Here is a 72,089-nt window from a genome sequence, read left to right on the forward strand (position 1 = left end):
AAAAGTGGTTTTCCCCAAAATAAGTAATAAAAAAAAACTCTCCCTATCTCGCTCCCTTGTCTATTGTTACTCTGTTTGTCAATGTTTTCATAATAAAATATAATAATGATAATAACGTCATGTTTATGTACATAATATAAAAAACGAAACATCCAAACTTTTTCATCGTTTTTAATTCTTTATTTGCCGATATTTGATTTGGTTTTCAGGTCTTTCGGGTAAATCAAGGTTGTTTTTCCTAGTTTTATAATTTCCAATAAAATATATTGTTGTTTCGAAAACTTTTAGTTTTTTTTTAATGTTTTTTCTTACCAATTCAATGGTACTTTTACGCTATTTAGACTTGTATCATAATAGCCTTAATAAGTTGTTGTTTTAGTGTTGAATTGTCACCAAGCACTTTGGAAACAACGATCTGCATCGACAAATATGACCGACATTGAGAGTGATTACGTCAATGCACATTTTTTTATAGCAATTAATAATGCTAAAGCCTCACAAGCATCTTTTTCTCTTGATTAGGATGGTGACAACCTATCTTTTTCTTTTGAGAAGTATGTGAAGCCCTGTAGGTTTCATAAGCATAACTTTCTAAAAAGTCTATAATGAGTGATACTTCAAAGATGTTGGTGAAGTTGTTAATTTTCACTTTGTAACAAATGGAGATGGACGTTACAAGCGACATGTTATTGTTAAGTTTGCAACAGAAGTAGTGCAGAAGGGACATGTTGGTGAAGTTGTTAATTTTCACTTTGCAACATATGGAGATGGACGTTACAAGGGACATGTTATTGTTAAGTTTGCAATAGAAGTAGTGCATAAGGTAAGGTTGGTTTCGTATCTGGTGGATTAGAGTTTTTCTCTAGCAATCTCGTATTAATAATAATGGTGTAAACATTGTAGTTTGTGTAAGTATTTTAGTTTCTTACCTGAAAAGTATTCATCTTTCCATTAGTTGAGGTTTTTGAAAGTACCTTACATGATAGGGATGAGTTGAAGCAAAAAAGTAAATAAATACACAACCTAGCAACTGTCTTCAGCATCTGATGAGCACTAAAACTCTAAGAGAGATAAACTTGCTTGAAATTTCAAAACAATGTGAGAAAGGCTTGAGACAATTCCTTTACCAAGTTGAATTTAATACAGACATATAACAACACATGTTTGTTCATTTGCTTATAAGAATTTTTTTTAATTGTTTTAGATGCAAGTCATGTATTACAGACATATAAGAACACATATTTGTTCATTTTCTTATTGAGAAGTTATTTTGATTAGTTATACAGGAGTCCTGTACTATATAAATCAAAGTTTTCTCTAGGTTTTTTCATTTTACCATTACAATGATGTATAGAAAGATATAATTTTTTTTCCAGAAGCATCAAGCAGTATCGGCACTGCAGGATGACATTAGCGGCCAATGAAGGATGCATCTACTGTTAATATACGAACGCATAGTCTTCTTAAGATCCTTAATTTTTTCTTAGTATGCATTACGTGGTTTATACTTAGGTAATAAAGATCCGACCGACTACCAACATGAGTCGCCATTTATATCTCATGAGTTGTATTTTCCTTCATCATACAATATAATTCCTTCTTTTTTATTGAGAATTAAGAATAAAGAATAATAGGGTGTGATTCATTTTTTTTTCTTTTTTTTTTAAAGTTTTTGAGAGTTGGAGCCATGTTTTAAAATTTGTTTTTCGTCAACACTGAGCTTTTCCTTGGTCATACGCATAGGGTCATGAATTTAAAGGATCACTATCGCAAGAAAGCATGAAACGTATAGTGGAATGTATCGATATTCGATAACCAAAAATATATTTGCAACATTACGACAGTAAAGAGTTGAAATTTTCTAGGTACAATAATTTATGATGGTTGAACTTCACAGGGTGATATAAACATATGTTGTGTAATGGAAGAAATGTTTCAGAGGGGTTATTTATAAATTAAGGGCTAAAGGTCCAAAATGGGAAGAACGATTCAACGAAACAAACTAATAAGCCTAAAAAAAAGGGTTAAACTAAAATTATAAAGAAAAAAAATGAGACTAATTGAGTAATAATTTCTAATGAGTAGTGAGGATGAAAATCCCATAGTTCATGTAGGAGGGCACCAGTATGGCGGGTAACAATCCATAAATCCAGTGGTTAGGATTAATTTTTTTAATATAGATTTGAAACCGCCCTAGCAAGTCATATACCCGCATCAAAACAGTTTGAATTAAATAGATGTTTTCTACGCACAGAGTTCCTTGACAAATTTTGGTTTTTTGCTTTTAAATTACTTTAGGTTATGAATTATTTTAAGTTATTTTGGAATAGCAAAAACGCATGTGCGATGCATTTGTCGACTTATGGTTCCGTTACAAAACATAGGGAACAACAAGCTAGACTTATCGTTGCGTTACAAAACATAGGGAGCAACAACTAAAATAAACGTCTTCCAATAGAAACAATACACATTACTGTTTCAAAACTTCATCTCTTGTAATAATCAATTACAATAGATGCGACTTACATTTCACTGAGTGAAAAATTCATATACAATATATACTAAAGTGTAAAATGAAACCAGAACTAAACATTAAATTAAAAAACAAATATAACAATTAAGAACTTTGCGGACAACATCAATCTGTAATTGTAATATTTATTTTTGTTTACCTAAGCTAAGACAACATAAGAACTTCCTTGTACACAACGTTTTTGGTGAACGTTCCAACTTAATCAGTAAAGCCTCATTTCTTGATTAACACTTTAGTGTTGTTGCTGTAAACACCCTTTGAAAGCCCAACATACAACGGTTAAAGACATGCTCGAGCAGGTAAATACCGATGTTTTCAATTGTTTGTCCTTGTGATTTGTTGATGGTGAATGCAAAGCACATACGTACTGGGAATTGTTTGCGAATAAATTTAAACGGAATCTCTGATTTTCTGGCGGGCTCATTGGCATCCTATGAAGGAATACTCTTTTACTCGCTGAATTTCCACTGAGGATCACTGCATCGATACAATTTGGAAATAACTTCTTTATGATAAGCCTAGTACCATTGAATAAACCGTTCCTGGCATTAACATTCCTCAGTAACATAATGGGTGCTCCTAGCTTCCGTTTCAACTCGTGAGGAGGTAAACCACACCATTCAAGTGTTCTTGAAGATAGAGGTTTTGGAAATCATCTTCCACGGAATCATGAATAATACGTATGCTCTTCTCCGGGAAACATGCTAACCACTCGATCATTTAACTTATCGACATGCTCATTCAGTGGTGTAATCAGTGCCTGGTGAAGCAAGTAATCTTGATCCTCATAATTATCTGCCAAGTTGGGAAAAGTAGCATTTATCAATTGGGACACTGAATCTTCACCAGTCCAGGGTATCATCATATTATCTGGCATCTTTATCATGTCATTTTATGAATAAGGTTCATTTCCATCACCAAATCGCATCAAGAAATCAGAATAAGACGTATCGCCCACTGCATGCATATTCTCCTTCAGACGAAAACCTCTACATGCCTCCACAGAGGCGACCTAGTAAGATATGAATCAACCATTTCCCCCTTGAAGATTTTGGTACAACTGGAAGAACCTGGTGGAAATCACCTCCCATAATAAAAATCTTACCACCAAATGACTTCTCGTTACCCGTTATATCTCTCATAGTCTTATCGAATGCCTCGACAGAACACCTATGTGCCATGGTAGCTTCATCCCACATAATCACAGTAGCTTGACAGAGAAGATTAACCAACTTGTCATTTTTAACGATGTCACATGTAGATATTACTGCTGGGATAAATGAAAGTTTAAATATTGAGTGTGCAGTTCTTCCACCGGGTAACACAATAACTGCAATTCCAAATGTAGTTGTTGCTATGACAATGCCACCATTTCTTCTAACGGTCGAAAAAATAACACGGTATAGAAAAGTCTTCACGATACCTCCCGGACCATCAACAAAAAAGATTCTGCTTTCTTTTATTCGGACGACACCCATAATTGCATCATAAGCCTTGGACTAATCTTCATTCACCTTGTCCACATTCATCACATCTTCTTTGGAAACTGGAATGGATACCTCCTCTTCGATCAAATCAGACACCTGTAAATTATCATCCAATATGCCTACAATTGTTGGAAGATCATAATCTTTTAGACGCTTGCCATGTTGATGAAGCATTTAACCCAGCTCTCTAAGAAGACGATCTGATAAGTATGTAGAGCAGAGCTTGTATCACTTGAACTTGAATAATCTTCAACAATTTCGCTGAATAACTCCTCCCACAACTTTCTAGTGCCCACTGAGTTTCAAAAAACCAGTTTTATACCAAAAAGAGTTCTCAAAGCAGATGGCCATCTTGTTTGTTGATGCTTCGGCCACAATTCCCTCACACTGTTATCATTCTCCAACAATCCTTGTTCCTCGGCTGCACTTTCAAATGTCTGACATCTTTTTCCATCAACTGTCAATAAATATTCGTATGAAGTGGCACCCCTAACATGCATAAGTATGAGTCTCGGAAAAAACCTTTCAACTGCAGTGGGGGTACATAATATACCCCACCAATAACCCTCTGTTTTGTCCATCTTATCTGCCGTTTCATAATTGCTTTATCCCATTTGTAGTGTTCATGAAACTCCCGATACAACCATTTCCTAGCCATAGGATCGCATACATTTGTAAAAAAATATTCAGTCAACATTGTTTTGGAATTTCTTTCATTTTCCAAGACCTCATCGACTGTTTTATGCCTGTATAACATGACACTATTTTGTTTGGGAAGATGCATATGCAATCGTTGAACTGATGGACACATCTTATTCATCGCAAACCTGTATATTATCCACATTTCCTTTTGAGCACACACCCGTCTTGCATTGATATAACGTGCTACCTCGTCATTCTCATATTCTGGATGCACTGCCTGCACTCGAAAGGAAATACTATATGGGCCCTTACAGACGTACTTGTAAACATACTTCACATTTTGGACACTGTAACAAACTTCTACATTGATGTGGCAATCGTATTTCTGAAGAAGCCAAGGATTGTAAGGCACCACAAATTTGTTATCCGCTATGAAGTTCCTTACTCATTGATATAGTATTTCCATCATCTCTCCTCTGGTAGACTGGGTAAGCATCCTTGCCTTGCACATTACATTTAGAAAACTGTTTCGAAAACCCCCTTTTTCACTTTACTTCCCTCATGCACTTTCTTCCACACGGACCATGGATCATCCATTTTTTCACACACTTATACAACTCAGACTCTTTCTTCTTATCAGGGATTTCTTCTCTAACCATGCGATCATAATCATCGGGACCTTGTAACTTTTTTTTTCCTTTCCAAAATGATCAACATATGGACATGAGGTAGACCTCTTTTCTGAAACTCAATCACATGAACATGGGAATTTACTCTTCCAAGTATATTCTTGTTGAATATATCTTCCTTCAACTCAAATTTAGCATGGAATACCCTACTTGTTAAATCAGTTCTATCTGATGCAGATTGACCGGGACGTAACTCAGCTACAATCTCGGGTCAGAGTGGATTGCAAGTCATTATAAGAAATATATCAGGCTTCCTATATTTTTGTACCAATGCCATCACATTTTGGTATCGCTGGTACATATCATGCGACCTGCCAATGTATGAAGAAGGTATTACTATCTTCTTGCCTAGTTCGTCTATTGAGACAAAAAACGTATCAAGAATTCATGCATATTTGATGTACTTAGGATGTAAAATTAGAAACATACCAAGTGTTTTGCTTTCTTCTAAAACTAAAGTAGATTCTGAAGCTTTGACTTTAAGAAAAAAAAACAGAGTGTGTACATGTATTCTACTTGTAACTTACTTACGATGGTTTCTCCCACTCTTTGTGCATCTTGTAGTTCTTCGTAATTTTCCGCCCTTATCTCCTTTTGATGACATGTAATCCATTTGATTCTGGCGGAGTCAATTTTAACCCAATTATCCACAACGTACTATTACAACAATCGCCCACCTCGAAGAAAAGTGAATCATGATTGTTTCGGATCTGTCGAATAAATAAAAGATATAAAAACACCCACCAAATTGATTACAAATACTTTAAAATTGTGAGCTTAGGTCTTTGAATTTATAGACTATATTAATAATACCTACAGAAGATATAGTCGAAAACACATTAGAGAAGATATGATGCAAGATATAGTTAACGATGTGTCATAAGGAAAAACATGAATTCAAAAACTTTTCATATTAAAGACCATATTAATTCCTGCAAAATGTACGAATAGTATCCACTGCATGACATATTTCTTCCATTTTCATCTTTGCTATTTATGTCCCACCCGTAGCTTGCATAAGGGAGTAAAATCGGATATCACATATGACCATAATTACCACCTATCTCAAAGACATGTAGGAGATTCCCTGCTATTGTATGCACTACTATTCCACGTTTAGTATGTTGGTAACTTTCATCACCTATTGGCACAATAACTGCAACCTGGGAAGCACTTGGAAGAGTGTACTGCAACTGATCTTTAGGTTTCTCTTTAATAATCAACTAGTAATGCAAAAGATCTTCTCGTTCTGCACCTTGACAAAAAACATGGACAAAACTATCGTGACTATTCAAGATTTCCCTTAACATCTTCAACACATCTCTATCCAACAGATCGTTACCTTCCTTCATCCTCAACTTATTCTCCTGATCTGTGTCATAAAAATATATTTGTAGATATCACGGTCGAGGTGATTTATCTGGAGGTAAAAGAATACCTATCTGGAGGTGCTTTATCTATGTTAAAGCTGGTCTTGAAAACGAAAAGTATAAACCCTTTCTGTACCATCGGCGAGATCCTTATCAAAGTAAACCCCCATCGAAGTAACCAAAAAACAACGATTATAAGATCTGATATGATATTGTTCCTAAATTATTCCTTATTGCACACTGATCATCAAACATCTCCAAAAGTTCTACTTCGTTTTGTCCCAAAGCTATAATAGAGAAGGTGGGCCCGTCATCCTGGAGTTTAGTAGGGGGATGCTTTTAAAAGCATCTCCAATAGCGGGTGTTAAAAATTCTACGTGGATTTTTTTTAAGATCTTTTATTTAGGAGAATTTGCACATATTGTAAATATATGACCCCATGATTAATAAACCATCTCCAATAGTATCGATGTTTGATCCTTAGAAAATCTTATCTGATGAAATCTTGACCGTCTAATTGTATTTTAATTAAGGGAAATGTAAGAAAAGGTCCTACTATTAAGACCCGATACACAAAAAGGTCATACTGCTACAAACAATTTACAAAATAGTCATATTCCCGTTTGTAGCAACGTTAATTCGGTGGGACCTCCTAATTCAGAGTTAAATGAATTTGTAAATTTACCAACCTGTCCTTAACCTATCTATAATAGATATGTTACCATAGATCGTGTTTATGTTCATCTCAAGGATACCAACGACGGAGAGGATTAGTCACAACGACACACGATCTATAACAGTTAGGGTTCTCATCTCCTTCTTCATTACCTGCCACCATTTCTCTCTCCATTTCTATTCTCCAATCTCTGTAACAATGGTGATTGAGTGAAGAATGAGAGATTTCAAGTGAGTTTTATCTGCAACAGATCCTTGTGAGATCAAATAATGTGTCTTTATGGTTGATTTAACTTTAATGGTGTTTTAGTGAAGACTTTCGAGCTTAAACTAGTAACCGGTTGTTGAAAACCCTAGTTTCTGTACAAGAGAATGTCACGATGCTTGCAAACATAGTGAGGTTGGTAATCACAAACCCATATTGTGAATGTCGATTCATTATCAGAAACACTAATTTAACGAATTTAGGGATTTTTTTTCATAAACCCTAATTAGGAAAATTGGGGATTAAATCAGTATTATCTATTATTGTTGATGGTTGCGTTACTAATTGATTGTGTATTGTATTTTTTTATGTGTCTGTGTAGGAAATATGTGAGAAGTTTTAGGGTTGAAGAATCTGATACAAATAAGGTTAGGTTTTTTGATAATGTTAATGTGAATTTTGGTGGATCAAATTGTTTTAGTGATGTTGTTCATGCTTCATATCAATTACCACCTAGGTTCAGGGAGACATACCCATTTTAGTTGTTTTCAGAATCCCTAAATTTCAGATTGTAGTTTTCAATTAATCAATTTTTGTTGCATGTATAATTAAGTTGCTGAAGTTTTCTCGACTATTGGTAACAAATAAATACAGTAATTGTTGGAGATTGTTCGACATCAACTGTAGGTTTAGTGGAAGAGTTAATGAGTAGAGTTCAAAGATATATTAGTATGGGAAAATGGAGATATTTGTTTGAGAAGTGAGTTATTTAGTGTCATTAGGAAATGGACTGATTATTTATGTTGATGATTTTAAATGGGTTGTAGCTGAAAATGACTATAGTGGATTCTTGGTTGAAGAGATTGGAAGGTTAATATACAATTTCGGTCCATCAAAAAGTTTGGTTAATGAATACTGCAAATTATTAAACTTATATGAAATGTTTGAATGGAAAAGTAATGCTAATTTTTGTTGTTAAATAACTATCATATTATGTATGTGCATGTTAGAAAACCAGAGTTGTTCGATGATGAGAATGGTGATGTTGCAGAACTTGTAGATGAATGTAGAACTACAAACTGGAACCACTTACTCCAACTGTATTGTTCAAGTAATTGGACCAGGTATTATTTGTAACATTTTGGTTTTATTAGGAATTGTTTATGTTTGAGGCTAGACCATTTGTATCTCTATTACCCGTTCTTTGTTATCCTTAACCCATATTAACTTAGCAAAAAAATACCCGTATTATACTTGTTGTCTTTATCACCGTGTAGATCCTTCGTAATATTGAGATAACTAGTTTCTTATTGCAACTTAAATTCTAACAGAGGTTCATACTAATTTTATTTTGTTGTAGATCTATACGAGTTGGAAACTTAAGAGGCAGTGTACATGCATCATGAGTTAAAAGATCAGATATAGCTACCACGTGTCAAAAATGAGTCAGAGCTACCACGTGTCAAAGATGGTCCACGTCATCAGATGCCACACTGATGGTCCACGTCATTAGTGTTTACCGCATCTCCAACAAGCAGCTGATAGCGAAATCAAGAAGAAGCCAGATGTGTCATACAACCAGGCAGTCTCATATCACCAACAAGTTAGAGAATTTCTTAATTATGTTGACTAACATGTTTCTATGTAGGTTATGTAAGCTAAGCGTGGGAAAACCAAAAAATACCTCTAAACAAAAAGCGGATATCGCCCGATCACAGAGATAAGACCTATTATGATATTCCAAATATATAAGTTCGGTTGCTTTTTAATAAATTCCAACTTTCAAAAAAAAATAAAAATAATAAGCTCAGCCGCTGGCGGGACAGGTTATCAAGTCGGCAACACAATGAACAGTCGTCTAGAAAATACACAAAACAAATAGGGCTGTCAATGGGTACCCATTACCCGGTTCCGGAACCGGATCCGATGGATTCGGGTCCGGTTCCGGGTCCTTAAATTGGATCCATTAACCACTTTGGACCCGGCGGGTAATTACCCATATATACCCGTTTATGAACGGATCCATCCGGATCCTACCCGTCGGGTACCCGCGGGTATTCGGGTATTTCATAAAGGCTAATTCTGTAAAAATCCCAGCGAAAATTAGGTCATATATAAAGGATGAGAAGCTCACCACCCATTTCAGCCGATATACTTTCTTCTCCTGCCTGCAACTACTTCTACACACTGGAAGTGGAAATCCTTTGTTTCTCAAATTCTTTCACTGAAAGAAAAGTATGATATGCTACTCTACAAATTCTTGAAGTGATGCGCGTGTTTTTTATTGAATCGATTTTAGAGGCTTTTGAATCTTCTTGAATCTGTTACAGTATGATTTTAGAAGAGATTCCAATTAAAAAAATCAGGGGGTGATAAGGTTAATCAGTGGGTATCTTTCAATTTCTCAATTTTAATCAGTGGGTATCTTTCAATTTCTCAATTTAATCAGTATTTGGTGTGCTCAATTTCTCTAAATTCAATAATTTAACTTATGGCTCTAATTGTTGCTGCTAGTGAAGTTAGATTTGTGGGTAGAGTTGTCAAACAGGCCGGCCTAGATTTGTTGCTGTGTCTAGTTATTATACTATTTCTTATCTAGTAATTGTCTAGTTCAAATGAATCGCTCATCTCTTATTAGTCTACTGTTTAAGTTCTTTCATTTTGTATCAATTTTTTTTCCTTGTTCTTGATGATTTCTCTTGCACAGACAAGGCAAACTTATTATGCTTGAATGGGTATCCCTGTAATCTCAATGATATGTGAACTCTATGGTTGTTTTTGTGAGAAATCAATGATAGCTCGAAGGTTGGGTGTTTTCAGTAGCTTGCAGAAAACATGCACAAGAGCAAGTCTTCTACTGCCATTTTGGCAATTAAGTCATAAACTACTAATTCCTTGTGTGTGGTTGATGCGTATGCTGTTTATGCGTATATGCTTGGAACATTTGTCTTCTTCTTACTGTATATGCTTATTAAATTTATTATCGTTTATACTTTATGATACCTGATAGGCTGATATAGATGTTTGTTGGTTTTTCCTTGCAGGGGCAACATGATAAGTCAAACAGGAAGTAGTGTTGGTGATCATTGTGTTCATGTAAAGAAGACTAAAGTTACCGTTTCGAAATCCCCGTGTATGCCGCCTCCTAAAGCTGCCGTTTCGAAGGCTGCAAAGAAGAGTAAAGTTGTAAACTCAGCAGAGCCGAAAGAAGTAGAAACTGTAGCCAGTGAGTCAAGTGATTCTGGTGATTCTGATTCTGATCATATAGAAGCGGCAACAACAGATGTGGTTCCGTCACCTACACGTAAACGCAAAAGAACCTCAAAGTATTGGGCTGAATTTCAAGAGGTATTGATAAAAGGGAAAACACACGGAGAATGCAAGCACTGCAAGAGAAATATTGGTGCGGAGAGCAAAAATGAGACAAGCAGTTTGAGGAAACATCTAAATAGTTGTATGGCGTACAAAGGAGCACAACAACAAATTAACCAAATGTTCTTGAAAGCCAGTGAAACACAAGATGGGTCAGTAGCTGCTTACAACTTTAAGTTTAACCAAGAAGTAACTCGTGATTGTATTGCAAGAATGATTATCTTGCATGAACTCCCTTTCTCATTTGTAGAGTACATTGGTTTTAGAAGGGTGCTGACTTCAATACAACCCAATATTAAACTTGTGAAGCGGAACACTACGAAGTCAGACTTCATAAAGATTTATCAAATGGAAAAGAAGAATTTGTACGAGATTTTTAGTAAGGTACAGAGTCGCATAAGCCTTACTACTGATATGTGGACTTGTACCACTCAGAATAGATGTTATATGGCTTTGACAGCTCACTATGTTGATGAAGAATGGAAGATTCAGAAGTGAATTTTATCTTTTAACGATGTGGATGTGCAACACACTGGAGTTAACATTGCAAAGGTACTGATGGAGCAGTTGCACAAGTGGAATATAGATAGGAAGATAGCTTCAATTACGCTGGATAATGATTCAACTAACAAAGTCGTGGTAAGTGAACTTCTTGCTCAGCTAAAACCAGATAATGGATTACTTTTGGATGGGGAATTATTCCATGTTCGATGTTCTGCTCATGTAGTTGCCATTATTGTTGATCATGGGATGCTGCAAATTAAAGAAGAAATACATAAAATTAGAAATTCAGTGAAATTTATTAGAGGTTCACCACAAAGACAACAAAAATTTAAAGAAGTTTGCTTGCAAGTCAATGCTCCTGATAAAAAGTTGATTCAAGACGTTGATACAAGATGGAATTCTACCTATCTGATGCTTGAAACAACACTTCTATTTCGGGAAGCATTTAACCGGTTCGGGAAGATTGAACCTGATTTTCTTAATGTTGCTCCAACGAGTGAAGACTGTAAGAATGCAAGTAGTCTTTCAATTTGCTTGAAGTTCTTTTATGAAGTCACCATTCTCTTTTCAGGTACGTCATACGTGACAGTTAATCGTTATTTTGATACTGCTTGTTCTTTGTATTTAGAACTTCGTGAGTGGTGTGATTCCGATGATGCATTAATCTCAAAAATGGCAGTGAATATGATGAAAAAGTTTGAAAGATGTTGGCAACTTACTAGTAAAACATTTGCAATAGCTTCCATTTTAGATCCTCGGTTTAAAATGAAATTATTGGATTACTATTTCCCATTAATATATCATGGTAACAGCAAGGAGAAGAAGTTAGAAGTTATGGAAGTCTTGAAAAGATTGTATAATGAATATGCAACACGTTATGCTTCTTCAGCTCATGTATACTCAGCAAACATTTCGACAAATCAAGTGAACATGGAAGATTCAGTTGGTAGTAGTGGTAGTACTTCATCTTCTCAAAGTTCTTTTACTTGTAGAAGGAAAGGTTTGACGGCATTTCTGGAAGAAAGTTCACAACATGACGTTGTTCGCACAGATCTAGAGCAATACCTATCAGCTGATGTTCACCCTATTAGAAAAAGAAGTGGTATTGATCTGAATGATTCTAGTTTTGATGTTTTGGGGTGGTGGAAATTTCATGGACCAATGTATCCAATTGTAGCAGTGATAGCTCGTGATATATTAGCAATTCATGCGTTATCGGTGGCTTCTGAATCTGTTTTCAGCACCAGTGGTAGAGTTGTAGATAAATTTCGTTCTTCAATGCTTCCAGAAACAATTGAAGCTCTGATATGCACACAAGATTGGATAAGAAGTGCGCTAAAGAGTAAGTAACATATTCAATTCATGTTTGCTATTATATCAATTTTAGTTAGTGATTCATTTATTATGGTTCTTGTACGTCAACTAACTATTTTATTGTGTTAGATGAGGGATTTGGGTTAGGTAGTACTTCACTTCAGACTCTTTTGGAGGCAATGGAGGAGCTCGAGTCAGACAATGATGATGCAACATCGCACATTGTCTAACTGACTGACTATCAATTTAAGGCAAAATAACCAGCTAACCTTGAACTGCACAAATTTGTATTTCCTTAAACTTTGTCGAAATGTGATTAGTAGTAGTACAATATAAGGAAATACATTCGTAAGAAAGTTTGACTCGTGTCTGTCTATACAATATTTGTCCTAGCTAGTTGTATATTTGGGAATTTTAATGTTTGCTTGTGGTCCTGGCCCTAGCTAGTTGTATATTTGGTGAGTGCAATCACGGAAGCAACTCTTGCTTCATCACAGGCAAGGTCTTTGATTGTGATATGGTTACTTGTACATGTTGTTTGGTTGAAGATGCAAGATTTGTACTTTTTTACTCGTAGCACATTGTCTTTACGTAATGTATTTCCTTAAACTTGGTAGAGAATGTGGTAGTGATAATAATTTTGAGGTGGTTTCTGAATTGGGAATATGATCAACTGTTTTTGTTTCTATTGCAGGAACAATTGGAAATATGATGGTGAAATCTTTAGTGAACTGGTTGGAACTTCTTTTTGGTATATATATATTATATAGGCATAGCCAAATAACATGCGAAGTGCGAACTACATCCTTCTTTTTTGTATATGTACTTGTGAAGGAAACGCATTTATCTTTTGGGGCTTCTACACTTTATAGAATGATATGTCTGTCAACTTTTGTGGCTATAATACGACAGACTATATTAGCCATTAGGGATGGCGTTACTTGTAGTTATCGGCTAAAAAAATGTCTGCCAACTTTTGTATTTAATATTTATCATATATAATGGCAGATTCTTACTTATAGCTAGGAAAGTAACTTTGATTTTCCTAATCTAAGGATTCTAAGCTCAAGTTTACTCTACTTTTGTATGTATGTTAAAGATGGTCACTTCAGGTGTTGAATAATCCTTTTTCAGTACTCAGGAGCCATAAAATTGGGAAGTCATATAAGTTTTTTTTTTTTATCCGATGGGTACCCGGACCCGGCAATTATCCGTGACCTTTACTGGGTCCGGTTCTGGGCCAACACATTATGAAACCGGACCCGGAACCGTTAGGACCCGGAACCGACGCTGATATGTCGGGTCCGGTTCTGGACCATGTACTACCCGGGAGGACCCGGACCCGTTGACAGCCCTAAAAACAAAACAACCGAGTAAAAAAATAGAAAATACACAAAACAAAACAAAACAAAAATGAAAAGGAAATGTCGAAAAAGCTAATAAGAAGAACTCATTGGTATATTTATAACAAGTGTTTTAGTATTTCTTCTCTCTTTATTTACTCTTGAGAAGATGCATTCCGAGTTCTTAACTACTCTTCTTCCACCTAAATCATCACCAATTTCTCTAATTCCTCTTCGGAAATTCACTTTCTCTTCCAGAAACAGTTCTAGAAAAAAGTCCCGTCGTCTCAATCTCGTTGCTCAGTCTTTTGGGAACAACTGGAAACTAAATGAAATCGACACCAGTAAGTTTCTTCATCTCATTCCAATACCACTCAAATTCTTGCTGATAACTTTTTAATTCATTGTTAAAATCCCTAAAATAAGTTTATCTTTTTGTTTCTTTTTTCTTTGGGCTTAAAATCATAGGCGGGGTTCAAGAAAAATGGAATTTGTGGCTTGGAAACACCCAGAATTTTTTGACTGAGGTTACTGCTCCACTTCTAAAGCGGGGGGAGACAAATGACATGACTGTTATTGAGAAAGCCTCCTTAGATACTAAGGCAATTGATGAGGTTTTTGTTGCTGAACAGACTATTAACTCTACAACTCCAAATGGGAATCTATCTTCTGTCGCTATTTTTTCCATTGAACAATTCAGCAGGTATATATTTCTTTTGTGAATGTTATAATATATGTAGAACCCCAGGAGTTGTTTTCTGCTTCATGAGTTTTCATTTTCATTCTTATGCAATTTGATGTTTTAAGAATTGTTGTACTGTGTCATGCAGGATGAACGGGTCGACAGGAAAGAAAATGCAGAAAATCTACGAAGCCCTTGTTCCGGAATCCTTGCGTTATGATGCTCGTTTTTTAGTGGAGTATTGCTGCTTTAGATTCTTGTCGAGGGATAATTCCGATTTCCATCCTTCCCTGAAGGTTTGTGAATGTATCAAACTGCTGTGCATTTGTTCAATTATTTATAGTTCATTTTTAAATGAGTTACTATTGTGCAACACCTATGTGTAGTGTAGTTTACACTTATGAGGGAGTACAATTGCCTTTAATGTTACTAAAAATGTATAACTTTGTCAGTAGTATTGTGAGTATAATGTAGACGAATATAGGACCTGTTGGTTGTAATTAACAGGGGTCGTCTCCTTATAGATATGTTTAGGGCCCTAGGGGTAACCTTTGTGTTTTCATTCTGTTGTATATTCCTATTCCTTTTGTTCCTAATTTGTTGCTAAAAGCGATGAATTAAAATGGCTGTCAAAATATGGTGAAGAATGAATGTAGTAGTATAACTTCGAGTAATGAGTATTTTGTTTCTATCGTTTCTTCCATGGCATGAAACCCATATGCTAACCTTCAGAGACCTCTCCGCTACCATCACTGTGAAATTCCCGCATAACATTAAAAAATACTCACAGGTTGCTGAAGATTTGACAAAAGACCACCATGACACCCCTTGTATTGATACCGAAAAACTAGAGAAAACAATAACGGATTTTCTTGAATTTAACCCTTGCCCTCTTACTAAAAACTATTAGCATAGATACTCTTACAGCACCCAAACTGCTTTAGACTGCATCCCAGCTTATGTGTGATTTGGTATATGACCGTTAAAATTGAAACATTCTGGGACTTGTTACTTCTTCGAAAAATCTAAACGTCTATTGCTAGAGAACAATTAAAACTTCTTTTCTCACGTTATCTTTTGTTACCTTCAGTCTAGCCTGTCTCCTAATCCATTAAGGTTTTGTTTGTCACAGGATCATGCATTCCGGAGGCTCATTTTTATAACTATGCTTGCCTGGGAGTATCCCTACAGTGATTCTGAAGATTCCCGTGCTGATATTTCGGAGACCTATTTGAAGGTATGTGTCTATTGTTTCTGTAATTTGTATTATGTACAGAACATGAGTTTTCTGTGGAGTTATGATGCTGGCTAGAAGTCTGACCCACAAACATCATTTGTTTCGTGACCTTCAGATACTTTTATAAACTACTAGTGGAAAACAGAGAACTGTTTTTATATAATCTACTGTGAAAATTGAACTATCAACTTCTAGTTAAGTTCTTAAATTAGTATACTAAATTTTAGGAAAGGCTGAATGATAATAGTAGTAGAAACTACACTATAAACTATAAAGGGCCTAAAGTTGATGGTTGAGAACTAAAAATGATATGATAGGGATATTGGGGAATGCATGGATACTGGGGGAAGCGCAAGATAGCAACGGAATATTGTGGGATTGAATGAAATACTGAGAAAGTTTGTGACAGGGTTACTGGAACTGATATGATATGATAAGCATGGATCATGCTCACAAGCACAACCATTATATTGTAGAATTGAGTGTCCATTCTGTTTCTTTTCTTATTGAATTAGCTATGCAAGGGGGTATGTTGATGAAAGATGCACACAAGCACAACCATTATATAGGAAGCTCTTAATTACATTAAATCTAAAAGTTCAGACCTATAACTGGATTACTGACTACTTGCCGAAATGCCTTAAACTTCTTCAATGGAAGCTGATCCAGCAAAAGCTTTCTTTATAAGTTTATCCTTGTTGTCACTTCTGTGCATCATCTACATACTTCAATGATTTAGTTAAGGTTACAATACAGGAATATCTTAAAGTAAACACTAGAAGTTAAGCAGCCAGTAGTATCCTTCTAATAATCATTACACATTTTTGCGGCGAAGTCTTAAGAAACCCCAGAGAAGTAATAAGATCTACGACTTGGGTAAATGCTCTTTTCACAATATCCGATTCGGGATTCCTGAACTATATGATTTCAACTTTGTGAGCTGGAAAGTTCAGGAAGATAGACGGCCACAAAAGGAACAGGTTTTGCAAGATCACGTAAGCAACTATTGGAAACATAAACCACAACCTTAAAACTCAGCGAGCTTCTTGTTTAGACTAATTAGATTATATTTTGATTCATATGTAATATTAGAAACATAAACTAAAACCATAAAACTCAACTAGCTTCTCGTTCAGAGCATATTGCTCACATTTTTCACTGCTTGGTTAAAAAATCTCATACAAGTGAAGGAAACCCAAAGCACAACTGGTATTTTGCTCATAGTAATTGTGGTTTTGGTCCCACCTAGGACGGGGACTACCTTGTATAATCTTGTGGGTGCTGTATATCTATGTATTAAGATCTGCAACTGACCCCTTTAAACTCCTAATATTTTGTCCATGTCAGGGTATCACATTTTTGGTGTCAGTTTAATAACTTGACAAGAGAACATCTATACGATTCAGCATGGATTATTTCTTACCTTATTGATAGAAGTATACTGTTTTTTCTATTATGCTTGCCGAAGTGTATGATAACTTTTAAATGTTACATAGGTCTCTTGAAGTAATGGACTCTTTGTATACTGGATCTGTTTGGGAAGTTCTGATTTCTCTTTAGTTTAGAGAGAGATTATTTTTGGACATACTTCTGAACTAGATTGGTTTTTTTATTTGCGATGAAGGGAAAGCTTGTCGGGGAAGAGGCTTTTTGTCGTCTGGCTCCTTCTGTTTCTGGTGTTGCTGATAGGCCAACAGCCCATAATCTTTTCAAGGTTCTAGTTGGAGATGGAAATGGGATGTCTTTCAGCTTATGGATGCAATACATCGAGCAACTTACAAAGTAAGACCTATTTCAATGTTTTTCATGTTTTTCAATCTTACGTTGTTAATGTAGCGCAGTGGACTTTGATAAACTCTAAACCTCGGGAGACTAAGAATTACAAGTGTCCGACTAGGATATAATCTTGCCTACTGTTTACGAGCTTGGAATATATAATCGGAATCTCTTTAATTTTAATCAAGTTACAAAAGCATTCATGCTCTCTCATTTGAAAAAAGGCTTGCCTTGACCAATGCATGCTCTCTCATTTGAAAAAGGCTTGCCTTGACCAATTCCTGCCATTCCTGAAGTGGCAAGTGAATTACTTCTTGTTAACACACAAAATTTAGTTAGTTCTTTTTATGTGGTTAGTTTAGTAAACTGGGCCTGCAGATCATGGTATTTCTGGTTTCATGCTTTCTTGACAACCCAATTTCTTCACCAACTCTGAACAGATATAACTTAAATCTTCTTGTGTTATCTAGGATTAAAATAAAATATCTTTACTTTGTTCCTTAGCTGCAATGGATTCCTATCTAGGAGCTAGTTAACTTCTTTTATTTCATAAGCATCCATTATTTAGTTCTAATGTAAGTTGCAACTACTTCATCTTGTCGTTCATCCTCTTCTCGGGTTTCTTCATCATTGCTGCCTTTTGCATGGACAACCACTCTTATGAGGCCCGAAATGTAATGCGTTAAGCATTTAATAGGAGGTGTTTGCCTAGAAAGAAAAAAAAGTCAAGCAAACTGCGATCTGTTTGGTATTGTTATCATGTTTGAAAATCCTTTTCTGCTGTGCGGTGAAAATAAATTGGTTCCACATCTGGTAAGATTTAATGAAAAGGTTCTATGCTAGAAACACATGAATTTGTATTTGGTAATCTTAATTTTTAATTACTACAAAGCTAGGACAAGATGGAAGACCAAAAGTTAGTTACATTTTGTATGAAAATAAGTTATCCAAACGGTCCGTACTCTGACCACATATTATCTATCATGTTAAATATTGCTGATGGTTCGTGTATTGAAGTTATTTTCTTTTTCTTCTAGTCTTTCCATTTTAAAGTTGGTTCTATAGGGTGTTACAGATTAGTTTCTGTCAGTGCTTATTGTTGTGCTACACCAATATCTCTATTCTGCAAATTGTTTATACAGTATTTTCTTTAGCTGGTAGGTCGTTTTCCTGGGTGCTCACTTTGCTGTGATGCATATTCTATTTTCTGTAGGGTGCATGAAGGGCGAAAATCACACCAGAGTCGAGACCCTGTTGAGTTCCCTAATGAGCAAATCTTATGCATTGGATATAGCAGAAAGCGACCCGTATTGAAATGGGAAGATAATGCAGCATGGCCTGGAAAAGTTACATTAACTACTGACGCAATCTATTTCGAGGTATAATTTCTTTTGAGCTTTTGGGTAATTGCATGTGACATTTGGTCTCCTGGCAATTCCTTTTGGGTAACACGATGTCTTCTCTTTTTACTGATGATTCAATGTACTTGAGCATTTTAGGAGATCATATTTCTTCTATCCCTCATTAGCTATTAAAACGTATTGCTGTATAGTATTCGGTTTGGATGCATCAATTTTACCCCTAGCTTAAATAATATCTGGCTGCGAGCCTGATCTGAGATTCCTAGCTTGCTGTTGGTGTTTGGTACTGTAATACATTTTTTTGAATACATAGTTGTTGGTAATTAATTTTAGGCGTTTGGTAGCTTATATTTGTTGAAATATGACTGTATTATATCTCATTTTTATTATGTTAAGCTTCTAGTGATGCTAGGTTGTCCGTTGTCATGAGATTTATAATGTATTGTCACGTGGCTCCCATGGTGATTCGTTTCTGTGCTTTTTGAGGCAACTGGTCTAGTAGTACTTGGAGTGTTCCGTCTTCTTTCATTCATTTGGTCATTCTTATCATACCAGTTTTACTATGTTAACCTTCTAGTAGTTCTTGGTTGTCATGTATTAGACTTTTTGTGCTTCTTGAGGTTGCATGTTTAGTAGTAGTTTGGACTGTGTTCATCGTCTCTCGCTCATTGTAGTTTCTAAATGTTTGTTCAACTACTGTAGGCAATTGGTTTGAAAGTTCAGAAGGAATCTATAAGATTAGATCTTACTAAGCATGGATCACAAGTGGTGAAAGCAAAAGTTGGACCTTTCGGCTCTGCACTTTTTGACTCAGCTGTCTCTGTTACGTCTGGTCCCGGGTTAGTAAGCTTTCTGCTCCGTGTACATATGGCCCTAAGAATGCACTTTCCGTTCTATTAGCGATGGAGCCAAATTAGTACAGTAGTGCTACATTGTTGATTTTATAATTTCATTCTTTACCTATTAAATTGGAGAGCTCATTGGTGATAGAAGTGTATGGGCTTCCAACTCAAAACCAATTGGCAATGAGTGGAGTGGCTCCACGCCTTATATATTAGGATCTAGACTAAGGAGTTAGCTATGTGGGACTATATTTAGTTCTCCAACAATTGGCACACATGAGTTTTAGATGTTTGACAAGGTTACGTGCTTCAGAACTTTGTTACTTCATGCGTTATACAGAATTCTAAAGAAAGCACCATTTTGTTTGACCATAAGTCAGCTTTGCCCCAAAATATTTTGGTTTTCTCTGTACGAATATATCAATAATCTTTCATTGGTAGTTTATCTCATGTGGAAACTATTGGATCACCCATGCTAGAGCATTGGGCTTGGGTTATCCAATCATCTCATTATTCACTGTAGAGGTTTAGTGTCATACTATCTGCGGTTGATGAACAGTCTCTACAGTCTACTAATTAAACAGAGGTTTAAATGCACATTTTGACCAAAGTTCTGGTCAGTTTGAACATTAAAAATTTGGTTTTTATACACAGTATTCCAAAGACTCTCGCGCTGTTGTTCTTAGTTTTATTTAAGAGAATATAAGTATCATATGCACAACATTGAAAAACATATTGGCCTCAACATAAGCTATGCAAGCATAAGCCGAGAATGGGGAGCTAATGCACATAATTGCTCGATTAATTTTTCGTATCCTGAGAATGGGAATCATTTAAGAGATACTGACATGTGAACTTCCAATATAAACTAGTTCATATTCAATCTCTTTGGTGTATGCACATAAATTGCTCGATTAATTTTTTCTATCCTGAGAAAGGGAATCATTAAAAGATACTGACATGTGAACTTCCAATAGAAACTAGTTTATATTCAATCTCTTTGGTGTATAACTATATTCCATCATGGCTTTAACATTTCTCTTCTGAACAGGTCAAAACCTTTGGTCCTGGAATTTGTTGATTTTGGTGGTGAAATGAGACGAGATGTCTGGCATGCTTTTATTAGTGAAGTTATTGCTTTACACGAGTTTATACGGGAATATGGACCTGCTGATGGTGATGAATCATTGTCTCACGTGTATGGTTCTCATAGAGGAAAGATGAGAGCCATTACAAGTGCGATTAATTGTATCACCAGACTGCAGACTCTTCAATTTATTAAAAAATTGTCAGAAGATCCAATCAAACTTGGCCAGTTCTCATATTTACGAAATGCACCTCACGGAGATGTAGTTTTCCAGACTTTAGCCGTAAGTTTCTGGGGCGGATCGTTGGTTTCAAAATTTTCGGGGTCAGATCATCTTTTAGGTATACAGTCGGATAATATTTCTGGAAGTAGCTCTCATGTGTTTGATATGGATGGAAGTGTGTACCTGAAGAAGTGGATGAGATCTCCATCTTGGGCATCAAGCACGTCGGTTATCTTTTGGAAGAACGTTTCTGCAAGGTCGGGGTTAGTTTTAAGTAAACATCTTGTTGTTGCTGACAAGGCTCTTGTGGAGAGGGCAGCAAAACTCTGTAAAGAGAAAAGCCAAGTGGTCGAAAAAACACAGGCCACAATAAATGCTGCAACTCTGAAAGGGATCCCCAGTAACATTGACCTTTTCAAGGCAGGTCTCTCTCTCTCTTTCTCTCATCATTTAGCAGTTGAGTAAATTACTCTGTGAAATATATGCAAAGAAAGTTTCACGATCTTCTAATTCAACCAACAACTGGTTAAACCCTTTTTACTTTTTAAAATATTACTATAGTTGAAGTGAAATATGGCAACAGGGTATATATGTTAGACTTTCAGAGCTGGAGTTTCAAAGGAAGGGTGTGGCCTGCATATCATGAGGTTTTTAAGTAGTTCTATTTTACATGTAGGCTTGATATTGATGATATTCTCCTTAGTTTGAGCCATATATATGATCGGCTTGTTTAAGATGGATTGCGGCTTTCAGTTTTATTATTTTGCGACACTACCTATCATCACCTCCTTGAACAAATTAAAACTTTGCCCCGTCGTGAGTTAATCTTGTTCATCATGCTTGTCAGTTTGCCCGTATGCTAGGTTATAGTGTCATGAGCTGAACAAGTTAAGCAAGACTAAAGTTTTGTAGAACGTTTAGCTAAATTTTGTTGTTTGAACTTTCACCACAAAGTTCAGGTTATCAAACTAAGAACGGGTTACTTCGCTTGTAACATAAGGTAGTAACAGTATTGAACGATGATCTTGTTGTATTACATTGTGCGTTTTCTGTATCACTTCTGGTTAATTAATATCTTCATTTCTTGGCAAAACCAGGAACTTATGCTTCCTCTCACGGTCGTTGCAAAGTTTTTTGATGATCTTAGACGTTGGAAAGAGCCACATTTGACTGTCTCTTTTCTTGCGCTTGCCTATACTCTTATCTTTAGGTAATCCGAACGCCTCAATTCATTATTTCATTACTTTGAGATGCAAATTCAGGTAATTTTATAAAAAAAAAGATATCTGTTTCACCTTCCCAGCTAAGGTTATTAATATTCTGATTTTGAAATTGTCTTTTGTCAGAAACATGTTGTCATATATCTTCCCTATGACATTGATGGTTGCAGCAGTTACAATGCTTCTATTGAAAGGGCTTAAAGAGCAAGGTCGTCTGGGTAGATCCTTTGGGAAAGTCATAATACATGATCAGCCATCCTCAAACACAATCCAAAAAATAATAGCAGTTAAAGAAGCTATGCTTGATCTGGAAAATTATCTCCAGAGTCTAAATGTCACACTCCTCAAAATCCGTACGATTGTTCTATCAGGTCAACCACAGGTATTCCAAGATGGCTTCAATATACAACTTATTTTTATCTTGGTTAAACTTATCATGAAGAGATTTTTAAGCTGATATAGATGACTGGCCAGTAAAAAATTCTTCAAATCTTCTTGGTTTGGTATTAACATGGTCTGGAACTCAGCGAGTCCTAGAGCAACTATTTGACACCCAGCTTGAAGTGGCTGTATTTCCGTGTCTCTTTAAAGTTTAAGTTTTACATAAAACTTATCAAGTAAGGTTTATGAAAACAAACTTACCGTTACTCATCTGATTCTCGTGTGTAAACATTTTTGCAGATAACAACTGAGATTGGTCTGGTGCTGCTAACTGCTGCAATCACTCTTCTACTCGTCCCTTTCAGATACATCCTTGCATTTTTTCTTATGGACCTATTTACACGAGAGCTAGAGTTCCGTCGAGAAATGGTCAAGAGATTCAGGAGCTTTGTAAAGGAACGATGGGATACAATCCCTGCTGCACCAGTAGTTGTTTTACCATATGAGAATGGTGCTGAAACATTGTCACCAAATCCAACCAAGGAAACTGACAAAAAGGGGAGTCAGAAATGATTTAATAGCCGAAATTTGGCATGGGATCAATACAGTCGATGATGATCTCTGTGCCGTGTGCTCTCCCAGGGTTGTCCAGAAATAAGCATATTTGAGACTTGTTGGGGCTTGCCACAAAAATGACCCTGCTGTACATATACATCCTTATCCCACTGTATCTGGAAATTAAATAGATAGGCTTATGTCCCAGTCGGTGTAAATGCGCTTCATTCTGGGTTACAGGTAAAATTTTTGCTTTTTCATCCCTTAGTTGTAGGTGTAAATTGATTCTTTTGGACAGGATAAAAAGGATTGTATACATGGAAATCGTGAAAGATAGTTAGGGTTGTATTTAACTGTTAATAAGCATATAGAAGATGGTTGTACTTAGTCCCGGACTCCCATCATCAAAAAAAAAAAATCCCGGACTCCGGCCCGGTTGTATTAATCAAAACCAAAGGTGTACTTAGTCACTGCCTTTTTTTTTTTTTTTTTCTTTTCTTCTTTCTGTTTTGATTTGTAAAATATGCTCAAAAATAGCAAGTAATCCATGATATTGGGCGACACCATTGGGATACAGAGTGTTTTGTTTAGAATTTGTTATCCCTGTATCAATGCGGCATCATAATTTACTTTTCAGAAAGTTGCAATGCATGGACCCCGAAAGAGTTAATGGTGCAAAACAGTGCAACAACTTTCGGTGCCACGAATAGTGGCCAGTGGGATTGCAATAAAGGTTCTATAGTTAGTACTGATCATCCGAATTACACTCCATTTTCTTTGTCAAAGAGAGGTGACATTCTAATGTGTCGCGAAGAAGGTGGTCTTTGCCTATACCGCTATGATCAACAAACTGCAGGTATTGAAAGTCTTGCGCGTCAATCTGAGGGTTTAAGTTCTTTTGAATCGATTTCTCACATCAACAGTTTTGTTTCGCTCAAGGCAATAGGGGAAGATGCAAAAACAAATTGAATTCCTGCGAGAGTAAGAAGATAAAGTAAATCATAGAGCTCAGGAGATGAAGGGGAGAACCAAGAGACCATGTAGTAATTGTGGGGAGTGTTCTAGTTGTTTGCATTTGGATTTGTTTTTTTGTCGTAGCCTGTTACAGGGGCGGCATGGTTTATTAGAGGGGCGGTATTCTAATACGACAAAACAGGTCATTACTTGATCATTCAAGGTGTCCCTTATAAAAAAACTGGAAATGACAAACAACCCTCACAATTGATAACCTAGTTTAATGATGATTATCAAGTTTAATGTTAATGATTAATTTCACTTATATTAGCTCAAAATTAAAACAAAATCAGATTTTAGAGTTTAAAAAAAAAATTGGAGATGGTAGAGATGTTTTAACCCAAAGTGAAGGTCAATCTCAATCAATTGAAGAAATTAGCCAACAAAGTGAAAACCAGTGCCTGAAAATGACCAGGTATACTTCTAAATTAGTCCCAACTAGCTTTTTGTTGCTCAAATACGTAAAAGGTTCAATTTCTTACATTTTCAGAGCTAATTACGGTTGGCATTTTGCTCGTAACCAACCGTAATTCATAGTTACGGTTCGTAAAAGATGAAATATCAATCGTAACTGGTTAAATTCGGGGAAAACCCAATTGTAAAACCAGTTACGGTTGATAACTAAATGCTCGATACGAACCGTAACTCAGTTACGGTTGGTAACCAAATGCTCGATACCAACCGTAACTGAAGAAAATTCTCAGATATAAGAACATACGGTTGGTAATTGAACTATTACCAACTATAACAACATCAAATTCTCCGGTTACGGTTCGTAATAGTGTTAAAATCAACCGTAACTCACATAAACCCAGAAATTTGAATTTTAATTTTCATCTAAAACCCTAATTTCTGATGAAAATCAAACTTAAATCGAACAAAGTAAACTAAATCCTAACTGGGTTTTTCATAACATACCTCATATAAGTCATTACACTTGATTAGTGTTCGAATCGCTGATTAATCGAAAACGATGAAATTTTCAGTTTAGCTTTGATTTAGGTTAAAAAAATGGAGAGAGTGATCTAGACAATTTACAAAACCATTTGGACACCTCCTAACCAACTAGAAGGACATTATTATCCCACTGCCGCCCCTCTAATAAACCATGCCGCCCCTATAACAAGATACTTTTTCTTTTGAGTGCTTTCTTTTTGAAGTTTTGTTATCTTCCTTTGTTGCTACGACTCCTCTTCAATTTTATGTTGATACTTGATAAGCTCAGTAGTGAAGAACTTTTTGAACTATGACATGACATGGACTTGGCCAATTGGTGAAATGTATCTTTGGGCCTGCTAGTCCATTTGTTGCATCTGGTTTGAGGTATTGGAGTTCCAGATTTATCGGAACAAGAGTATTGGAGCTTCAGCATTGGCCTGAATGCCCCATTCACTTGTGCGGGTTAAAATGCTGACATGTAATTGTAAAGTTATTTGCAAAATATGGAGTCTCCTCAGTAGTACCAGTCTACCAGATGGCATCTCTGTTTCTCAACCTTGAGTAATCAATATATACACATACAATATTACAAATCATACAACAACAAAACTGCAAGAGAAACATATTGGCAGGAAAATACCCTAAACTGTTCAAATTTCTAACGGATGAGCTAAAAATGTCTTTTCTGGCAATACATCAAAAAACCTTTTTGCTATCCCTGCAACCCAAACACAGAAAGCCTTTAAATACCTGCGCCACATCGTAATAAAACAGTTAAAATAGCAAGGCTGTTCTACAAGTTTGAAACATCCCGAATAACGTACCTGGCAGAATCGAGTGCTCCAATATTGATGCTCTTGAATCATTATTTCAAACTGTAATGAGAGAAGATGGCTCCAGGTTCTGCAAAATATGAGCAAATGTTAGACCGCTAACCACTGGTTCACATTTATTTGGTCAACATATTTTAAATTAAAGATCATAAACAGCTGGAGAAAGGCTAGTTGAAATCATAAAAAAGTAGGATAGTAAAATGAACAAGCACTGAAGGAAACAAGGATCAGAAAACCAAAAAACACTTCCAAGTAGTAGGATGTAATTGTATTGTGAAAGAATATTCTGGAGGATTTGATCAAAGTTATTGTGTTCCCAGCAAAACAACGGAAACAATGGATCTATCGAAACGAAAAGGGGAAAGAAAAAGAGAAGCGAAGTGAAGAAAGAAAGAAAACAATGGAAACTATGCAGAACCAACGGTCCAAACCTGAACTTGCAGTCAGCATCCAATTGAATTGTCCTGTAAAAAGCTTAAATTAGCATGGGTCTAGCAGCCACAGTAGAAAGTCGTATCAGACTCAAATTTTACTGTTCCTGTGGCTACAAAGATGGGGAGCTTTCTCTCTCAATCCTGTTGAATTCAACATGTAAGATGTGTGTTTCAATCAACTTGCAAGTCATCATTTATCAACTATGAACTTCAATCCAGCTTTTGCCCATTTCCTTGCTACCCATTTCTTTGATAACTGCTCTTACTTCGGTTGCATCATTCCACATTCCCAAACTAGCATAAATATTTGCAAGTGTTACATAGACAGAGGGATCTCCTGGAGAGAGAGAAACAAGGTGTCTTGCAATGCGACTACCACTTTCAGCATTCCCATGAATTCCACAGGCCCAGAGCAAGGAGCTCCACAAAGTTTGATCAGTCTGATATGGAGAACTCATAAGCAATTTCTCGGCTTCTTTTAAATATCCAGCGCGACCAAGAAGATCAACCATGCAACCGTAATGCTCTAGCTTAGGTTCTAGTTCATGTTCTACTACAATACATTTAAAGAACAACAATGCTTCACTAACCAAACCAGAATGTCTGCATGCAGAGAACACCTAAATATGTGACCTCGTTCGGCTTCACTCCTGATTTTATCATCTCGTTAAAATACTCCAGTGCTTCCTTGGATCTTCCATTATGCCCACACCCAGAAATGATGCCTGACCAACATATCGTATCTCTCTCATTTATGCCGCTAAACAGAGTTAGAGCATCCTCAATCTCACCACATTTTAAATACATGTCGATAATGGATGTAACTGTTATCTGCTCTGATTCATATCCACATTTAATACAATAAGTGTGTACCTGTTTGCCGCTTCCTAGCCCTGCTAGAGTAGAGCAAGCTTTAAGAACACTCGAAGTAACAAAATGGTTTACTTGAAGATTCAAATATATCATATCTCCGAGCAGTGAAAAAGCTAAGTGGCTTGATCCGTTTTGACTGCAAACCGAGATCAAAGCAGTCCAAGCAACCATATCCTTATTGGGAAGTCTCTTAAAAAGACCCAAGGCATCTTCAACATATCCATGTCTGGCATAGAAATCTACAACATGCTTCCAACCACATAATCCAAAATCAGATTTAACCACGTAACAATGGGTCTCCTTCCCAGCTGTCAACATATTCAAGCAACTGCATGCTTTTAAAGCACAAGGAAATGTGAACTGATCAAGATGAACACCATGCCTGGGCATCATTTGCACAAATTCTAGGGCCTTTGAACTATCACCTAGACTCGTGAAGCCTGCAATGACAGTGTTCCAGGAAACATTATCTCGTACAGGCATTTGTAGGAATAGATCAACAGCCTCACCCATCTGACCGTCCTTAGCATACCCATCAATCATTGTGTTCCATGAACTTGAATTTTTCCACAAAATAGCATCGAAAACTTCACGAGCATCACTCAAACTTCTACATTTAACATACATGATTAAAAGGGTATTCATTAAAATTGTATCACACTGCAAACTACCTCTAAAAATACTTCTATGGATTGATTTACCCATTTCCAAATCTCCTAAAAGGGAACATGCCTTTAAAGCCGACGAAAAGGTAAAAGGATTGGGTGTCTCTAATTCAAACTCAGACATTAAGTTAAACATCCTCAGAGCTTCAAAAAGATTACCAGCACTAATATAGGAATTGATCATGGTAGTCCAAGTGACTACATTTCTTTCATGAATTTCATCAAACAATTGACGCGCACTATCAAATAGCTTAAAATCAGTGTACATTGAAATGAGATTATTCGCCAGGAATACATGTTGAGAGTACCCAAGTTTTATTGAATGACAGTGAAATGCTTTTCCATGTTTGAAAGCTCGAATTTTTCCACAATGTCGCAAAGCTAAGGTTAAATGCTTTAAATCCATAAACACCAATCCCTCGATACTAAGAAATTCCAAAGTGCCTGATTTACATCTTACAGATTCATCAGTAATCCTATATCCTATAAAAAAAAAGTGGATGAAGATACCAGTATCCGTTGTGTACAATAATAACTAACTAACTCTGCTAGAAGTATAGCACAAAAAAGTACTGTATACCGAACGAAAAGCAAAAAAATCGACTGTTGACAGTGGGATTTGAACCCACGCCCTCTCGGACCAGCGCCTTAAGCTGGCGCCTTAGACCAACTCGGCCATATCAACATTTGTTGATGGACAGATAACAATTAAAAAACTGTACAGTTCCTACCAATAACAATTTTAATTTGGCTTTGATGCTAGCAAGTTTGGAACTCGGGTTACTGGTATCATCACCCATCCAATGACTTTACCACGTCTATTGTTTGAAATTCCATTTATTTTCTTCTATAATGGTTTTATGCAAATTAGATTATTTCTTGTACGCTTTAAAGCAGATTTTTATAACCTTTATGGCGTCTCAATCGATTGTATCAATCGACTCAGATGCATCATCGAGGACAATCTATTTCGACAAGACTGGATTATACATATACATGGAGATCAAAGTCTATTAGAATCGATTGTTGTAACGGTGATTCGCACATATCACTTCCTATTGGGAGTGCATTCAAATCTTAATAAAGAAAACAATTCAAAATGGCAGATTTCTAAATCTTAAGCAATCCCTCTTTTATCATCGATGTTTTGCAATTTCTTTGTAATTTTGATACATATAATTTGTATCATTTCATGTTTTTCATCAGTGATGGAGCAGTTGTCATGGCTTATTTGAGGTCTTGAAAGGCTTGGAGGGCAGTGGAAGACCAAACAAAAGAATCCTTCTTAAGCATGTATGTAAGAGGCTTGCTAATAGTTCCATACCCTTTTATGAACCTTCTATAGTACCTAGTATGGCCAAGGAAACCTCTCAGCTGCTTCAAATTGGTTGGATGAGACAACTATCTTGTCAGGATCAGCAGCAACCCCTTCAGCAGAGATGAGATGACCCAAATAATTCAGTTGAGGTTGAGCAAAACAACATTTCTTGAAATTAGATGAAAGACAATGTTGTCTCAATAACTCCAACACCTGGGAGATATGCATCAAATGTTCTTCCATATACTTGCTGTAAATAAGAATGTCATAAAAAACACTAGAACAAACTTCCTGAGAAAAGATTGAAAAACCTTATTCATTAGTGCTTGGAATGTGGCAGGTGCATTGGTAAGACCAAATGGCATCACCTTAAATTCATAATGCCCATGATGAGTTCTAAAAGCAGTCTTGTAGAATCCTGCTCTGAGGTCCAACTTAGTAAAAATGACAGCTCCATTCAGTTCATCAAGCAACTCTTCAATTAATGGGATTGGAAATTTGTCCTTGACAGTCATATCTTTCAACTTTCTATAATCAACACAAAATCTCCAAGATCTATCTTTTTTATTGACCAATTATTATAGGTGCAACAAATGGACTGGTACTGTCCTGTATAAGTCCAGCATCTATATTCCTTGAACCAATTCTCAACTACTACCTTCTGAATTTAAGGACATCTATAAGGTCTTTGAGAAGTAGGGATGTAGTCTGGTTTTAAAGGAATTTTGTGGTCCACATCCCTTGGAGGAGAGAGTGTAGTTGGTTCAACAAAGACATCTTCATAGATGTGGAGAATAGAGGTTATTTCTGGAGGTGGAGGAGAAGTGGGAGTTGCTGAAATGGAGAAAAATTGGCCAATAACAGTAGGTGTGTTGTTCTTAATAAATTTGAAGAAAGACTCACTACTGAGCAAGCTGCAAGAGGGTGTATAAGAATGTCCATGTAATGTGACATGCTTGCCTTGATGTTGGAAGGAGACCTTCAGTTCAGCCAAGTTGAACACTACATCCCCTAATTGCTTAAGCCAGTCCACCCTCAATACCATATCACAACCACCTAAGGGAAGGACTCTCAAATATCCATGGAATTGGTACCCTTGCATAGACCATTTTAACCCATTACAAACACCAAGACTGGTAGTTGTGTCACCATTTTCTACTGTGACTAACATTTGACCAGTAGGGGCTATGTGCAGATGTAATTCTGCAGCCAAAGAAGCATTAATAAAACCATGAGTGTTGCAGTGTCAATTAATACAATTTTTTTTTTTTGCTTCTTGAGTGTACCTAGGACTAATAGTGTTTTGAGTAACAAGGCATGAAGAGATATTTCCATAATGGTGTCCAGATAATTGGTTGGAGAAGCTGCTTCTTCCTTTGAATCCTCAATAGGTGGTGAAGAATTTTCCTCATCAGAAGATACTAGCATGAATAATTTCTGGGACTTATAACGATGACCAGGATTGTAAAAAACATCACAATAATAACACATGCCTTTTTCGCGTCTGGCTTTCATTTGAGCAGGTGTAATTATTTTTATAGGTGGTAATAATAACTCAGGTTTAGTTGGTGTAAGAGGGTGTGTAATGATAGGTTTGTCAGAAGAAAATGAGGGCTTAGGGATATTGGTAAGTGGTGGTAATTAAGGTTTGTAACTTGAATTGGGTGAGAATGAACCGATAGAAGGCTGAAATTGTCTGGGGAAAGGTTTTATAACGCTTAGTCTGAGAATCATCAGAAGCTTGCTGTAAGTGAGCTAAATAAAAAGCTTCAGCATCAGAACTGGGCTAAAACATTTGTACAGGTTTACGGATTTCGTCTTTTAACCCACTAATAAAACTTATAGTGAAATAATCCTCAGAAAAACTTCGATTCTTAGCCTTCATTAAGGCTTTTGAAGATTCACATCGTTCATAGTATTCTTCCACAGTAGTTTCCTGAGACAACTTATTAAAACTACCAACATAATTATCGTAAGCCATATCTTCAAAGCGAAAACAAACATCAGAAGCAAATGTACTCCAATCATTAACAATTTACCCTCCTGATAGTCTAAAAACCGCGAATCAGCCTTATCATATAGATGTATAGAAGCTAGATCAACCTTCTTAGAACTTTCAAAAGAATTCAGATAAAAATAACGCTCACATTTACGAATCCAAGCTCGAGGGTTAGAGCCGTAAAAACGCGGAAAATCAATTTTTGGTTGACGAGCAAAGTTACCTAAAGTGAGAAGTAACCCAGAATTTTGGCTAGATTCAGTACCTAGAAGGATATGCTGAGATTCACCATTAGGATCTGGCGGAACTGGAACACCAAGACTGGAACACCAAGATGTCTACAGATAGTAGCAAATTGAAAACTCAAAGTTTATTCAATCGAAGTCATCTTGAGTTTGATGTCTGAGACATATTTTTCTAGAACTGATAAACGTTCTCCATCAAGCTTCTGCTGATGAGAAACGTCTTTTATTGTAGGTATTGTCTCACCTCCTGTCATGAATCAACAACACATGATCGAACTAATATGATACCAAATGTTATGAATCAACAAGTTGGTTTGAGTCAACACATTAATTACTCCTCTCATCACTCAGACTCTCTAAACAGCCGTTAGGTCTCTTCCACCAAATACTCATGTAACTAAGACAACAAGACTAAATCAACCAAGGAAATAAAGACATGTATAACGCATAATTAACCAACCAGTTAACAAAAGCGTGACCATTCAACTCACTCAGAAGTTGGCCAATAGTCATATGGCTGACTTAGTAATAGGCATATGACACATCAAATGTATTAAGTAAAGAGATTGCTCGCATCAATATACTCAATCACGTTGTTTAGTTACTGCTTTTCATTGTGAAGACACATCTTTTTCTTTTGATCTTTTTTTGTTGTTCTGCCATGATTTTAGTCTAAGAAGGATGTACAATTGGTTCTAGATATAAATTCCATGAAAACTATCTTAGTTAAACAAAAGGGATTATTATTTTCAATTAGCAATTACTTTGAATATGTGTCAAACGTTGAACGGAAATGCTATACTACGTCTGGATCAACATCCTAGTCAGCTCCCAACCCGACGTGGCTGGCTTACCTGTCCAAGAGTCACGTGTTTATCTGTTTTTTCTCTAATTTTTTTTTTCGGCAGTGCTATTTGGCTCCCTAATCTCCACCTTCCTATTCTCCTCCCTACAATCTAAATCCCACATTAGCGGAATGGTGAACCCCACCTGAACCTGAATGCGGATCTCGATATGGATGTGAGACTTAGATTATAGGGAGGTGAATAGGGAGGTAGAGAATAGGGAGCCAAGTAACATTTCCGTTTTTTTTCTGTCCATTTTTTTTCTTCTACCGAAAGTGAGATAAAAAGAAATCTTATCTACTCTCCTCCTGAAACATAACACCAATAATCATCTCCTTCAAACCCAATAATCAACGATCTCAAAATCAAGCAATAGCAATCGTTATTTAGTTGTCAAGGTGATAATACATACAATTCTTTGTTAAACAATGAAACCGGAAAGATGCATCTCAAGTTTAGGTTTTTGTTTTTCATGTGTCTGTCTATCAACAATGAAACAAATAGGGTTTTCAAAGAGGCAAAACCCAATCTCTTAGATAGATGTAAATCAAGATCCTGTAATAACTAATCACAACTAGTTTTTCCTAATCAGATTTAAGTTTGATTGACTAAGGATTTATTATTATTTCCCTATCCCCAAATCAGTTTCAAAGTCAATCAAACTAGAAATCAAATTTATCTCTCAATTTAAACAATTGGTTTTGATGAAAGTATAGGGTTTTCTGATTGATTTGATTTTGATATCATATAACAAATTTTTGATATAGAGTGTAAATGGATTCCGGGGAGATTACTAAGAAAACATAATCAATAATTAAATCTATCTTAATGATAATCGAAGATTAGTTTTCTCTCTCTTTTTTTTTTTTTCTTTTATCAAAAAATTTTGTTATAAAGATGATGAAGAAATGAAGAAGAAAGTTGAAACTTAAAGTTAGTAATGAAAGAAACCTAGAGCAGAACATTCACGTGAGTCTTGGACAGGTAAGCCAGCCACGTCAGGTTGGACGCTGAGTGAGGCGCTGTTCCGGACTTAGAATAGCATTTCCGAACATTGAAAGAGATTACAAATACTTTAGGTTTGCAATTGTATGTTTTGGATACTCTGTTCACAAAGTGTTTGTGTTAATGCCTAAAAGAAAACTTGTTACTGTCCGAAACAATTCATTTTTTAGTTACTGATTTGCATAATATATAACAATATAACATTAGTGGTTATTAACTAACATTGGTACGGTGAATCCAACATTAATAAAATTTTGGTGTCTTGTGTTATTTCCTAATCATAAATATAAAATAAAAATAAAAATTACCCTTCCATTAAAAAGTTAACGAACTTAGAAAGTCAAATTGAAATTGCATGTTTTTGTAACCACTAATGTTACCTTAGGGACACAGGAGGGATGTTCCGTTCACATGGATTCATATAATTGTTTTAACCATTGTTTGGAGTGAGTGATTTATTAAACTTCCAGTCTCTGGATTCAAGATACAGGTCTACAACTGCATGAGAATGGGAAACTGAAAAGTTTGAGCCTAAATTCCATATCTCTAAAGATTAAGGGGGTGTTTGGGCTCTTGAGAGTTAACTTATTTTGGGTCATCAACAACAACTCATATATGTGCAAAACACTAATAATCTGCTTTTATTAATTTTGCAGGTGCAAAGCAATTATTTCTTGGTCAGTTTCGTTAATAATGACTATATCAGTGGAGATCTGTTGGGTGTTTTCAAGGATCTGTGAAAACTACCAATATAATCTCTTCCCCGTTCTTTCATCTAAAGAGTAGCCTATTGTGATTGTACGGGAAGTGTGGTCTTGGTGCAAATTATCTGCACAATATCATATTATTTTGCATTTTAGTTTGAGGTAGGATCCATGGACACTCTTAAATTGACAAGGTCAGACAGTGTCATTTCCTGCACAAAACCCAAACGATAATGAGTTTAAGTGTAATATTTTGATGATATGTTCATCTTATAAGACTCTACATTCCTATAAAAAATTATCGCAATTCGAGATGTATAAAACGACCATCTACCCCTTTGATTATCAGCCGTTCAAATTTAACGGTTGAAATTAAGATTGGTAGATGGTAAGGTTTGCTATTTAGAATTGTGATCATTTTTTTGTAAGAATGTAGAATCTTACAAGATGAGTATATCATCAAAATATTACACTTAAATTCATTGTCGTTTAAGTTTTGCGGAGGAAATGACGCAACTTTTATCCGACCTTGTCCATAGACCCCACCTCTTTTAGTTTTCGTTTATATTGCCGTTCTTCTGATGTGAATCACATCTAGAGTGGGTATTGAAAATGAAGCTCTTCTCGTGTTTTTTTGTTTTTTACAATTTGTATCAAATAATTAATTTATTATTTCGTAAATGGCAAAGGAAAACCCTCTATTATTGCAGCCAACACTGTATGTCTTTATGATTACTTCTTCTTGATTACAGGATGTGGCTCATAGAAAGACTTTTGTCTGTCATCTAACTACCCAGTCCTCCAAATCTTAATCTAAGCATTTTTTAAATCAAATTAAAGTTATGTTTGTCGTTTAGTCGTTACATTAGAGATTAATTTAAATCAAATGTATTAAAGTTCGCTAGATAAGACGTCAAATTAGCCTTAGTCCATGTACGTTTAGAAATTAGGCATTAAATTAGCCTTAGTTTGTCTGCGTTTGGAGGAATGTATTGGATGCTCATACTAAGTAAGGAATCGTAACCACATTCAATGACTGATGATTAAATTCGAAACATGGTGCTAGTAGCTAGAGATATTTTCATATTCATTAATTAATCACTTGGACAAAAGGGATCAAAAAAAATATTCTTGCATTAGGCCACAAAAGATGCCCCGATGTGGGGTTTAAGTCGTCACGGACTAGAAGACTTTTTTGATATTCGACAGATCATCTAAAAAGTATGAAATCATTCCCTTTCCAGTCTCTGTGTGTACGATAAGATCTAAACGCACTTGAGAGTTTTGCTGGCCTTACTATATAAACACCTAGCCTCTATACAAAATCCCAAAACTAGTATCCATCTAAGCAGAGATTATGTTTTCTGTTACTGTTCCCTCTGTCGTGTTTCTTCTTCTTTTGCCGTTGCTCAGATTTCTGGCAATGTAAGCTTAGGTTCATCTTTGATTGCCGGTGGAGGTAACACTTCATCATGGCCATCACCCTCTGGTGATTTTGCCTCCGGCTTTCCTAGTGTTGATGATGATCGCTTCTTACTAGCAGTCTGGTTTACCTGACAAGACTGTTGTTTGGCATGCAACCAGCTCCACGGGGATCCAAAGTTGAGTTATCCATGCAAGGTAGGCTAGCTCCTACTTAGTGATCCTCGTGGTAAAGAATTATGGAGCGCTGCAACGATAGACGGGGCAGTCCGTTACGCTTCCATGCTTGATAATGGGAACTTCGTCCTCACAAGTGGGATCGCAGCTGTTTATTCATGGGAGAGCTTTAAGTATCCCACAGATACCCATCTTACCTAGCCAGTTTCTAGAACCAAATGATACCCGGTTTGTCTTCAATGCATCTGGCAATATTTACGTTATAAACAGGAATGAAAGTATGGTGAATCTTCCATGGGATACTATGACCCTGGCTACCGACGTCTATTACAGGGCGACACTCGATTTTGATGGAGTTTTCACACAGTACTCTCACACAAGAACATCCGATCCCAGTGGCCGCTGGAGCATTATACGATCAATTCCCGATGACATTTGTGGTGCTTTTAATGGTAGACTGGGAAGCGGCGCATGTGGATATAATAGCTATTGCATAATCACATCAAACAAAAGGCCTAGTTGTGAATGCCCACCTGGGTATGAATTCGTTGATTTAAATAACAGATTTGGTGGCTGCAGACCCATATTCAAGTTGCAAACATGCCAGGAAGAGGACACAAGGAACGCAACCGATTTATTTGAGTTACAGACCTTGAGAAACGTAGACTGGCTACCGGCCGACTACGAAGAGTTGAAACCTTACAATGATTGTTTATGCGCGGCTGCTATATTTATACAGGGGACTTGTCGGAAGACGAAGCTACCGCTCCCAAAATGGTAGGTTCAATATTGCGGTGAATGGAAATGCTCTCTCTAATCAAGACAAGGAAGGATGATGGTAGTTCACCAGAACAAGATCTCCAGCGTCCAAATTCTGGCGAAAAGAAAGATCGATCCACGTTGATTCTGGTAGGGTCATTGCTTTTAGGCAGCTCAGTATTTTTCAATTTTCTACTTTTAGCTGCAACCCTTTCTGGTCTTCTTCTTCTTCATGGACAAGAAAATGAGACATAACAACAAGAAGTCAAGTATTTTGAGATCCAATCTTCGTTCATTTACTTACCAAGAGCTTGAAGAAGCTAAACATGGGTTTAAGGAAGAATTAGGAAGGGATGCTTTCGGCATCGTGTATAAAGGGTTGATTGAAGAAATGGGTTCAACAAATTTCGTCGCTGTGAAGAAGTTAGACAAGGTGTTTCGCGAAAAGGAATCCCAGTCTGAAGTCAGTGCAATCGGTCAGACACATCACAAAAATCTTGTCCGAGTTCTGCGAGGAGGGGCAACACAGACTGTTAGTATACGAGTTCATGAGTAACGGAAGCTTGGCGGAGCACCTCTTTGGAATTTCGAAACCTGACTGGAATCAGCGAGTCAAAATTGCATTTGGAATATCGAGAGGACTCATGTATTTGCAAATCATCCACTGTGATATAAAGCCACAAAACATACTGCTGGATGACGGTTTAACAGCGAGAATCGCCGACTTTGGATTGGCAAAGCTTTTGATGAGTAACCAAACTCGAACTTCTACTGGGATTAGAGGGACTAGAGGGTATGTCGCGCCAGAGTGGTTCAGAAATACCCCCGTCTCGTCAAAAGTGGATGTTTATAGTTTCGGCGTAATGCTACTTGAGATAATTTCTTGCAGGAAAGGAGTTGACCAGGAGCTAGGAGAAGAAGATATAAAAGCCATTCTCACCGATTGGGTCTATGATTGCTTCAGAAAGGGGGCAAACTACATGATCTTGTGGAGGATGATGACAAGTGATGAACGACATGGGAAGGTTCGAGAGGCTGGTGATGATAGCTATTTGGTGTATTCAGGAAGAACCATTGGTTCGACCGTCAATGAAGAAAGTTACACAAATGCTTGAAGTTTCTGTACCCCCATGTCCTTACCAGTTGAACTCACACGTCGGTAAGTACAGTGAACCCAACGATATGTCTATTGAGAAGTAAGTACCCCATAATATCATGGTCTCTCGTACATATATATATAGAATGCTATATAATGTGTTCCTTTTCATTTAAGTAATGTTTGTATGCTATGTTTCAGTTTATCTTGTTGTATTCAATTCCCAATTGTACTTGTACATAACTCTATTAAAAAACCGCAGTAAAACTTATATTCTACATAACTCTATTGAATGATCAGCTTCCTTTTATAAGAAAAGCCACACCAGGATGACTACACATGCACTTCTAATGATCTCCTTTACAAAAATACAATAGGCGTTGTTATTCAGTGGCCATCCTTTGACTATACCCGAAGAGGTACCCCACATCCGCCATGTTTTCGATGGCACCTCATCTCTCCAGAGTCCGGTTCTTACTAACCTGGCGCTCCTCCTTCTTGCCCTCATTCCGCTCCCTTACTGCTTGTCCGGGCTGACAGTCCAGGCAACAAGTTGCTCCTGCGGAATCATTAGCGATAGTACGCATAATTTGTCTTGCTTTGACAACCTTCCTCAGGCGGCGGCAAGAGGTTATCTAGAAGAGAACCTCGCCGATATTGATGCTCTTGAATCATTATTTCAAACTGTAATGAGAGAAGATGGCTCTAGATTCTGCAAAATATGAGCAAATGTTAGACCGCTAACCACTTATTCGAATTTATTTGGCAAACATTTTTTAAATCAGAGATGATAAAAGCTGAGAAAAGCTCGTTGAACCCATAAAAAAGTCGGATAGTAAAATGAACAGGCACTTAAGGAAACAGTGACCAGAAAACCAAAAAACACTTCTAAGTAATAGGATGTGTGAAAGAATATTCTGGAGGATTTGATCAAAGTTATTGTGCTCCCAGCAACGGATAGGGCGAAACGAAAAGGGGAAAGAAAAAGAGAAGTGAAGTGAAGAAAGAAAGAAAGCAATGAAACTATGCAGAGCCAAACGGTACAAACCTGAACTTGCAGTCAGCATCCAATTGGATTGTCCTGCAAAAACTTAAATTAGCATGGGTCTAGCAGCCACAGGAGAAAGTCGTATCAGACTCAAATTTTACTGTTCCTGTGGCTACAAAGATGGGGAGCTTTCTCTCTCAAGCCTGTTGAATTCAACATGTAAGATGTGTGCTTCAATCAACTTGTCAGTCATCATTTATCAACTATGAACTTCAATCCAGCTTTTGCCCATTTCCTTGCTACCCATTTCTTTGATAACTGCTCTTACTTCGGTTGCATCATCCCACATTCCCAAACTAGCATAAACATTTGCAAGTGTTACATAGACAGAGGGATTTCCTGGAGAGAGAGATACAAGGTGTCTTGCAATGCGACTACCACTTTCGGCATTCCCATGAATTCCACAGGCCCAGAGCAAGGAACTCCACAAAGTTTGATCAGTTTGATATGGAGAACTCATAAGCAACTTCTCGGCTTCTTTTAAATATCCAGCACGACCAAGAAGATCAACCATGCAACCGTAATGCTCTAGCTTAGGTTCTATTTCATGTTCTACTACCATACATTTAAAGAACAACAATGCTTCACTAACCAAACCAGAATGTCTGCATGCAGAGAGAACACCTAAATATGTGACCTCGTTCGGTTTCACTCCTGATTTTATCATCTCGTTAAAATACTCCAGTGCTTCCTTAGATCTTCCATTATGCCCACACCCCGCAATGATGCCTGACCAACATATCGTATCTCTCTCATTTATGCCGCTAAACAGAGTTAGAGCATCGTCAATCTCACCACATTTTAAATACATGTCGATAATGGATGTAACTGTTATCTGCTCTGATTCATATCCACACTTAATACAATAAGTGTGTACCTGTTTGCCGCTTCCTAGCCCTGCTAGAGTAGAGCAAGCTTTAAGAACACTCGAAGTAACAAAATGGTCTACTTGAAGATTCAGACATATCATATCTCTGAGCAGTGAAAAAGCTAAGTGGCTTGATCCATTTTGACTGCAAACCGAGATCAAAGCAGTCCAAGCAACCATATCCTTATTGGGAAGCCTCTTAAAAAGACCCAAGGCATCTTCAACATATCCATGTCTGGCATAGAAATCTACAAGAATGCTTCCAACCACATAATCTAATCCATACCCACTAGTGACTATTAAAGCATGGGTTTGTAACCCAAGTCTGAAATTCAACAAATTGATACACACCTTCAAACTACTACTAAATGTATAGAAGTCTAGACCTGCACCTGATTTATGAATCTGTGAGACCAGTTCAAGAGCATTGACATTACAGTTATTGAGAACATACCCAGAGAGCATAGAATTCCAAACTCCTAAGTTATGACGAGTAGATCCACAAGAGCTTAATAAATATTCATCAAACAGTGCTTTTGCTTCACCCACTTCACCACATTTTCCATACACATCCACAAGAGCTGAAACAGAAATGTAACAAGATCCAAAACCAGATTTAACTACGTAACAATGGTTCTCCTTTCCTGCTCTCAACATATTCAAGCAACCACACGCTTTTAAAACACAAGGAAATGTGAACTGATCAAGATGAACACCATGCCTGTGCATCATTTGCACAAATTCTAGGGCCTTTGAACTATCACCTAGACTCGTGAAGCCTGCAATGACAGTGTTCCAGGAAACAGTATCTGGTAGAGGCATTTGTAGGAATAGATTAACAGCCTCATCCATCTGACCTTCCTTAGCATACCCATCAATCATTGTGTTCCATGAACTTGAATTTTTCGACAAAATGGCATCGAAAACTTCACGAGCATCACTCAAACTTCTACATTTAACATACATGTCCAAAAGGGTATTCATCAAAACTGTATCACACTGCAAACTACCTCTCAAAATACTTTTATGGATTGATTTACCCATTTCCAGATCCCCTAAAAGGGAACATGCTTTTAAAGCCGACGAAAAGGTAAAAGGATTGGGTGTCTCTAACTCAAACTCAGACATTAAGTTAAACATTCTCAGAGCTTCAAATGGATTACCAGCACTAACATATGAATTGATCATGGTAGTCCAAGTGACTACATTCCTTTCATGAATTTCATCAAACAAACGACGGGCACTATCAAATAGCTTAAAATCAGTGTACATTGAAATGAGATTATTCGCCAGGAATACATGCTGAGAATACCCAAGTTTTATTGAATGGCAGTGAAGTGATTTTCCATGTTTGAAAGCTCGAATTCTTCCACAATGTCGCAAAGCTAAGGTTAAATGCTTTAAATCCATAAACACCAATGTATGCTAAGAAATTCCAAAGTGAAAGATTTACATGTTACAGATGCATCAGTAGAGGTGGATGAAGATACCAGTATCCGTTGTGTACAGTGATTTTGTTCTTTCCTGGGCAGAAAAGCTGAAAGGGTGCTTAGGAAACCACTTAAAGCCCAAATGCTAGAAGTTGTTTATGGCTTAAAAATACTACTGTATAGTTATACCGGAATGTGTCAAAAATAAAAAAGAAGGCAAAAAAACTGACTGTTGACAGTGGGATTTGAACCCACGCCCTTTCGGACCAGCGCCTTAAGCTGGCGCCTTAGACCAACTCGGCCATATCAACATTGTTGACATGGTGGCAGATAAAAATGAAATATCATATACCCTACAAATTTCAATTTTATGTTTCTTCTCTATTGTTTGAAATTCCATTTGTATTTTCCCCTGTAATGGCTTTTAAATGCAAATTAAATTACTTATTGTACGCTTTAAAGCAGATTTTTTATGACGTTTCAACTGATTGCGCACCAATGATCTTAGTTGTATCGTCGAGGACAATGTATTTCGACAAGACTGACTTCAACATCTACATGGAGATCAAAGATTGTTAGAATTGATTATGGTAACGATAATTTGTGCATGTCACTTCCTATTGGGACATTCAATTTTTAATTAAGAAGACATTCAAAATGACAGATTTCTAAATTTCAAGTCATTCCTCTTTCATCATCAGTCTCCTCTTTGAATTACATGTATGACGTTTTGCAATTCTTTGTAATTGTGATACGTATAATTTGTATCATTTCGTGTTTTACATCAGTGATGTATATGGACATGATGTATGAAATTTTACTATATTAATGAATCAAGAAGAAATCATTTCTCCAAAAAAAAATATATTCCATTTTATTTCTGAATTTTGAAAGCATGAAATTCCAAATCTGTTAACTTCTAAATATACGACAGAATTAAATTTCTTCTCTCCTCCTTTATTTTCAATTGGTCGTGGAAGTAGACGGAATTAAAATTCCTCTCAATCTCGCGGAAGTATATTTAAGGGGTCAAATCCAAATAACATAACAACAATTAATTGTGGATGTTGGGATTCAAACCCACGCCAATCTCTTTTATTCTAGATGTTTTTCATAATATAGTCGTTTATCCTAGGTGGATTAAGATATTTTTTTTCTCCACACACATTCTATTGGAGGAGCTCTTAAAACATCTAAAATGAAGTATGTATGAATTTGTGAAAATTATGGTTCACAAAACTATTTTTTTTAGGTAGTTATTTTAAAAGGGTCTATTAAAACGTCAAATCATACATACATAAATTGGGAACCTAAGATGAGAGTAGGGGTATTTAAAGACTCTCTTCCAAAGTTTCTATTAAAAAAATTCTAAATTTATGTCTGGAACATTTGAATATATTTTCTCAAAAAAAAAATCAAAAAATAATTTATTTTAGATATTTTTATGACATGTCAACTATAAGTTATAAAGATTATACGGAAGAAGGTTGTATGTTTATGTGTCAATTAGGACCATTGATTTCCGTCATCCTATGATTTCGATTAATTGTTGATGGTTTGACTTTGAATCGAAGATGTTCATTGATTTTTGACATTTTATTAATTTGGACGTTGAAGATTATATGGTGGCCCGACTTTCCCTAATATTTACTGATTTTTATTGCCGATACTCTTAATTGAATTAAATTTCCTAATCCATTTTATTACGGATTTAAACATACATAATTCAACCAAAACAGACTCCTTATCGCCAAGAACTCCTGTCTAATTCACTTCGGTCCTACGTGTGAAATCACATATTTGAATTTGAACCCATGTTTCTATTTCTTTTGACTTGATAGCGCTTTTAGATCTGTTTCTTTTCGAGTGCTAAAGACTCCTAGGAGCAAATTTCTGCTCAGAACTTGACTGAAATAATTATGATTGAATGAATTAATGAACAATGCCAACCGAGATGCTACTGTGGCTGGTAGAGTTGTTATTTAGGATGGTCAGGATATTGTAATTTTATGGACCTGAATGGAGCAAGATCTGAGCAACATGAAAAAGTGATGGTCGCACTGTAGTAGGTATAATATTTAGACAAATTGTTTATATGATATCAAAGCAGTGAGGGTTTAATCACATCCTTTAAAACAAACCATTCCCAAGTTCGCACCTCTTACTTCAGTGTCACCATTAATTATTTCATCCACAGTCTAAGCTGAAACCGGAATTATACTCAAATTATGCCGATGTTTACAGATCAACCGATTTCCTTAATAAAATCATTATCCCTTTTGGATCGAATAAATTTAATGGATTCATTTGCAAGAAACAAATTTCATAATGGACTCGATTACAAAGAAAAACATTATTGTTGCATTATTAACAGTAAAAGGAGTGCAAGTAAGAATAGACAATCCAACTTCATAAAATTTAATACCTTATGGTGTTGTACAGACATTTCCGTCCTCACTAATACGCGCGCCCATATACACCTGATGATGAGAAGTCCACCATAATTTTATACTGGATACTGCATCACGTATCTAACAATGTTTCTTTCACTACATTCTTTTATTTATCTATAAATAGATTTCAAGTAACAAAAACTTATGCTTACAAGCTTAATTAGCTGGATGCGCCTCTGTTTTTGTACACTTGACCTTAATTGTCACTACGAGTTACAGAACCTGTTTCATAGCTAAAACTAGCTCAAGCATGTAGAAGTTTATGGAGTTCCTTGCATCGAAAAATAACTGCTGCGACCATACGAACTGCAAGTTGTTTTGACCAAATGGATACACTTTCTTGGTTCCGTATTTATTAAGCGTCCTTCACAGGATCATAAATTTAACTTTCGAAATATCCTAAGCATTATCAATATTGATTTCAAATAAGGATCATGCCTCCACTTCCGTCTGCAGGTCTTAAGCCTTATGTCCGTTAGTCATGTCTTTGAAGCAAAAACCCTTAGAGATTTAAGTTATATATGCTGCCAGTGTCATTTGGCATTGAAGCTCCGTTCCTTCTGCCTCCAACATTCTTTGTTTATAAGGAGCAATCATAAAACAGCAAAAGATAATATAAATTTCCTATAAATTAAATTAAGATTCCTTAAATAATCACGTTCATTTGAAAAATTGACTGACATATGTCAGTGTTTTAAGTTTTAACATTACCGACCCCCACAAGGGGCTTTGGGGAAAAATAAATGTGTTCCATATACTCGCTTATCTCAGTTGCAATGATTTATAATTTGAAAAAAAGAATGCTATATCACTTAGCTCTATCCCAACAAAGAATCCCTAGCTTGCATTGGACTTCCCTGACGAATGGGGTCATTAATCAAGAAAAGATGTTGGTGTCTAGAAGCTTAATAATTACCAATCTCATCAATAGACTCATTATTCAAAAATAATAATATTCTCACTGAAGACATTATTTAGGGTTCGCGGCGAATAATTTGTGGAGTTGTCTAGGTGTATTGGTACGATGAGAATTAACTTTGTGAGCCAAATGAATGTTCAGATCTGATAACAATATATGTAACCTGTGAGCCAAATGAATGTTCCGATCCGATAACAATATATGTAACCTGTCCTAAACTTTCTCTGCATTGATATGAGCCCACTTTTTTAGCCATTTTACACTGTTGATGTTAACTAGATTAATTTCATTGGACATTAACGGAATATCTAATCTTTTGTTGATTTCCAAATCCAGATAATTTTAAGTTTTACGACACCTGACATAATCAAAATCCATCACGACTAACCTAGGATTAAGGCCAGATAACAAAAGATTGTTGGATTGGTTAACGTAAGATGAAATCACCCCCACATAGCAAATGTTTTAACGGAAATGGAAAAAAAAATAGATAAAAAAAAAAGAAGAAAAAAAGAAAAGAAGTTAAACTTAACTTCTTAGGTTAACGTAACCTTGATCTACAGCTCCCGCTTTAAAATAAAAAGGTTGAGCCCCGGCCGTAGGCCGGGGTGATACCTAGTAAGTTATAAAGATTCATACTCCATTGAAGATGCATTTATATGGTATAAATAGCTTTTGATTCAAATTTGACATAGGAATTCTTGCAACGGTTCAGAAGGAAAACCTAATCGAGAATATATCTGATATAAAACTTCTTGTCAATTATATCCGGGAACGAGAATGTGAAAACCGCGGGGGTACCAAAATATATCACCAACTTTTTCGTAGGCAATCTGTATGGACAAACTCAATACAACTTCGAGAGTTACAACTCAATCAAAGAAAGTGTCTAGATTTATATCTCTATCTCTCTTGAGATTAGAACGTTTACATAATTGAATCTGTGAGCCTAATCACAAAGAGAGTTCTTGGACGGTACCTGATAGACGCATTTATGTGTCTATTTTCATCTCTATTGTGTATATTGTTAGTACCAATTTTTGTACTTATTTCGGTATTTTATCTCTTTGTAGGTGTTTTTGGAGAAATCAGCTTTTGCGGCGAAATTGGCTCGAAAAGTTGTTAAAGGCACCTGGGAGGACATTTGCTATTCGGACTCTCGCTTTGGATAGGGGGACACCCTTCTTCTTCACGTTTAAAACGGTTTTTGGCGGGAAAAATGCATGCAGACGCTGTTGATTTTGGATTGAAGATTTGAACGAGTTTCAGGGTGATTCAACACTGGAAATCGATTGGGCTGGACTTGATAGAGCAAAACATGTTTAATACATGCGTTTGGATTAGAGCTGGCAAACAAGCCAAAACCCGCAGGTTTGCCCGGCCCGACCCGTGAAAAACCCGCACCCGGCTCGGCTGGTGTCTAAACAAGCCGGGTTAGGGTTGGAGAAATGCCGGCTTGTGAGTAAACGGGTTAACCCGTCCCGGCCCGTAAATCCGCGGGTTCAGCCGTTAACCCGTCTACAATACCTAATTACTAATTTTTATTTAATCCTGACCGTCAGATTATCTAGGGTTAATCTTATCCCTAGGTTTAAGGTATAAAAGGTTAAACCTAAAACTAACTAAAGAGACATCGTTCTCTTTCCTTCTCTTTTTTTTCTTCTGCTCCTTCTCTTATTCTCTGCGTTCTTCGGCTGGTAATTTTTGATGTTTCTTTTTTTTTTGTGCACAGGTAATTTGCAGCCATTAAAAGGACTAGCTAGTTGTCTAAACAATAAGAAATTGAAGATATTTGAAACGGATCCTTTTGATTATGAAAGTATTATAAACGCTTTGAAAGATTGTTCTGCTTTGTTCTACACTTTCGAAACTCCTCAAGAACAACCCATCTTCGATGTATGTACTACTTAATTTTCTGTCTGTACCCTTTTCAATTGCTTAATTAATTAGATGTCTGATGATCTTCATTTTGATTTCTTGCTTTTTTTTCCAGGAGTTTATGGCTGAAATTGAGGTTAGAGCTGCTCATAACGTATTAGAAGCTTGTGCCCAGACAAATACGATGGAGAAGGTTATATTCACATCATCTGTAACAGCAGTTATTTGGGGAGAAGACCATAAATCCACCACCGCCGACGAAGAACTCTCTGAAAGGAATTTGGAGTGATGTCAAGCCGGGTAACCCGTGAACCTGCAAGCTTTACCCGTTACGGGCGCGGGTTGAAGAAATGACCACCCGTGAAGAATATCGACCCGCAGGTTTTGACCCGTGTTAACCCGAACCCGTGTAACCCGTAACAATCCAGCCCCGGCCCGCACGTTTTCCAGCTCTAGTTTGGATCGATCGAATTGGGCTGGAATTGCCGGAAAAAGGAAACAGAGTAAAAAAGGAAACACGGTCCCTGTCGAGTTTGTTTTTGGACATTCAGAGAGATTAAATGCAAGAAACTCTTTCCAAAGATACATATATATCTAAGGAAGAGTTTGAGATAAGTGGGAAAGCTCAGAAACGCGTAAAACAATTTCTGGAAGGAATTATTGCCGTGACTGCCAAGGAAGGAAAGAAGAGATTTCGAAGCGATTTGGGAGATATTTAATCGCCCTGTGGTGTATAAATAGGTTTCCTAGGGTCTCAAGAAGAGGTCTGTCGAGAGTTTGGGGTCGAGAGGAGAGCTCAGGAGGCGAGAATCAGAGATTACAGGAAGCCTGTCTCTGCTGCTGCTGCTGGAGAACAAGCGTTGCAGAACGAAGAACAACGTCTCAAATTCGCAACACTGCTACAGTGTTCTCTCTGTAACAGCTGAACAACCACATTTATCTTCAGTTAGCCACACCTCCTGTAACAGTGAACTCTGTAACGCCAGTACGTCGTTGCATATTTACTGAATCATATCATCTCTTCAATAAAAACAACTTGTGATCCATGATTTATTCTTTTGAGCCTGTTTTTGTTATGAGAAGCTAAACCCAAACACTGGGATGACGGAGGAAGCCCTATTTCACGCATGTGGTAATTCTAATAATTCCTTTATGACTATTTGCATTGATTTTTAATCGATTTATGATTTTTATTGAATGGGTGTGATTTCGTTTGATGGTGTATGCTTGGTCTATGTATTTTTGATACATCATGCTTTTGATTTACAGTCATTGCTTTTCAAAAATCTATTTTTGGCAAAGAACAAGAGTCCATATTTTTATTATTTGAACTATAATTGATTGGAATTATTATTTGAGTCGCATGAATGGAATTTGGTGGAATCCTGAGTCTCAGTCTCTCTCGACATTGTGACAAACCTTTTGTATATATATATTCTATTTTTAATTTAAGTCTAGAACCCAATCTTATCGAGTCCGAGTTGAACGAATCTTATTACCACTTTTTCTACAACAATTAAAAACACATCAATTTTTGCCAATGTCCAAGGATCAATCAATTCGTATCCAACAAAACTAGGTCAGACATATCTGCTTTGATTGATCAACACACAACCTGTGATATTTCAATTATAAAGATAAACAATATAATGCGGAAAAAGAAATAACACAGACACCAGAAATATTGTTAACGAGGAAACCGCAAGTGCAGAAAAACCCCGGGACCTAGTCCAGATTGAACACCAAACTGTATTAAGCCACTACAGACACTAGCCTACTACCAATTAACTTCGGTCTCGAATGTAGTTGAGCCCGAACTCAGTCTTCCACTGATTCAGGTACAGTCGCCCTCCTTACGTCTCTTGAATCCCAGCAGGACTCCGCGCAATTGATTCCCTTAGATGACGTCACACCAACTAAAGAGTCGCTTTAACTCAATTGAAGACTTTAAACCAAATATGCCACTCACGGAGTAGCTAAGCCTATATAATTGATTTCCTGATTTACGGTCGGAACAAATGATCAGATCAAACGTAGGATCAAAATGATGGAAATCGATAACAATTTGACAGAAGTCTAGCTATCCTCAAAATACGAACTTGTACAACCCGAAGTGCAACCTAAATTATTATCCACCTCACAAGTATAAAACTTGTGAAATCACAAAGTTGAGACGAAGAGAACTTTGTGATTTCTATCTATCTTGTTCAAATGGTAAATCAACAATCGAACAAGATCATGATATTCAAGTTATCAAGATAAAAGATAAATGAACCTGGCTTCACGAATCCCAATGAAGTCTTTGATAGTCGCTAAACCCTAAAAGGGTTTCTGTAGAGGAAAACTCTAGATACAACTAGGACACACCAAAAAGTAGTGTCAGGATTCAAAGATCCCAATTGCCAAGAATTCCCCTTATATAGACATTCAAAACATAGGTTGCTTTAGGTTTAAGCTAAGATAGCTTTGGAACCAAGCAAACAATATTCACCATCAAATGTAAACTTTGAATCTTATTCACATAAACAAGATATACACTCTGGTTAGGTAAACTGTAACTGAACCGTATACAAAGACTATGTCCAACATGGTTAGCCGAAACCAGCCGGTATGAACTTAAAAGCTTAACACTCATTTTCATGAACACAAAGACATTGATCTTGAGTTACAATCATGTGATCAAATGAGTCTGGTGTTTTTAGATAATTGGTCAAATGCAAATCATCTCATAGAGATAATTTAATCGTATTTGAACACAATCGACAGAGTTTGTAAATGCACAAAGTACAAATACATGAGTCGTTTGTGAATCGGTTGAGTCATGGTACGCGGAACGGTTTGCAAACTTATCAGCAAAGGCGAGTTCCGGAGTTGACAAAGCTTTTTTCAGTTCACGTACTAGTTTGCAACTTAGGTGCAAAACTGAGTTCTGGAGTTAACAGAATTTTTTCAGTTTGCGAGCCGGTTTGGAACCTTAAGAATTTACCGGTTACGGAGTTCACAAAACCTTTTCAGTTTGCGTACCGGTTTGGGTACTAAACTGGTTCATGAACATATGACTGTATTGGTTCTCATACCGGATTAAATACTTAAACACGGTTCCTTTACCACAGTTCCAAAATGGTTTGTATACGAATATACATACCTATCCGGATCGCGAAACAAACATATTTTCCCATGATGTGCATATGAATATGCGCATCACACAAATATGTAAGTCGATATATAGATACTCCGCTACGTGTACGAGTACATGTAATATGGCTTCAGACTTATAAAAGTTTTCTCAGTTTGTAAAAACTGATAACACTGTCTTGTATTCCGAATATAGTAGTTCTATATTTATCTAAATCAATTCGAAACATTCCCGAATAACATCAATGACACATGTCACATATCAATTCGAATGATAAACTTGTATCATGATTTGGTTCCGGACAATAAATTTTTCTCCACCGAAATTGATCAAGTATGAACAAATGTTCATTAAGCTTAGTCATTATATTTCGAGAAATTCATAAACGAAATAATTACTTCTCGACTCGAAATTCTTGTCTATGCAAGCTAGTCTAATTGGTTATGCGAAAAACGTCTCAAGGATAGAAAAGTGAATATAACTTGAGAAATATGTGGTTCAGTCTTCACTTACCTTTTGTTGATGAAGTTCTCCAAAAGCTTCGGTTAATCTTTGCCTTCAAATGGTAGAACGCAAATAATGACTGGTTCGTTTCTCAACTACCTCTATCCTAGATCGAGACTTAACTAATTGTAAACTAAAAATCAAGATATAATGTTGACAACTAAATTTGACAACAAGCTTGAGATAACAACACTTGTGAGTTCGACCAATATGCATAACACGTTGTGCGATTGAGTTTCACATGTGACTTAATCTGAGATTGGGTATGCACTCTGCATACCAAATCTACCCTCTACGAGGGGAGAAGATTGGGCTCAATATAAAATTGAGGGTGGTGCTAATACAACCCTTTTTCATACAAGTTTAAAAATCAAACAGTCACAAAATAATATTGCTGACTAGAAAGTGAAGATGGTAGCATGGTGACTGAGCAGACTCAAATTGCAAATATTTTGGTGGAGCACTATAAAAATAAATTTGAGGCTTAGTATGTTAACTTTTATGATGAGATTTTAGAAGTGATTCCTAGAATTTTAAAATGATGATGATAACATTTTCTTGGATGGTGTTCCTTCTACAATGGAAATTAAAGAAGCAGTATATGGAATGGATGCAAATAGTGCACCAAGGCCTGATGGTTTTCCAGGCAGTTTTTATAAGTTTACATGGGAGGTTATTGGGTTGGAGTTAGTGGAAGCTATACAATACTGTTGGAGACACAGATTCATTCGTAAAGGGTTACATTCTAACTTTTTATTTCTTTTAACTAAGGTTCAGGGTGCTAAGAGAACTGATCAGTTTAGACCCATTAGTTTAGAAAATTTTAATTTCAAGATCTTCACCAGAATTATCACTACTAGATTAAGTACAATGATTGAGAGATTGGTTTTTACGCAGCAAGGAGCATTTATCAAAGAGATGAATATTCATGATAAAATTTTACAAGCCTCAGAAATGATCAATGAATTAAATATAAAGGGAAGAGGATGAAATGTGGGACTTAAGATGGATATTACTCAAGCTTATGATTCACTGAGCTGGGAGTTTTTGTTTGAAGTTCTTAGAAGATTTGGTTTTTCTGAAGTGGGAATTAGTTGGATCAGGAAAATATTTGAATCATCCATGATTTTAGTATTAGTTAATGGCGGTCCATGTGTTTTTTTTTATGTTGGAAGGGGTCTCAGACAAGGTAATCCATTGTCACCTCTTCTCTTTATTCTAGCTGAGGAAGTTCTAAGTGGAAGCATATCAAAAATGGTGCAGGAGGGTTAGATACAAGCTATGGTTAATAGGGGTGGATGTCAGCCTTCTCATTTAATGTTTGCTGGTGATATTTTTATTTTTTGTAATGGTCATAAAAAAACTTTGGATAACTTGATGAACTTGTTAGGGCGCCCGAGAAAATAGTGCGGGCGTATGAACGAGCATCCAAAAATATGGATGAATGATGAAATACAGAGATCTATGAAAAAAGGAAAAATAAAATAATAAAAAATAGAGAGACATGCATGGGACCGGGCCCACTGGACGGCCGACCATGCCACGGCCGTGTCCGGTCCCAAGCGTCTCCATTCCCTTATTTTATTATTATTTTTTCACATCTCTTGAACTCCCATATTCATGCAAACTCTTGGTTTTCCATATTTCTCCAAATATTGATCAATTCTCCAAAAAAGCCTAAACCCACGAGTATTAGGTCTTTTTACCAATAATATTAAAATAACATTATATTAATATCTTAAATATTGGACGAGCAAAAATTCCTAATTGCTCATTCAAGCAAAAATTAAGAATTTCATTCAAGATCAAACTCTTCTGAATATACAAAATATTGCACAAGTATCCAACAAAATATCTAAGACTCTCAGTAATGGACGCGCGAGAGACATGGTGTCCCGTGCACCACCATGTCCGGACTGGGCAGTCCCTTGGCCATCATGGCCGGCCGGTACCACTCCTCTTCATTATTATTTTAAATAATCATCCAAAATTTTCATAATTCTCCAATAATTCTTCATATTATAGTGAATTGTTTTTCATGGACACTTCTCCACACGCTCGGACGTCCATCCACCACCAATGGCCGACTATCATGCGCATTAATTGGTTGATATTTCTCCATCCACATAGGACAACTCTCCATCTCCAAGATCCGGAGTTTTCCAAAATTAAGGTTTAAACTTATGAGAAGTATGATAAACATCAATAATTTTCATACTGATCTAGCTATCAATATTTTAATTAATATTTATTGTTCGGTCCTACTACCAATATTTTTGTTGCTCGACTATCCGAGAGCAACATGATTTGGATGACCATCTACTTGGCCGACCATCCAATACCTTATTGGATGATTATCGATTCCAATACTTACGGATACTCTAATTTCTACTTTGTCATTCGACCATTCATGACATATTAGATCAGAATGAGCACTCTACATAACTCAGCAATATCTTATTTTCATGTCAAATGCTCGACATATCAGAATATGTCCACAATCGAGCAATCCCATTAGACCAACGCTCATTGATCCAAATTATCGGAATATCATTATTGCCTCAACTGGTAAAATGATACATCACAATTCACCAGACTCGGGGTATGTGCATTGTTATTGTCCTAACAGATACCTTATGCTCAATCCATGAGTCTCAGAGCATATCACATTCGTTCATTATGCTCGACTCATCAAGGATAAGACTCATGGTCTAGCCAAGTCGACAATTGACCAATTAAATAAACGTATGCCTTTGTTAGAGCATAGCTCGTTTGAACCCACCAACCGTTGGTATATCAAGTTTGATTGTCATATTTTAGTGAACCAAAACTCATTTAAAGGGTCGCTTGATTATGTACTAGAGTAAACTTCGTATAGGTTAGCTTGCATGTATTAGGGTATGAGACATTACAAGTATTGTGAAGACTTGAAGAAGTGAAGAAGTAAGGATCTACAATGACAACATCATCCTGCCACTTGAGATTAGTGATATTTGACTTGAACCGTTTCATTTCCTAACGTATATTTCAAGTCGTGCATATTGAAAACATAGCTGCGAAGCATGAATGATTACACTCTAGTTAGACGTAGTATTAAGGAATACAATACGAAGTATAACGCTTATCTTTTGAACTTCGTATATAAGACATCGACATAATCGTTTGAATGCTATTGTAATTATGTATGGGTATGAGCTAAAGATTTCATCCTAGGAAACAATGTTTTACATTATTTTAAAGGAAGTAAATTCATGAACTTGTTTCGTGAATCGAAAGGAAAATCACTAGGCTTATTAGTATTGTTATTCATCGTATATCTTTTGAACTTCCAATATGTGTGATTAGTATAACCTCTCATGACTTGTTTATGTTCTTGGTAAAACTATTCACAAGGCCCGACTTTTGTATTGCTATGACTTTTATTAGTGAAACTGATCTTAAGTAATCACCTGAGATGGTATGATCGATTTAGTGTTACTGGTATGACCAACTCTAGGCAAAGGGGAACCAATCCTATGAAGAGGTGAAACCGATCACAAGAGGGGAATCGATCCTTGTAAGAGGTGCAACACGTTTTTAGTAGATGGGGGAACTGATCCTATGAAAATGTGCAACAAGTTTTTAGTGAAAGGGGGACCGATCCTATGGACATGTGCATCAAATACAAGTAGTTACCGTAAGTGTGTGGAGAACCGATCCTAGTACCTAGTAAACCGAATTTTTGGAAAGCTAGTGTGACTATGCCCAATACTCACATGGAGGTAGAACCGAAACTTGTTTTTGGTAGAACCGTGAAACCCATGATTTATGATTGAGTGTTCTGAATCAATCACATAGTTATTGAAAGTCAGATGAACCAATTCTAAACTCGTTTGGAAGTGTGGAAAATGGTTTCAAGATTGTAAGTATGAAAGAGGACTTACAAAGTAAAGATGTCGACATATTTTGAACATGTGCAGTAACGCTTATCTTTTAATGTTCAAAGATATTGTTAGAGCATTGCTCAGTCGAACTCGCATGCGTTGCTATCTCAAGCATGTTTGTCAATGTTAGTGATCAAAACTATAAATCTTGATTTCTAGTCTATTATAGCTAAGTCTTGGAATAGGATAGAAAGTGTAGTTGAGCTCAAGGACTTCATGGAGATTCATCATACAAGTAGAAGAACTACTCAAGGAACCGGTGAAACTTCTCGTCAAAAAGGTATGTGAAGACTTGAAATTATTTATCACTCAAAAGTCCATCTACTCTATCTCCTACTCTTTGAGACAATAAGTCGTATGCTATATATACATACTTGGATTATACACATTTGGTATTTCGAGTGGAGTATACCTCGCCTATCTATATCTCGAAATATGTGTTGGTAAGCTTTTCGCTTCGATCAAGTTTATCTTTAACATGTGACGAAAGTCATGATATGTTTCAATTATCTTGAAAATTGCTTTGACGAGAAATGGTGTAACAACTATATAACGTCCTCTAAGAATGTTTCAATGATTGAAATGAGAGTTTAGATTACATAACCAATGGTGGACATAAGCATTGTTGTGGAAACACATTTATGTATAAGTCCTATTCCTTGAACCAAAGTTTGCGAACTTTGTTGATCAAGAGAACCCGAAGAATGGCGTGAGCCAAGTCCTCGAACTTAGTCCACGAACTTCCGAAGTTCTCAAACCCGAGAATTTCTGCTGGAGTTGACAAACTACTTGCGTGAAGCTAAGTCCGCGAACCCAGTCCGGCGAATCGGCGAAGTTCTCATACCCGAGAATTTCTGCTGGAGTTTGTAAACTCTGCCCGGTAACTTAAGTCCGCGAACCTAGTCTGCGAACTTGAAAAGGTTATATATCTAAAGATGATTTTTGAACTTAAACTTAAAAAGACTAAGGAATGCAATTTGCAAACCGTGGTTATAAAAGTTCATGAACCGATTCAAGTGAATCAAATCATCTTTGCTTCAATTGTGTCTTGTGTAGTACATAAGATTTCCTTGCAATTGAACAACTCTCTAACTAGTTCATTTGAAGTCATTTGAACTAGTTATGGTGAAGAAGAACATGGTTGATATGAAATGCTCATATGGCTAACCATTTGGTTAACTATTATTGAACCAACAAATGCATACATTTGGGTACGGTTAACAAACCTAGAAGCGTGCATTGTCAAGTGTGTGTAACAAGCTAAGTTTTGGATCTAACGGTTGAGAAATATTAGCTTGAATCCAAATCAGGTTTTCATCTAACGGTGAATGATGAATGCTTTGTTACTAAGCTAACATTGATTGCAAACCATGATTTGAAAGACTATATAAAGGAGATATCTAGTATTGTGCAAAACTAATCCCCACACCTTACTGTGTGATACTAGTTTGCGTGCTAGAGTCGGATCTCCTTTAACCTTTGGTTTTCTTCTTCTAAAACTAGGTTAACGGCTTAAAGACTTCATTGGGATTTTAAAGCCAGACCGATACTACTTTTATCGTAGTTGTGTGATCTGATCTTGCATCTTCTATCGTACGAGTACAATCAGATTGATTGGCTTGAGATTGATATCTCCGATAGGCAAGATATAAAAAGTAATCATAAACATCTTCGTCTCATTGTTTGTGATTCCGCAACATCTTGTTTCGCTAACATACGATTAAGATTGTTGTGAGGTGATTGATAACTCTAGGTTGTTCTTCGGGAATATAAGACCGGATTATCAATTGGTTCTTGTTCACCTTGATTATTATCAAAAGACGGAACAAAACCTTTACGGTTTATTTGTGGGAGACAGATTGATCCTTTGATAGACTTGTTTGTGTGAGGCAGATTTGTTTATTTTCAAAGCCTGCGATTTTGGGTCGTAGCAAATCTTAGTTGTGGGTGAGACCAGCTAAGGGAATCAAGTGTGCGGTATCCTGCTGGGATCAGAGGCGTAGGAGCATAACTGTACCTTGGATCAGTGGGAGATTGATTGGGGTTCAACTACAGTTCAGTCCGAAGTTAGCTTGGAGTAGGCTAGTGTGTGTAGCGGCTTAATACAGTGTGTGTTCAATCTGTACTAGGTCCTGGGGTTTTTCCTGCATTTGCGTTTTCCTCGTTAACAAAATTTCTGGTGTCTGTGTTATTTCAATTTCCACATTATATTGTTTTATCTTTATAATTGAAATAATACAGGTTGTGCATTTGAATCAATCAATTGGAAATCCGACCTTTGGTTGTTGATTGATATTGATTGATCCTTGGATATTGGTCTTTGGTACCATCCAAGTTATTCCTTGCATCTGATTAGAACTCGCAGTTCCTGCTTGAGTAAATCAAATCAAGAAGGAGATATAAACTCTTTGATATGCTTTTAATTGATCGAGTCTTGTTGATTCTCTTAAAAGTATATTCGATTTTGTCCATACAAATTGCCAAGCGAAATATTGGGTGGTGTTGTTAGACCCCCGCTTTTTCAATTGGTATCAGAGCAGGCAAACACCTCAAACATTATAAGTTTGTGTTTGTTCGATCCTCAAAAGTCTATTCCTATGGGAAATCTTTTTGGAAGGCTTGCTCGTTCCTTATAGGTTGTTCAGATATTATCACACTTCATTCCTATGAAAGCACGTGATAATCCTATACCATCTAGCATTTCAGAAAATCAAGATGTGAAGAAACGATCTAAGGAAAAGAATAAAAAGAATTGTCAAAGAAAACATGGTCAACGCTCAAGGGTATGGACTCTCACAAGAATTACTCTTAATTTAGGAATACTACCATAAAAGTTTCATTGACAAGGAGATGTTTAAAGCGTTTGAAAGTGTTTTGAAATTCTTAGAAAAACTTAATTCCATAGAGAATTTGAATTGTTCTGACAAGAGTTTTGTGCCTGTCAAATCATTTTCTAATGATGCACAAACTGTTCTCAAAACCGATTCATGTGAAGCCGATAAAAAGGATTCATATGAATTAGGAAGAGGAACCATTTGTCAGAAAAGGTCATCCCTTTGTCATAAAAAAAAGAACCCACACGACTCTAAGTATTATCATTAAAATTATACTCCTGACTCTGGGTACAAATATCAACCAGAAAAATTGCATGGGAAATTCTATGCAATTTCCAACACCTGATTTCAGGATTGGCTCTACCCCGTTTGTATATAACTTGAAATGGGGCAAGTAACATGTTTATTTTTGTTTTAATCTCTCTTTTATTATGTTTTTGTGATAAGAGCTTTTCAGTAGGTACTTTTTCTTTTGTTGTATGTACCTTTAAAAATCCTACTCCTCAAATGGTTCATGGTTCGTGAACGGGTCAAAGCCAATGTAGGATATATAAAAGAAGTTCGCGGACGTCTTCATCTTCTCAAACATTCCGCGTACGTGAACCTCTAGGGTTTTATTATTTCCTCTATTAAAGCTTTTTTGGAGAAATCAAAAGGAAGGGTTTTCAAGTATCACTTCAAGTAAGTATTTTCCTCTTGATCCTTGCTTATTTCTAGATCTATGATGAATTCTAGAAACTCAAAAAGGTGTTCAAAAATCTCAAACTTCCCTAGCCTGAATTCTCCTAGAATTAGATTTGTGAATGAGTCTTATGATAGGGTGTTTGATAAGATTGCCTCAAAAAGGTTCATTCTAGAAAAGAGATTGGATTTCTCTAGTGGGCATGAAGAGGATTTGGCTTTCTTTAAAAAATTCAATCTTGGAAATATTTTTGATGGTCTTGGTGAAGGATTTGATTCTCTCACAAAGAATTTCTATGCCAACATTCATGCTGTTGATTACAACAAGATGGAATTCAAATCCATGATTGGTAGAGAAAGGTTTCTTGTTGATAGAGAATTAATTTCAAGGGTTACCAAAATACTGTTGGGGAACGTACGGCTTCCTAGACCAACTCATGAACGTCCGTCGTGTGATGATATCTCAATTGGACTTTGTGGCAAGAAGGTTGTTTGGAGTCAAGGAAATATCCCTACTAATGATCTTAACATTGCTTTATTGCCTTTAGGAAAACTGGGGTATCCCCAATCTTTGTCCCTCCACAATTGAAAATTCTTGGTGGAGTCATGAGTTTGCGGAATTGGTATATTTCCTTTGAATCGGGTATTCCAAGTGTCGATATTTGTGGTTTCATTATCTTTCAAATGATTTCGATGACTTCACCCGTCAAAACGTTAGGTTACCCTTGCTTGATTAGTCAAATCTGTCGTGACCGTGGGTTTGATTCAATTTGCAACTTTCTTGGGTTCCCAAACCAGTTCATCCGTGTACCTTCGGGCGCATAAGGAAAAATGCTTGCAAGCGACAAAGAATCGCTTCTCTTGATTTCAGTGACCCCATCATCGTGAGCCTTCTTCAAAAAAATCATAAAGGTGTGTGCAAGGTTGATTCAAGGGTGAAGTGTGTCCAAGAACAATTATGTTTGGTTGCAACAAAGTTTCCCGAGCTCAAGGACGATTTGAACGCAATTGATGCATCTTGGAGTATCTCCAATGAGGAAGAAGATGAGTAATTCGTGTTCATATTGTTGCCTAGTATGTATTATCTTTGGCTTAGTTGGAAGAATAACTAGTGCTTGAATAGCAATGATTGTGACTACACATAGCTATTATGTTTCATCTTCTTGTTCTTTTTTTTTAAGGTTTATTTGGTATTAAATTCTAAAAATATTTGGAGGATGATGTTTTTGAAGTATTAATCTTTATGATTTTTTATATTGCAATTTGATATGGGATATTGGTGTTTACGTCCGTGAACTATGTTTGTCCCATACTCTGTCAAAAGTAAAGTCGTTTGTGATCGGTATTCACATACTGGTATAAGAATGAATAGACTTTTGACAGATACAAAAGTTAAGCCTATATTGTCAAACAATTTATAGAAGATAGGTTAAAATCTTTTGTTTTCAAGGATTATGTCTATTAATTGTCGTTATGCAAATAGTGATTGAAGATAGAATGAATCCTTGTGTATTCCGCACTATTGATCATCCCTGATCCATATTTGTATGTATTACTGTGAGGCTCCGTAATGCATCTTATATTGAGCACTATACAACCAAGTTGATTTATTAGCTTAGTTGGTGTTCCGTGAGATATGTTATGTCGAGCATATTGAACTAAATTAATCATCTTGTTTGGTTATTTAGTTATTGCTCCGTAAGTTTTCTTATGTCGAGCAAAACAAATGACAATTAAATTGATTACTTTTGTGATTAGTTTGGTTGTGTATTCCAATTAGATTAATTATGGGTTCTCTTGTGATTAATCTAGTTAAGTTTTTTCGTGTCTCCATAAGTTCTCTTATGTTGAGCATAACCAATTGAATTAATCACCTCTTGTGTTTAATTTGATTACGTATTCCGATTAAATTAATCATGGGTTTACTTGTGATTAATTTGATTGAGTTTTTTGGATATAGAAAATCATTCTCATGGTTTTTGATGTCCAATAAAATCCTTCTTTTCTTTTGAAATTAAGGTCGCTCTTGTTGTTCTTTCGGGAATGACATCAAATGGGGAGAGTTATTTTGAACTTGTGCTTAATGTTCATATCTTGAGGGGTGTGCAGATGTGGAATATTAGAGGGGTTATCTTGTATCTTTAAACTCCTTGATGAATGCATTTAGCTTCGGCTTTATGATTGCATCTAAATTAGTTGGTATGTATTTTTTTCCTTTTGTCATGAAATGTCTCTCTCAGAAATTTCATTATGATCCCGTTCTTGTACCTTTTCCAATTTTATTGACAAAAAGGGGGAGAATTAATATGTAGTTCATACTACAAATACATATGGTTTTCGGATCATTATGTAAGGGGGAGTGGTTTTCATGTGAGATGGAGTATTGACTAAGGGGGAGTGACACATATCACCATAGTATTATTGTTGAAGTTGTGATACAATTGAACTTTGACGCTGTGTAATAATACTATGACACTGTATAACAATGATCGGGAACTATGTTTTCTCATTGTTATAGCTACGAATCTTCAACAATGGTGATGCTAAACTTACAACCTTTGGGATCATTGGAGTATTTTGAAGTGACGAATATTTCGAGGAATGTTGAAGATTAGACATGTGGAATAGGAGCTGCTAAAGTTTCTTTATCTTTTTTGTATTCCATATGTATTGATAGTTTTGTCCCTATAATTGACAAAAGGGGAGATTATTAGAGCATTGATCGGTCAAACTCGCATGCGTTGCTATCTCAAGCACGTTTGTCAATGTTAGTGATCAAAACTATAAGTCTTGATTTATAGTCTATTATAGCTAAGTCTCGGACTAGGATAGAAAGTGTAGTTAATCTCAAGGACTTCATGGAGATTCACCATACAAGTAGAAGAACTAGTCAAGGAACCGGTGGAACTTCTCGACAAAAAGGTATGTGAAGACTTGAACTTATATATCACTCAAAAGTCTATGTACTCTATCTCTTACTCTTTGAGACAAGAAGTCGTATGCTATATATATAGACTTGGATTATACACATTTGGTATTTCGAGTGGAGTATACCTCGCCTATCTATATCTCGAAATATGTGTTGGTAAGCTTTTCGCTTCGAGCAAGTTTATCTTTACCATGTGACGAAAGTCATGATATGTTTCAAACATCTTGAAAATTGCTTTGACGAGAAATGGTGTAACAACTATATAATGTCCTCTAAGAATGTTTCAATGATTGAAATGAGAGTTTAAATTACATAACCAATGGTGGACATAATCATTGTTGTGGAAACAAATTTATGTATAAGTCCTATTCCTTGAACCAAAGTTTTCGAAATTTGTTGATCATGAGAACCGGAATAATGGCGTGAGCCAAGTCCGCGAACTTCCGAAGCTCTCAAACCCGAAAATTTCTGCTGGAGTTGACAAACAACTTGCATGAAGCTAAGTCCGCGAACCGACGAATTTCTCATACGCGAGAATTTCTGCTGGAGTTTGTAAACTCTGCCCGGCAACTTAAGTCCGCGAACCTAGTCTGCGAACTTGAGAAGGTTATATATATGAAGATGATTTTTGAACTTAAACTTAAAAAGACTAAGGAATGCAGTTTGCAAACCGTGGCTATAAAATTTCATGAACCGATTCAAGTGAATCAAATCATCTTTGCTTCAACTGTGTCTTGTGTAGTACATAAGATTTCCTTGCAATTGAACAACTCTCTAACTAGTTCATTTGAAGTCATTTGAACTAGTTATGGTGAAGAAGAACATGGTGGATATGAAATGCTCATATGGCTAACCATTTGGTTAACTATTATTGAACCAACAAGTGCATACGTTTGGGTACGGTTAACAAACCTAGAAGCGTGCATTGTCAAGTGTGTGTAACAAGCTAAGTTTTCGATCTAACGGTTTAGAAATATTAGCTTGAATTTAAATCAGGTTTTCATCTAACGGTGAATATTGAATGCTTTGTTACTAAGCTAACATTGACTGCAAACCCTGATTTGAAAGACTATATAAAGGAGACATCTAGTATTGTGCAAAAATAATCCTCACACCTTACGTGTGATACTAGTTTGTGTACTAGAGTCGATTCTCTTTTAACCTTTTATTTTCTTCTTCTAAAACCAGGTTAACGACTTAAAGACTTCATTGGAATTGTGAAGCCAGACCGATACTACTTTTATCGTAGTTGTGTGATCTGATCTTGCATCTTCTATCGTACGAGTATAATCAGATTGATTGGCTTGAGATTGATATCTCCGATAGGAAATATATAAAAAGTAATCACAAACATCTTTGTCTCATTGTTTGTGATCCTGCAACATCTTGTTTCACTACCATACGATTAAGATTGTTGTGAGGTGATTGACAACTCTAGGATGTTCTTCGGGAATATAAGACCGGATTATCAATTGGTTCCTGTTCACCTTGATTATTATCAAAAGACGGAACAAAACCTTTAGGGTTTATCTGTGGGATACATATTGATCCTTTGATAGACTTATCTGTGTGAGACAGATTTGTTTATTGTCAAAGCCTGCGATTTTGGGTCGTAGCAACTCTTAGTTGTGAGTGAGATCAACTAAGGGAATCAAGTGCGCAGTATCCTGCTGGGATCAGAGGTGTAGGAGCATAACTGTACCTTGGATCAGTGGGAGATTGATTGGGGTTCAACTACAGTCCAGTTCAAATTGATCTTGGAGTAGGCTAATGTCTGTAGCGGCTTAATACATTGTATGTTCAATCTGGACTAGGTCCCGGGGTTTTTCTGCATTTGCGGTTTCCTCGTTAACAAAATTTCTGGTGTCTGTGTTATTTCAATTTCCGTATTATATTGTCTTATCTTTATAATTGAAATAATACAGGTTGTGCGTTTGAATCAATCAATTGGAAATCCGACCTTTGGTTATTGATTGATATTGATTGATCCTTGGATATTGGTCTTTGGTACCATCTAAGTTATTCCTTGCATTTGACTAGAACTCGCAGTTCCTTCTTGAGTAAATCAAATCAAGAAGGAGATATAAACTCGTTGATATACTTTTAATTAATTGAGTCTTGTTGATTCTCTTAAAAGTATATTTGAGTTCGTCCATACAGATTGCTAAGTGAAATATTGGGTGTTGTTATTAGACCCCCGCTTTTTTAGATATTCCTTAATAGCTAAAGGAAAATCCCGGATCGAAAAATAAGTTGAGAATCTTTTAATTAAGGTTTTTAATTTTATTTTTGGAAAATGAAAATTGGTAATGTGCATTTACTAATTGGAGATTCTCTAAGAGATTTTCGGTCAATGTTTGGACAAAGCATTTCCAGGAATTATGGAAACCGAATTTGGAATATATTACATATCTTGAAAATATTTTCGGTTTTGTAAATTCCTTGGTGTCCAAACTTCCTTGGTCTATAAATATCAAAGTTTGCATTTCTAGCAAACTAATCCTCGGAGCCAGCAAAACTACCTAGTTGTGTTGTTACTAATGGAGCCACCTATTCGGAGAGGAAAGTAACCTAATTAGGCGAAATCTCTTACGACCTCTCCGTTCAGAGACTTCTTTGGGATTGAGAAGCTCTATTAGTACCGTTGGTGGGAAACTAGATAGTTGCAGTCTATTATTATTTCGATTGATTTGATTGACTAGCGGTTGTTGAACTTTGATTGCACCTAGTTTGTTTATGCTTGGGAATCTTCTCTTTTGATATAAGATTCACTCAAACTAGATCGAAGTTTCGACGGGGATCTTTAGACTGTTTGTAGTTCTAAAGACGTCTTGTGATAATCTATTGTTAACAGACTCCGTTTTGTGCGTGATTGATTACAAGAGCTTCAAGTTGATTGTGTGCAGGTGTTTATTGAATATCTAAGAAGATTTGAAAACAAAGAAGACTTTGAAGATTTCTGATTTGGGTTCATAATCTTTGGTGTGCACAATACTTGTTTCGTCTAAAGATGATCCAACTATAATAATTTTATCCTTGTGATAGATTGGATTGACTAGTTGAGTAGATCGGCATCAATACGTTTCTTTGTGATTCAAAGTATTGATTTCAAAATCTAGACGATTACTTCGGTTGTTGTTAGTAGATAGATCTAAGGACCTAACAAACGAGTTTATTGAGATAAACGAAAGAGCCTTTTGTCGAACTCACATCACTTGGTTGAAAAGATTTGATATCAAACAGATTTGTTGTTCCTTTACTGTTTGGAATACGAACCAAAGGAATTGTTCCAAGTATGTGACTTATTACAAGTTGGAGGCGTGGGAATATAGACGGAACTAGGTGAACTATAGGTTTAGTTTCTTGGTCTCAACTATACGAAGTTGGTTTGATTTTGTATAACGGCTTAATCCCGAGAGTACTCAATTCTGGACAAGGTCTCGGGGTTTTTCTGCATTTGCGTTTCCTCGTTAAAAAAATCTTGCTGTGTCTTTTACTTTTCTATTTCCTCAATTATAGTTGTTTTTCTTATAATTAGAAGTAAAATACACAAAAGTTAGTTCCTATTTACTTGATAGTAATCCTATTGTGTTTGGTTAAGTCTGAACCATTTATCAAGTAAACATACTTGTTGTATTATCTCGATCTCGTATCCATAGACGATCACACGAAGTGTGAACCGATTAGTTGTATTGTCTCGACTCAGTCCATAGCCAATCACTTTCGGATAAAGGACTTATAGGTGGAAAAGTTTTAGATTGAGGTATATTTGGGTACCCTCATATTTTCAATTGGAATCAGAGCAGGCAAACACGAATAGATCTAACAATCTGTGTTTGGTGCGATCCAACCTATAAGAAATTGAATCCATGTCTGGTTCAGTTAACGTATGTCAAGATAATGAGAATAATATCTCAGTAAATGTCAATGGAAATTGGTTTCGCAATTCTTTTCGAAAATCAAAGAAAAAGTTTATGACTGATAACTTGATTGCGAATCAGGTTCCTGGTCATAAAAGAATGAATCTGAAACTCAAGAAACATGTTTTGGATCCGAGTTCGATCTCTAGTGAAAAATATTTTGTTTCCAAGTGTGAAAAGAGACTAATAGTCTTCCCAAGTTCTGAATTTCGAAAAGTGTTAGAAAGATTTTTCAAACATGTTGAAAACTATTCAGAAAAGAAAAAAACCACTGACAGCCTAGATGATGTCCTAGAACTTGTTGTTCAAATGAATGTAAGGGTTTGTGAAGGAAAGCGTGAAACACTCAGTCTTCAAAATAATTTGATAGATGATGAGGAAAAAAAAATGGCTTTATGCAATATAGTTCATCAACAGACTACCGAGTGTGAAGTTCTCAATCAATCGCTACAACATTCACAAATAAGGAATAAGATCCTAATTGGGAAACTTCTTACAATAACATGTCAAGAGGTATATCTAAACAAGTGTTTAAAAAAATATTTCCAACAAGGAATGGATACCTTAAGAGGACATTAGCAATTTGTCGAGTGGAAAATCTTGATCACATGGGTTCAAGTTCAGAGAACATTCCATCCTGGGCACAGGATATAATCGAAGATATTGCATCTCGCAATTTTCCTAACCAAGAGGATGGGTTCAAAACCCAAGAAAAAGAACATGATAATGCTCCTAAGGAAAAGGAGGAAGAATCTCCTCAAAAGGTATTTGATGAGGAAGATCCTCATCCTAATGCTTAATCGCATTAGAATGTGCATCCTTACAATGCCCAATCTTAGGATATAAGGAAACACATATACCTGGGCTATCAGAATCCTACTAATATCTCTTATTCAACATAGAGAGAATACACGATCTACCTTAAGTATGCTTTTATTATATTTATGAGTAGAAAGGTTGTCTTACAACAACTCGTGTAAAAAGGATTTGTGTAGTTGTCTGAAGTATCTCTTGATACCGATCTTGAAGATAATATCTTTTTGGAGAAATTTATGTTTCAGTAACACATTAGATGTGAATATCTTCTCAAATCTGATCAGAATTATTTATTTAAGGCTAATATATGTTTGGTATGCGTTAAAGGTATTTCAAGTATATGTACTCAACATGTCTGAAAACTTATAATAAAGGATGTTTTCTCAAACCAGATCTCAAGCAAAACTGCTGAAAGCTTTGAGTGGAATGACTTCTAAGGAAACTGTTCATATTGATGATACCTTCAAGAAATCTGGTTGTGAAGACATCGAAAATGAAAAAGAATGTGAATCATCTCCTTGTCCAAAACAGTTTGGATGCTAAGATTGATATTATCAATCTACGTCAAGTCCTCCTCAGTGCTATTGAAACTCATCATAGACAGGATGCACTACTAAGAACTGTTATCCGTAACCAAAGAAAGCTGATTAAACTTGGAATCGGTAACATGGAGTATGCTCGTAATTTTAATCGAAAGGTTAATGCTTTAGCCTGTAAACATAATCAAGGTACTGTGTGCAGAATCCGAGATATCAGTCGAGATGTTGTTGATGAAGATCCTGAAAAATTTACGGAAATTGAAGATGATCTTTGAAAAATCTGCAGAAAAATAGACATCAATTTTTGATTTCTTTCAATAATTGTATTAGATCTATTATGAATAAAACTATCTTATTATTGATAAAATTATTTGAGTTATAATTTTTCTTGTGATAGTTTATGTTTACATAGCCTGTGCTTGAATGCTTTATCTTATTGCTATGTATGTGTATGGGATGTTTGATTTCAGTTTTCTAACCTTGATATTCGATCTCATATGTTGTGAACCCTTATGGTTTGGGTGAATTTTTGGTTTAACAGGATTAAGTTCTAGCCCATGTTGGTAGGATTTATCAAAGGATCATGAGGGGTTCTGATTGAAAGGATATGTAAAAAAGTTACAATATGCTGAATCGTTTGGTTTAGCATAAAAGCATATGTGTTTCGTGGTTTCAATTTTTGCTTGCAATAGTTAAAACCGGTTTTCAACGTTGCTCTGGTAAAGGTTGGTTGTTGTTATTCTTTTGTTTTGCATAAGGATGACAACATAATGATATTTCGATATCAATTCTCCCTGGAAGAATATGCAAACATATAGGAGAAGAGGATGCGAAATTTGAGGTAACGACTTGGTAGTTAATCGTTTTCCTGTTTACGAAAAGCCTGAGTTTGTTGCGTATATTTATTGCTTTTGCTTAACAAAATTTCGGTACAATTGATGTTTTATTCCATTACTTGTGTATGGATGTGTGTGTGATTCAATTGTTTCCGGTTAAGAAAAACTATTGTTATCTTGCTTTATTGTTTTGTATCAATCGTTTAGGCTTACAAAATTTCGGTGCAATTGCGGTGCTTTAATGTCTATCTTGTTTCAATTGCTTCCGGTTGAGGTGAATAATTATGCAAGTTGATTTATTTGGTTTGTATGAATTGTTTATGGCTTAACGAAAGAAAAGGTGTACGGGATGAATTTTTTAGTCCAATTCAATTCCGGATAAGAGAAACTAAGTTAATTATGATCTTAGTTAGACTTATCAAAGTGGAGGTTTCGGTTATTCAAGTCTAATCGAATTCCTTAACAAGAAATGCTAGTTAACTAACCTAGTACTTGTCTTGTTTAAAAGTTAAAGGTCCAAGTTATATGGATAATTAGAACTTGATGAGAAAAATAGAGTTATCTTTATTTTGGTCTTATCGAACAAGCGATTGTATTTGTACAATCGGCTTAGAAAAGGAACTAAGGTGCTTAGTCGATTTTCGGTTTGCTAAACTATTAGGGAAAATTGCTTCAGGCAATTGTTTCCTTGGTAGTTTTGATATTGGTTATCAAAAATGATGTGTGGAACCCTCGTGCTTAACTCTTATATGTTTGAAAGTATTAGGATATGAGACATTACAAGTATTGCGAGGACTTGAAGAAGTGAAGAAGTAAGGAGCTACAACGACAAAATCATCCTTCCACTTGAGGTTAGTGATATTTGACTTGAACTGTTTCATTCCCTAACGTATCTTTCAAGTCGTGCATATTGAAAACATAACTGCGAAGCATGAATGATTGCACTCTAGTTAGACGTAGTATTAAGGAATACAATACTAAGTATAAGGCTTATCTTTTAAACTTCGTATATAAGACATCGACATAATCGTTTGAATGCTATTGTGATTATGTATGAATATGAGGTGGAGATTTAATCCTAGGAAACAATGTTTTACATTAGTTTAAAGGAAGTAAATTCATGAAATTATTTCGTGAATCGAAAGGGAAATCGCTAGGCTTGTTGGTATTGTTATTCATTGCATATCTTTTGAACTACTAATATGTGTGATTAGTATAACCGCTCATGACTTGTTTATGTTCTTGGTAAAACTATTCACAAGGCCTGACTTTTGTGTTGGTATGACTTTTATTAGTGAAACCGATCTTAAGTAATCACCTGAGATGGTATGATCGATTTAGTGTTACTGGTATGACCAACTCTAGGCAAAGGGGAACCGATCCTATGAAGAGGTGAAACCAATCACAAGAGGGGAATCGATCCTTGTAAGAGGTGTAACACGTTTTTAGTAGATGTGGGAACCGATCATGTGAACATGTGCAACAAGTTTTTAGTGAAAGGGGAACCGATCCTATGGACATGTGCAACAAATACAAGTAGTTACCATAAGTATGTGGGGAACCAATCCTAGTACCTAGTCAACCGAATTTTTGGAAAGCTAGTGTGACTATGCACAATACTCACATGGAGGTGGAACCGAAACTTGTTTTTGGTAGAACCGTGAAACCCATGATTTGCGATTGAGTGTTCTTAATCAATCACATAGTTCTTGAAATTCAGATGAACCAATTATAAACACGTTTGGAAGTGTGTCAAATCGGTTTCAAGATTGTAAGTATGAAAGAGGACTTACAAAGTAAAGATGTCGATATACTTTGAACATGTACAGTAGCGCTTATCTTTTATTGTTCAAAGTTATTCCTTAATAGCTAAAGGACAATCCCGGATCGATAAATAAGTTGAGAATCTTTTAATTAAGGTTTTTAATTTTATTTTTGGAAAATGAAAATTGGTAATGTGCATTTACTAATTGGATATTTTCTAGAAGATTTTCGGTCAAGGTTTGGACAAAGCATTTTCAGGAATTATGGAAACCTAATCTGGAATATATTGCATCTTGAGAATATTTTCGGTTTTGGAAATTCCTTGGTGCCCAAACTTCCTTGGTCTATAAATATCAAAGTTTGCATTTCTAGCAAACTAATCCTCAGAGCCAGCAAAACTACCTAGTTGTGTTGTTACTGGTGGAGTCACCTATTCGGAGAGGAAAGTAACCTAATTAGGTAAAATCTCTTACGGCCTCTCAGTTTAAAGACTTCTTTGGGATTGAGAAGCTCTATTAGTACCGTTGGTGGGAAACTAGATAGTTGCAGTTTATTATTATTTCGATTGATTTGATTGACTAGCGGTTGTTGAACTTTGATTGCACCTAGTTTATTTATGCTTGTGAATCTTCTCTTTTGATATAAGATTCACTCAAACTAGATCGAAGTTTCGACGGGGATCTTTAGACTGTTTATACTTCTATAAACGACTCCATTGTTAACAGACTCCGTTCTGTGCATGATTGATCAAAAGAGATTCAAGTTGATTGTGTGCAGGTGTGTATTGAAGATCTAAGAAGATTTGAAGACAAAGAAGACTTTGAAGATTTCTGATTTGGGTTCATAATCTTTGGTGTGCACAATAGTTGTTCGGTTAAAGAGGATCCAACTATAATCAGTTTATCCTTGTGGTAGATTGGATTTATTTGTTGAGTAGATCGGCATCAATACGTTTCTTTGTGATTCAAAGTATTGATTGCAAAATATAGACGATTACTTCGGTTGTTGTTAGTAGATAGATATAAGGACCTGACAAAGGAGTTTATTGAGATAAACGGAAGAGCCTTTTGTCGAACTCACATCACTTGATTGAAAAGAGTTGATACCAAACAAATTTGTTGTCCCTTTACTGTTTGGAATACAAACCATTGGAATTGTTCCAAGTACATGAATTATTACAAGTTGGAGGCGTGGGAATATAGATGGAACTAGGTGAACTATAGGTTTAGTTGCCTGGACTTAACTATACGAAGTTGTTTTGATTTTATATAGCGGCTTAATCCTGAGAGTATTCAATTCTGGACAAGGTCCCTGGGTTTTTCTGCGCTTGCGGTTTCCTCGTTAACAAAATCTTGCTGTGTCTTTTATTTTTCTATTTCCGCAATTATAATTGTTTTTATTATAATTAGAAGTAAAATACACAGACGTTAATTCATACTTACTTGATAGTAATCCTATTGTGTTTGGTTAAGTCCGAACCATTTATCAAGTAAACATACTTCGTTGTTGTATTGTCTCGATCTCGTATCCATAGACGATCACACGAAGTGTGAACCGATTAGTTGTATTGTCTCGACTCAGTCCATAGACAATCACTTTCAGAGAAAGGACTTATAGGTGGAAAAGTTTTAGATTGAGGTATATTTGAGTACCCTCGTATTTTCAGCCTTGATGACTCCACAATCATGAGACACGAATCATGTCACATGCGGGGATATTCATTAAGGTTTTGGTATGGCGGCCTACATCACGTGTGTACATCAACGATGATAAATGTAAGTAAGTCATGCAAGTAGTCATAGGAGTTAGCAAAGTAGTGGATGGACAATCAACCAATTCTCCCACACACGTGGAATTGGTTAAAACACGATTTCCACTCTCCATTCTTCCACTCTTCTGCAACCGTCACACTTACTGGAGATCAACGTATTAATTACTTCTTCAATATAAATAGATTCATCAATCTATGATTTGAGAACTTATCTTATCTGAACACAACTTTCTCACTTGAATCTTATCTGAGCAGAACTCAATCAATCAGATCAGAATTCACTAACGTTCATCTTGTAGAAGTCTCCAACACATCAACAATCCTCCAATTATCATTGATCTCACACACTTCTCAGCTTCCCTCCTAAAGATCTACCCTCATACCTCTTTGTGACCGAATTGGCTCTGGAACGACCATTGTCTTGGTTTAGGATGGAGTCCTACATATTGATCTCTCGAACTCAAATCACTCTCGTGTAGTGCATGTGTTAAAGGTTTATGCAATTTTCTCAATTGAGGATTTGCATGTTGCACAACCCTCCACTTTTCGTCACAAACCAGCAAATCGTTTTCACTCATCAACAAGGTCAAAACATCATGTATCTCCAAGTATGTCACAACAAAAGCGGCATCATCGATAACTATTCAAGAACTTCGAGGATGTCTCCGACGAGTTCAAGGGTTACTGTATAGGGATGATTTTTTTCGGTTTTGGTATTCTAACATTTTTTTTGTGGAAAAAGTTTTTCTTTCCAGAAAATAGATCAAGATACACAAGTTTTTTCAGTTCAAATCTCTGATCAAGCGTCACCAACAAATCCTTCTCCAGCAACTCAGTGCTTCTAAGTGCCGACCATCAGCTACATATGTTCTCTAACTCCTTTATTGAGGTCATTTAATCTAATTATAACTAGATCAAGTTCTTATTCGAGATTTAGTTTCAGTTTTAGTGTTCTTTTAATTATGTTCTCTCTTTTAAGTATGGGTTTCGTGTTTACAATATCAACAACAACAACACCAAGTTTTCCAAAGTCACCAGTTGAAACAAATTATTCGTCAAAACCAACAACAACTCCAAAGTTATCGAAGACACCTATAACAAATAGTTACAGAATACAGATCCTGATGAAGACCCAGACCGCATCCGATGGCCGATTTAGTCCTGTGATGACCTATTCAGATTATCCTTATTACTGTTACCGTTACCTTGAAAAACAATAGACCATTGGGTGGGTCTATGGATTTTCGTACCTATGTCATACGTTTTACTATTTTCCTAAAAAAACACCGAGAAATGGTTGGATATTTGGATCCTAACTACTTTATTGATTGTAGATTTTTATATAGTTTGGTTGTTCTACTTCAATCCAAACTAGACAAATTAAACTAGTTCTGTTACTTGAAAAATCGCTTGGAATGGTTAGGATTCTAAGTTGGATTATGTCTTGTAATTACGTTGTTAGTCTTCTTTATATTGGCTGTTTGTTTTCATTTTTTTTGTGATGGTTGGAAACCTTTAGATCAGTCTTGTATTCAATCCCTGTCATATACATTGCCCCGTACTTGAAACAAATAATTTCTACCAATATTACTGAGGCTTGCCTCTTTTCCGAAGGGAAAAAAAATGAAAAAGAAAAAAGAGGCGGATTTTGTTCACATGGGTTCATATAATTATTTTTTTAGCATTGTTTGGAGTGATTTTTTAGTGTTTTTTTAAGGAGAAAATATGATTTTTTAGTGTTTCACCTCGTATATCGTAAAAACCCATCTAGGAGACTTCACTAGCACAATGTAGATAGACGAATTAATCAATTGTTACTCATAGTGGCAAATTCTAAAGTACAAATAACACAAGATTTTATGTTAAGATTGTTTTCCTATACAAGCATATTTTTAGGCACCAACATCGGCACAACTGGTCTGAAACTTGGTATACATTCTTTCTTTTTTTTTAATCAAAGGCCTTCAAAAAGGCTAATAGTCCCCCTCAACTGCTGGATCTAGCCAAGCAGGAG

The 72,089-nt window shown here is 36.2% G+C and overlaps 4 protein-coding genes, 1 long non-coding RNA gene, 2 other non-coding genes and 1 pseudogene across 8 annotated transcripts; 4 read left to right on the forward strand and 4 right to left on the reverse strand.

Moving 5' to 3' along the window:
* The first annotated feature begins 7,563 nt into the window (after positions 1-7,563).
* On the forward strand, positions 7,564-9,602 carry LOC113278007. Its single transcript, XR_003325262.1, has 4 exons — positions 7,564-7,796; positions 7,984-8,029; positions 8,612-8,725; positions 8,962-9,602. It is a non-coding gene; the product is annotated as an uncharacterized LOC113278007 (long non-coding RNA).
* A 4,673-nt stretch (positions 9,603-14,275) lies between these two features.
* LOC113283293 lies at positions 14,276-23,943 on the forward strand. Of its 2 annotated transcripts, none has more exons than XM_026532500.1 (11): positions 14,276-14,478; positions 14,561-14,837; positions 14,965-15,112; positions 15,949-16,053; positions 17,678-17,835; positions 19,043-19,208; positions 19,893-20,029; positions 21,084-21,762; positions 22,440-22,552; positions 22,689-22,944; positions 23,244-23,943. In XM_026532500.1, the coding sequence occupies exons 1-11, from the start codon at positions 14,304-14,306 to the stop codon at positions 23,514-23,516; spliced, it is 2,487 nt and encodes an 828-aa protein (XP_026388285.1). In that variant the 5' UTR covers positions 14,276-14,303; the 3' UTR covers positions 23,517-23,943. The 2 variants fall into 2 exon arrangements, with proteins under 2 accessions (XP_026388285.1, XP_026388286.1); XM_026532501.1 differs by having other exon boundaries at positions 14,603-14,837.
* A 2,028-nt stretch (positions 23,944-25,971) lies between these two features.
* Positions 25,972-28,859, reverse strand: LOC113278008 (pentatricopeptide repeat-containing protein At4g08210-like). The gene is made up of 3 exons (XM_026526957.1): positions 26,716-28,859; positions 26,276-26,354; positions 25,972-26,169 (listed from the first exon to the last, which is right to left on the reverse strand). Exon 1 carries the CDS (start codon positions 28,660-28,662, stop codon positions 27,304-27,306), a length of 1,359 nt encoding a protein of 452 aa, XP_026382742.1. The 5' UTR covers positions 28,663-28,859; the 3' UTR covers positions 25,972-26,169; positions 26,276-26,354; positions 26,716-27,303.
* Position 28,860: 1 nt separating this feature from the next.
* TRNAL-AAG lies at positions 28,861-28,941 on the reverse strand. Its single transcript has one exon. It is a non-coding gene; the product is annotated as a tRNA-Leu (tRNA).
* A 5,420-nt stretch (positions 28,942-34,361) lies between these two features.
* Positions 34,362-37,947, forward strand: LOC113279906 (annotated as a pseudogene).
* Positions 37,608-41,572, reverse strand: LOC113279907 (pentatricopeptide repeat-containing protein At4g08210-like). Its single transcript, XM_026528550.1, has 3 exons — positions 41,525-41,572; positions 38,875-41,167; positions 37,608-38,538 (listed from the first exon to the last, which is right to left on the reverse strand). Exons 1-2 carry the CDS (start codon positions 41,570-41,572, stop codon positions 39,074-39,076), a joined length of 2,142 nt encoding a protein of 713 aa, XP_026384335.1. The 3' UTR covers positions 37,608-38,538; positions 38,875-39,073.
* On the reverse strand, positions 41,403-41,483 carry TRNAL-AAG. Its single transcript has one exon. It is a non-coding gene; the product is annotated as a tRNA-Leu (tRNA).
* Positions 41,573-43,469: 1,897 nt separating the features above from the next.
* On the forward strand, positions 43,470-46,711 carry LOC113279908 (cinnamoyl-CoA reductase-like SNL6). Its single transcript, XM_026528551.1, has 3 exons — positions 43,470-43,560; positions 46,277-46,440; positions 46,538-46,711. The coding sequence occupies exons 1-3, from the start codon at positions 43,470-43,472 to the stop codon at positions 46,709-46,711; spliced, it is 429 nt and encodes a 142-aa protein (XP_026384336.1).
* Positions 46,712-72,089: the final 25,378 nt, after the last annotated feature.

Source organism: Papaver somniferum, chromosome 5, assembly GCF_003573695.1.
Source record: "Papaver somniferum cultivar HN1 chromosome 5, ASM357369v1, whole genome shotgun sequence".
NCBI lineage: Eukaryota > Viridiplantae > Streptophyta > Magnoliopsida > Ranunculales > Papaveraceae > Papaver > Papaver somniferum.

Bases quoted from the DNA above. Each gene is read 5' to 3' on its own strand.
- LOC113283293 (XM_026532500.1), top strand. From the start codon at position 14,304: ATGCATTCCGAGTTCTTAACTACTCTTCTTCCACCTAAATCATCACCA. The intron at 15,113-15,948 runs GTTTGTGAATGT...TGTTTGTCACAG, and splicing joins ATTTCCATCCTTCCCTGAAG to GATCATGCATTCCGGAGGCT. The intron at 16,054-17,677 runs GTATGTGTCTAT...TTTGCGATGAAG, and splicing joins TTTCGGAGACCTATTTGAAG to GGAAAGCTTGTCGGGGAAGA.
- LOC113278008 (XM_026526957.1), bottom strand. From the start codon at position 28,662: ATGGATTTAAAGCATTTAACCTTAGCTTTGCGACATTGTGGAAAAATT.
- LOC113279907 (XM_026528550.1), bottom strand. From the start codon at position 41,572: ATGGAATTTCAAACAATAGAGAAGAAACATAAAATTGAAATTTGTAGG. The intron at 41,168-41,524 runs GTATATGATATT...GGAATTTCTTAG, and splicing joins ATAAAATTGAAATTTGTAGG to CATACATTGGTGTTTATGGA.
- LOC113279908 (XM_026528551.1), top strand. From the start codon at position 43,470: ATGGATTCATTTGCAAGAAACAAATTTCATAATGGACTCGATTACAAA. The intron at 43,561-46,276 runs GTAAGAATAGAC...TTTTGTGCACAG, and splicing joins TAACAGTAAAAGGAGTGCAA to GTAATTTGCAGCCATTAAAA. The intron at 46,441-46,537 runs GTATGTACTACT...TTTTTTTTCCAG, and splicing joins AAGAACAACCCATCTTCGAT to GAGTTTATGGCTGAAATTGA.